The following is a 72,089-nucleotide window of genomic DNA, read 5'->3' on the forward strand; positions in this document are numbered from 1 at the left end:
CCTGCCTGTAGTGTTCTCCAGTGCCATCATCATTCCACGCCTGCCTGTGGTTTTGTCCAATGCCATCATCATTCCAAGCCTGCCTGTAGTGTTCTCCAATGCCCTCATCATTCCAAGCCTGCCTGTAGTGTTCTCCAATGTCCTCATAATTCCAAGCCTGCCTGTAGTGTTCTTTGGTGCCATCATCATTCCCAACCTGCCTGTTGTGTTCTCCATTGCCATGATCATTCCAAGCCTGTTTGTAGTGTTCTCCAGTGCCATCATCATTCCAAGCCAGCCTGCGGTTTTCTCCAGTGCCATCATCATCCCAACCCTGCATGTAGTGTTCTCCAGTGCCATCATCATTCCAAGTCTGCATGTAGTGTTCTCATGGGCCATCATCATTCCAATACTGCACATAGTGTTCTCCAGTGCCATCATCATTTCAAGCCTGCCTGTAGTGTTCTCCAGGTCCATCATCATTCCAAGCCTGCACGTAGTGTTCTCCAGTGCCATCATCATTCTAATACTGCACATAGTGTTCTCATGGGCCATCATCATCCCAAACCTGCATGCAGTGCTCTCCAGTGCCATCATCATTCAAAGTCTGCATGTAGCGTTCTCATGGGCCATCATCATTCCAAGCCTGCATCTTCTGTTTGCCAGTGCCATCGTCATTGCAAGCCTACCTGCAGTGTTCTCCAGTGCCATCATCATTCCAGGCCTGCCTGTAGTGTTCTTCTGGACCATCATCTTTCCAAGCCTGCACTTAGTGTTCTCCAGTGCCATCATCATTCCAACCCTGCACATAGTGTTCTCCCGGGCCATCTTCATGCCAAGCCTGCATGTAGTGTTCTCCAGTGCCATCATCATTGCAAGCCTGCTTGTGGTGTTCTCCAATGCCATCATCATTCAGAGTCTGCATGTAGCGTACTCATGGGCCATCATCATTCCAAGCATGCCTCTTGTGTTTGCAAGTGCCCTCGTCATTGCAAGCCTACCTGCAGTGTTCTCCAGAGCCATCATCATTTCAGGCCTGCCTGTAGTGTTCTCCTGGACGATAATCATTCCAAGCCTGCATGTAGTGTTCTCCAGTGTCATCATTCCATGCCTGCATGTAGTATTCTCCAGTCAATCATCATTCCAAGCCAGCCTGTGGTGTTCTCTAGTGCCATCATCATCCCAACCCTGCATGTAGTGTTCTCCAGTGCCATCATCATTCCAAGTCTGCATGTAGTGTTCTCATGGGCCATCATCATTCCAAGCCTGCACGTAGTGTTCTCCAGTGCCATCACCATTTCAAGCCCGCCTGTACTGTTCTCCAGTGCCATCATCATTCCAAGCCTGCACATAGTGTTCTCCCGGGCCATCATCATTCTAAGCCTGCATGTAGTGTTCTCAAGTGCCATCATCATTGCAAGCCTGCTTGTGGTGTTCTCCAGTGCCATCATCATTCAAAGTCTGCATATAGCGTACTCATGGGCCATCATCATTCCAAGCATGCCTCTTGTTTTTGCAAATGCCATCGTCATTGCAAGCATACCTGCAGTGTTCTCCAGTGCCATCATCATTCCAGGCCTGCCTGTAGTGTTCTCCTGGACCATCATCATTCCAAGCCTGCATGTAGTGTTCTCCAGTGTCATCATCATTCCATGCCTGCATATAGTGTTCTCCCGTGCGCTCATAATTCCATGCCAGCCTGTGGTGTTCTCCAGTGCCATCATCATCCCAACCATGCATGTAGTGTTCTCCAGTGCCAATATCATTCCAAGTCTGCATGTAGTGTTCTCATGGGCCATCATCATTCCAAGCCTGCACGTAGTGTTCTCCAGTGCCCTCTTCATTTCAAGCCCGCCTGAGGTGTTCTCCAGTGCCATCATCATTCCAAGCCTGCACATAGTGTTCTCCCGGGCCATCATCATTCCAAGCCTGCATCTAGTGTTTTCCAATGCCATCATCATTGCAAGCCTGCTTGTGGTGTTCTCCAGTGCCATCATCATTCTAAGCCTGCACATAGTGTTCTCCCGGGCCATCATCATTCCAAGCCTGCATGTAGTGTTTTCCAGTGCCATCGTCATTGCAAGCCTACCTGCAGTGTTCTCCAGTGCCACCATCATTCCAAGCCTGCCTGTAGTTTTCTCCTGGACCATCATCATTCCAAGCCTGCATGTAGTGTTCTCCAGTGACATCATCATTCCATGCCTGCATGTAGTGTTCTCCAGTGCGATCATCATTCCAAGCCAGCCTGTGGTGTTCTCCAGTGCCATCATCATTCCAAGTCTGCATGTAGTGTTCTCATGGGCCATCATTATTCCAAGCCTGCACGTAGTGTTCTCCAGTGCCATTATCATTTCAAGCCCGCCTGTAGTGTTCTCCAGTGCGATCATCATTCCAAGCCAGCCTGTGGTGTTCTCCAGTGCTATCATCATTCCAAGTCTGCATGTAGTGTTCTCATGGGCCATCATCATTCCAAGCCTGCACGTAGTGTTCTCCAGTGCCATCATCATTTCAAGCCCACCTGTAGTGTTCTCCAGTGCCATCATCATTCCAACCCTGCACATAGTGTTCTCCCGGGCCATCGTCATGCCAAGCCTGCATGTAGTGTACTCCAGTGCCATCATCATTGCAAGCCTGCTTGTGGTGTTCTCCAGTGCCATCATCATTCAAAGACTGCATGTAGCGTAACCATGGGCCATCATCATTCCAAGCATGCCTCTTGTGTTTGCAAGTGCCCTCGTCATTGCAAGCCTACCTGCAGTGTTCTCCAGTGCTATCATCATTCCAGGCCTGCATGTAGTGTTCTCCAGTGCGATCATCATTCCAAGCCAGCCTCTGGTGTCCTCCAGTGCCATCATCATCCCAACCATGCATGTAGTGTTCTCCAGTGCCATCATCATTCCAAGTCTGCATGTAGTGTTCTCATGGGTCATCATCATTCCAAGCCTGCACGTAGTGTTCTCAAGTGTCATCACCATTTCAAGCCCGCCTGTGGTGTTCTCCAGTGCCATCATCATTCCAAGCCTGCACATAGTGTTCTCCCGGGCCATCATCATTCCAGGCCTGCCTGTAGTGTTCTTCTGGACCATCATCTTTCCAAACCTGCACTTAGTGTTCTCCAGTGCCATCATCATTCCAACCCTGCACATAGTGTTCTCCCGGGCCATCTTCATGCCAAGCCTGCATGTAGTGTTCTCCACAGCCATCATCATTGGTTGCCTGCTTGTGGTGTTCTCCAGTGCCATCATCATTCAAAGTCTGCATGTAGCGTATTCATGGGCCATCATCATGCCAAGCATGCCTCTTGTGTTTGCAAGTGCCATCGTCATTGCAAGCCTACCCGAAGTGTTCTCAAAGTGCAATCATCATTCCAGGCCTGCCTGTAGTGTTCTCCTGGACGATCATCATTCCAAGCCTGCATGTAGTGTTCTCCAGTGTCATCATCATTCCATGCCTGCATGTAGTGTTCTTCAGTGCGATCATCATTCCAAGCCAGCTTGTGGTCTTCTCCAGTGCCATTATCATCCCAACCCTGCATGTAGTGTTCTCCAATGCCATCATCATTCGAAGTCTGCATGTAGTGTTCTCATGGGCCATCATCATTCCAAGCCTGCACGTAGTGTTCTCAAGTGTCATCATCATTCCAAGCCTGCATGTAGTTTTCTCCTGGACCATCATCATTCCAAGCCTGCATGTAGTGTTCTCCAGTGACATCATCATTCCATGCCTGCATGTAGTGTTCTCCAGTGCGATCATCATTCCAAGCCAGCCTGTGGTGTTCTCCAGTGCCATCATCATTCCAAGTCTGCATGTAGTGTTCTTATGGGCCATCATCATTCCAAGCCTGCACGTAGTGTTCTCCAGTGCCATTATCATTTCAAGCCCGCCTGTAGTGTTCTCCAGTGCGATCATCATTCCAAGCCAGCCTGTGGTGTTCTCCAGTGCTATCATCATTCCAAGTCTGCATGTAGTGTTCTCATGGGCCATCATCATTCCAAGCCTGCACATAGTGTTCTTATGGGCCATCATCATTCCAAGCCTGCACGTAGTGTTCTCCAGTGCCATTATCATTTCAAGCCCGCCTGTAGTGTTCTCCAGTGCGATCATCATTCCAAGCCAGCCTGTGGTGTTCTCCAGTGCTATCATCATTCCAAGTCTGCATGTAGTGTTCTCATGGGCCATCATCATTCCAAGCCTGCACGTAGTGTTCTCCAGTGCCATCATCATTTCAAGCCCACCTGTAGTGTTCTCCAGTGCCATCATCATTCCAACCCTGCACATAGTGTTCTCCCGGGTCATCGTCATGCCAAGCCTGCATGTAGTGTACTCCAGTGCCATCATCATTCCAAGCATGCCTCTTGTTTTTGCAAATGCCATCGTCATTGCAAGCCTACCTGCAGTGTTCTCCAGTGCCATCATCATTCCAGGCCTGCCTGTAGTGTTCTCCTGGACCATCATCATTCCAAGCCTGCATGTAGTGTTCTCCAGTGTCATCATCATTCCATGCCTGCATATAGTGTTCTCCCGTGCGCTCATAATTCCAAGCCAGCCTGTGGTGTTCTCCAGTGCCATCATCATCCCAACCATGCATGTAGTGTTCTCCAGTGCCAATATCATTCCAAGTCTGCATGTAGTGTTCTCATGGGCCATCATCATTCTAAGCCTGCACGTAGTGTTCTCCAGTGCCCTCTTCATTTCAAGCCCGCCTGAGGTGTTCTCCAGTGCCATCATCATTCCAAGCCTGCACATAGTGTTCTCCCAGGCCATCATCATTCCAAGCCTGCATGTAGTGTTTTCCAGTGCCATCATCATTGCAAGCCTGCTTGTGGTGTTCTCCAGTGCCATCATCATTCTAAGCCTGCACATAGTGTTCTCCCGGGCCATCATCATTCCAAGCCTGCATGTAGTGTTTTCCAGTGCCATCGTCATTGCAAGCCTACCTGCAGTGTTCTCCAGTGCCACCATCATTCCAAGCCTGCCTGTAGTTTTCTCCTGGACCATCATCATTCCAAGCCTGCATGTAGTGTTCTCCAGTGACATCATCATTCCATGCCTGCATGTAGTGTTCTCCATTGCGATCATCATTCCAAGCCAGCCTGTGGTGTTCTCCAGTGCCATCATCATTCCAAGTCTGCATGTAGTGTTCTCATGGGCCATCATCATTCCAAGCCTGCACGTAGTGTTCTCCAGTGCCATTATCATTTCAAGCCCGCCTGTAGTGTTCTCCAGTGCGATCATCATTCCAAGCCAGCCTGTGGTGTTCTCCAGTGCTATCATCATTCCAAGTCTGCATGTAGTGTTCTCATGGGCCATCATCATTCCAAGCCTGCACGTAGTGTTCTCCAGTGCCATCATCATTTCAAGCCCACCTGTAGTGTTCTCCAGTGCCATCATCATTCCAACCCTGCACATAGTGTTCTCCCGGGCCATCGTCATGCCAAGCCTGCATGTAGTGTACTCCAGTGCCATCATCATTGCAAGCCTGCTTGTGGTGTTCTCCAGTGCCATCATCATTCAAAGACTGCATGTAGCGTAACCATGGGCCATCATCATTCCAAGCATGCCTCTTGTGTTTGCAAGTGCCCTCGTCATTGCAAGCCTACCTGCAGTGTTCTCCAGTGCTATCATCATTCCAGGCCTGCATGTAGTGTTCTCCAGTGCGATCATCATTCCAAGCCAGCCTGTGGTGTCCTCCAGTGCCATCATCATCCCAACCATGCATGTAGTGTTCTCCAGTGCCATCATCATTCCAAGTCTGCATGTAGTGTTCTCATGGGTCATCATCATTCCAAGCCTGCACGTAGTGTTCTCAAGTGTCGTCACCATTTCAAGCCCGCCTGTGGTGTTCTCCAGTGCCATCATCATTCCAAGCCTGCACATAGTGTTCTCCCGGGCCATCATCATTCCAGGCCTGCCTGTAGTGTTCTTCTGGACCATCATCTTTCCAAACCTGCACTTAGTGTTCTCCAGTGCCATCATCATTCCAACCCTGCACATAGTGTTCTCCCGGGCCATCTTCATGCCAAGCCTGCATATAGTGTTCTCCACAGCCATCATCATTGGTTGCCTGCTTGTGGTGTTCTCCAGTGCCATCATCATTCAAAGTCTGCATGTAGCGTATTCATGGGCCATCATCATGCCAAGCATGCCTCTTGTGTTTGCAAGTGCCATCGTCATTGCAAGCCTACCCGAAGTGTTCTCCAGTGCCATCACCATTTCAAGCCCGCCTGTACTGTTCTCCAGTGCCATCATCATTCCAAGCCTGCACATAGTGTTCTCCCGGGCCATCATCATTCTAAGCCTGCATGTAGTGTTCTCAAGTGCCATCATCATTGCAAGCCTGCTTGTGGTGTTCTCCAGTGCCATCATCATTCAAAGTCTGCATATAGCGTACTCATGGGCCATCATCATTCCAAGCATGCCTCTTGTTTTTGCAAATGCCATCGTCATTGCAAGCCTACCTGCAGTGTTCTCCAGTGCCATCATCATTCCAGGCCTGCCTGTAGTGTTCTCCTGGACCATCATCATTCCAAGCCTGCATGTAGTGTTCTCCAGTGTCATCATCATTCCATGCCTGCATATAGTGTTCTCCCGTGCGCTCATAATTCCAAGCCAGCCTGTGGTGTTCTCCAGTGCCATCATCATCCCAACCATGCATGTAGTGTTCTCCAGTGCCAATATCATTCCAAGTCTGCATGTAGTGTTCTCATGGGCCATCATCATTCCAAGCCTGCACGTAGTGTTCTCCAGTGCCCTCTTCATTTCAAGCCCGCCTGAGGTGTTCTCCAGTGCCATCATCATTCCAAGCCTGCACATAGTGTTCTCCCGGGCCATCATCATTCCAAGCCTGCATGTAGTGTTTTCCTTTGCCATCATCATTGCAAGCCTGCTTGTGGTGTTCTCCAGTGCCATCATCATTCTAAGCCTGCACATAGTGTTCTCCCGGGCCATCATCATTCCAAGCCTGCATGTAGTGTTTTCCAGTGCCATCGTCATTGCAAGCCTACCTGCAGTGTTCTCCAGTGCCACCATCATTCCAAGCCTGCCTGTAGTTTTCTCCTGGACCATCATCATTCCAAGCCTGCATGTAGTGTTCTCCAGTGACATCATCATTCCATGCCTGCATGTAGTGTTCTCCAGTGCGATCATCATTCCAAGCCAGCCTGTGGTGTTCTCCAGTGCCATCATCATTCCAAGTCTGCATGTAGTGTTCTCATGGGCCATCATCATTCCAAGCCTGCACGTAGTGTTCTCCAGTGCCATTATCATTTCAAGCCCGCCTGTAGTGTTCTCCAGTGCGATCATCATTCCAAGCCAGCCTGTGGTGTTCTCCAGTGCTATCATCATTCCAAGTCTGCATGTAGTGTTCTCATGGGCCATCATCATTCCAAGCCTGCACGTAGTGTTCTCCAGTGCCATCATCATTTCAAGCCCACCTGTAGTGTTCTCCAGTGCCATCATCATTCCAACCCTGCACATAGTGTTCTCCCGGGCCATCGTCATGCCAAGCCTGCATGTAGTGTACTCCAGTGCCATCATCATTGCAAGCCTGCTTGTGGTGTTCTCCAGTGCCATCATCATTCAAAGACTGCATGTAGCGTAACCATGGGCCATCATCATTCCAAAATGCCTCTTGTGTTTGCAAGTGCTCTCGTCATTGCAAGCCTACCTGCAGTGTTCTCCAGTGCCATCATCATTCCAGGCCTGCATGTAGTGTTCTCCAGTGCGATCATCATTCCAAGCCAGCCTGTGGTGTCCTCCAGTGCCATCATCATCCCAACCATGCATGTAGTGTTCTCCAGTGCCATCATCATTCCAAGTCTGCATGTAGTGTTCTCATGGGCCATCATCATTCCAAGCCTGCACGTAGTGTTCTCCAGTGCCATCACCATTTCAAGCCCGCCTGTGGTGTTCTCCAGTGCCATCATCATTCCAAGCCTGCACATAGTGTTCTCCCGGGCCATCATCATTCCAAGCCTGCATGTAGTGTTCTCCAGTGCCATCATCATTGCAAGCCTGCTTGTGGTGTTCTCCAGTGCCATCATCATTCAAAGTCTGCATGTAGCGTACTCATGGGCCATCATCATTCCAAGCATGCCTCTTGTGTTTGCAAATGCCATCGTCATTGCAAGCCTACCAGCAGTGTTTTCCAGTGCCATCATCATTCCAGGCCTGCCTGTAGTGTTCTCCTGAACCATCATCATTCCAAGCCTGCATGTAGTGTTCTCCAGTGTCATCATCATTCCATGCCTGCATATAGTGTTCTCCAGTGCGCTCATAATTCCAAGCCAGCCTGTGGTGTTCTACAGTGCCATCATCATCCCAACCCTGCATGTAGTGTTCTCCAGTGTCATCATCATCCCAAGTCTGCATGTAGTGTTCTCATGGGCCATCATCATTCCAAGCCTGCACGTAGTGTTCTCCAGTGCTATCATCATTTCAAGCCCGCCTGTAGTGTTCTCCAGTGCCATCATCATTCCAAGCCTGCACATAGTGTTCTCCCGGGCCATCATCATTCCAAGCCTGCATGTAGTGTTTTCCAGTGCCATCATCACTGCAAGCCTGCTTGTGGCGTTCTCCAGTGCCATCATCATTCCAAGCCTGCACATAGTGTTCTCCCGGGCCATCATCATTCCAAGCCTGCATGTAGTGTTTTCCAGTGCCATCGTCATTGCAAGCCTACCTGCAGTGTTCTCCAGTGCCACCATCATTCCAAGCCTGCCTGTAGTTTTCTCCTGGACCATCATCATTCCAAGCCTGCATGTAGTGTTCTCCAGTGACATCATCATTCCATGCCTGCATGTAGTGTTCTCCAGTGCGATCATCATTCCAAGCCAGCCTGTGGTGTTCTCCAGTGCCATCATCATTCCAAGTCTGCATGTAGTGTTCTCATAGGCCATCATCATTCCAAGCCTGCACATAGTATTCTCCCGGGCCATCATCATTCCAAGCCTGCATGTAATGTTCTCCAGTGCCACAATCATTGCAAGCCTCCAGTTCCATCATCATCCCTAACCAGCATGCAGTGGTCTCCAGTGCCATCATCATTCAAAGTCTGCATGCAGCGTTCTCATGGGCCATCATCATTCCAAGCATGCCTCTTGTGTTTGCAAGTGCCATCGTCTTTGCAAGCCTACCTGCAGTGTTCTCCAGTGCCATCATCATTCCAGGTCTGCCTGTAGAGTTCTCCTGGACCATCATCATTCCAACCCTGCATGTAGTGTTCTCCAGTGCCATCATCATTCCAAGTCTGCATGTAGTGTTCTCCCGGGCCATTATCATCCCAAACCTGCATGCAGTGCTCTCCAGTGCCATCATCATTCAAAGTTTGCATGTAGCGTTCTCATGGGCTATCATCATTCCAAGCCTGCCTCTTGTGTTTGCCAGTGCCATCGTCATTGCAAGCCTACCTGCAGTGTTCTCCAGTGCCATCATCATTCCAGGCCTGCCTGTAGTGTTCTCCTGGACCATCATCATTCCAAGCCTGCATGTAGTGTTCTCCAGTGACATCATCATTCCATGCCTGCATGTAGTGTTCTCCAGTGCGATCATCATTCCAAGCCAGCCTGTGGTGTTCTCCAGTGCCATCATCATTCCAAGTATGCATGTAGTGTTCTCATGGGCCATCATCATTCCAAGCCTGCACGTAGTGTTCTCCAGTGCCATCATCATTTCAAGCCCACCTGTAGTGTTCTCCTGTGCCATCATCATTCCAAGCCTGCACATAGTGTTCTCCCGGGCCATCATCATTCCAAGCCTGCATGTAGGGTTCTCCAGTGCCATCATCATTGCAAGCCTGCTTGTGGTGTTCTCCAGTGCCATCATCATCCCAAACCTGCATGCAGTGCTCTCAGTGCCATCATCATTCAAAGTCTGCATGTAGCGTTCTCATGGGCCATCATCATTCCAAGCATGCCTCTTGTGTTTGCAAGTGCCATCGTCTTTGCAAGCCTACCTGCAGTGTTCTCCAGTGCCATCATCATACCAGGTCTGCCTGTAGTGTTCTCCAGGACTATCATCATTCCAAGCCTGCATGTAGTGTTTTCCAGTGCGATCATCATTCCAAGTCTGCATGTAGTGTTCTCCTGGACCATCATCAATCCCAGCCTGCCTGTGGTGTTCTCCAGTGCCATCATCATCCCAACCCTGCATGTAGTGTTCTCCAGTGCCATCATCATTCCAAGTCTGCATGTAGTGTTCCTACCGGGCCATCATCATTCCAAGCCAGCCTGTGGTTTTCTCCAGTGCCATCATCATCCCAACCCTGCATTTAGTGTTCTCCTGTGCCATCATCATTCCACGTCTGCGTGTAGTGTTCTCCCGGGCCATCATCATCCCAAACCTGCATGCAGTGCTCTCCAGTGCCATCATCATTCAAAGACTGCATTTAGCGTTCTCATGGAGCATCATCATTCCAAGCCTCCCTCTTGTGTTTGCCAGTGCCATCGTCATTGCAAGCCTACCTGCAGTGTTCTCCAGTGCCATCATCATTCCAGACCTGCCTGTAGTGTTCTCCTGGACCATCATCATTCCAAGCCTGCATGTAGTGTTCTCCTGGTCCATCCTCATGCCAAGCCTGCATGTAGTGTTCTCCAGTGCCATCATCATTGCAAGCCTGCTTGTGGTGTTCTCCAGTGCCATCATCATTCAGATTCTGCATGTAGCGTACTCATGGGCCATCATCATTCCAAGCATGCCTCTTGTGTTTGCAAGTGCCATCGTCATTGCAAGCCTACCTGAAGTGTTCTCCAGTGCCATCATCATTCCAAGCCTGCCTGTAGTGTTCTCCAGTGCCATCATCATTCCCAGCCTGCCTGTAGTATTCTCCTGCGCCATCATCATTCCCAGCCTGCCTGTATTGTTCTTCTGGGCCATCATCATTCCAATTCTGCCTGTAGTGTTCTCTTCATTGTCCTCATCATTCCAAGCCTGCCTGTAGTGTTCTCCAATGTCCTCATCATTCCAAGCCTGCATGTAGTGTTCTTTGGTGCCATCATTATTCCCAGCCTGCCTGTAGTGTTCTCCTGGGCCATCATCATATCAAGTCTGCACGTAGTGTTCTGCAGTGCCATCATCATTCCAAGCCTGTTCGTAGTGTTCTCCAGTGGCATTATCATTCAAAGTCTGACTGTAGAGTTCTCCTGTGGCATCATCATTTTAAGTCTGCACGTAGTGTTCTCCAGTGCGATCATCATTCCACGCCTGCTGATAGTGTTATCCAGTGTCTTCATCATTCCAATCCTGCCTGTAGTGGTCTCCTGGGCCATCATCATTCCCAGCCTGCCTGTAGTGTTCTCCAGTGCCATCATCATTCCACGCCTGCCTGTGGTTTTGTCCAATGCCATCATCATTCCAAGCCTGCCTGTAGTGTTCTCCAATGCCCTCATCATTCCAAGCCTGCCTGTAGTGTTCTCCAATGTCCTCATCATTCCAAGCCTGCCTGTAGTGTTCTTTGGTGCCATCATCATTCCCAACCTGCCTGTTGTGTTCTCCATTGCCATGATCATTCCAAGCCTGTTTGTAGTGTTCTCCAGTGCCATCATCATTCCAAGCCTGCAAATAGTGTTCTCCTGTGCTATTATCATTCCAGGCTTTGCTGTAGTGTTCTCCAGTGTGATCATCATTTCAAGCCTGCCTATAGTGTTGTCCAGTGTCTTCATCATTCCAAGCCTGCCTGAAGTGTTGAAACAATGCCATCATCATTCCAAGCCTGCCTGTAGTGTTCTCCAGTGCCATCATCATTCCAAGTCTGTCTCTAGTTTTGTCCAATGCCATAATCATTCCAAGCCTGCCTGTAGTGTTCTTCTGGGCCATCATCATTCCAAACCTGCCTGTAGTGTTCTTCTGGGCCATCATCATTCCCAGCCTGCCTGTCGTGTTCTCCAGTGCCATCATCATTCCAAGCCTGCCTGTAGTGTTCCTCAGTCAATCACCATTCCAATCCTGCATGTAGTGTTCTTCAGTGCCATCATCATTCCAAGCCTGTCTGTAGTGTTCTTCAATGCCATCATCATTCTAAGCCTGTATGTAGTGTTCTCCAGTGACGCCATCATTCCAAGCCCGCCTGTAGTGTTCTCATAGGACATCATCATTCCAATCCTGCCTGTATTGTTCCTCAGTGCCATCATCATTCCAAGCCTGTCTGTAGTGTTCTCCAGCAACGTCATCATTCCCAGCCTGAATGTAGCTTTCTCCAGTGGCATCATCATTCCAAGCCTGCCTGTAGTGTTCTCAAGGGCCATCATCATTCCAAGATTGCACGTAGTTTTCTCCAGTGCCATCATCATTCCAAGCCCGCCTATAGTGTTTTCCTGGGACATCATCATTCCAAGCCTGCACAGAGTATTCTCCTGGGCCATCATCATTCCAAGCCTGCCTGTGGTGTTTGCCAGTGCCATCATCATTGCAAGCCTACCTGCAGTGTTCTCGATTGCCATCATCATTCCAAGCCTGCCTGTAGTGTTCTCCAGTTCCATCATCGTACCCACCCTGCCTGTAATGTTTTCCTGGGCCATCATCATTCTAAGTCTGACTGTAGTGTACTCCAGTATCATCATCATTCCAAGTCTGCATGTAGTGTTCTCCAGTGTCAAGATCATTGCAAGCCTGCATGTAGTGTTCTCCAGTGCCATCATCACCCCACCCTGCCTGTGGTGTTTTCCTGTGCCACCATCATTCCAACCCTGCATGCAGTGTTCTCTAATGCCATCATCATTCCAAGTCTGCATGCAGTTTTCTCCTGGGCCATCATCATTCCAAGCCTGCCTGTGGTGTCTGCCAGTGCCATCGTCATTGCAAGCCTACCTGCAGTGTTCTCCAGTGCCATCATCTTTCCAAGCCTGCCTGTGGTGTTCCTCGGTGCAATCATCATTCCAAGCTTGCATGAAGTGTTCTCCAGTGCCATCATCATTCCAAGCCTGTCTGTAGTGTTCTTCAATGCCATCATCATGCCAAGCCTGTATGTAGTGTTCTCCAGTGATGTCATCATTCCCAGCCTGCATGTAGTCTTCTCCGGTAACATCATCATTCCAAGCCTGTGTGTGTTGCTTGCCAGTGCCATGGTCATTGCAAGCCTACCTGCAGTGTTCTCCAGTGCCATCATCATTCCAAGGCTGCCTGTAGTGTTCTCCAGTGTCATCATCATACCCACCCTTCTTGTAGTGTTTTCCTAGGCCATCATCATTCTAAGTCTGCCTGTAGTGTACTCAAGTATCATGATCATTCCAAGCCTGCATGTAGTATTCTCCAGTGTCATCAATATTCCAAGCCTACACATAGTGTTCTCCACTGCTATCAGCATTGCAAGTCTGCCTGTAGGTTTCTCCAGTGCCATCATCATTGAAAACCTGCCTGTAGTGTTCCCCAATGCCATCATCATTCCACGCCTGCCTGTAGTGTTCTCCAATGCATCATCATTCCAGGCCTGTCTGTAGTGTTCTCCAGTGATGTCATAATTCCCAGCCTGCATGGAGTGTTATCCAGTGCCTTCATCATTCCAAGCCTGCCTGCAGTGTTCACCAGTGCCATCATCATTCCAAGCCTGCCTGTAGTGTTCTCCTGCGCCATCATCATTCCAAGTCTGCCTGTAGGGTACTCCAGTGGCATCATCATTTTAAGTCTGCCTGTAGTGTTCTCCTGTGTTATTATCATTCCAGGCTTTGCTGTAGGGTTCTCCAGTGCGATCATCATTCCAAGCCTGCCTATAGTGTTGTGCAGTGTCTTCATCATTCCAAGCCTGCCTCTAGTGGTCTCCTGGGCCATCATCATTACCAGCCTGCCTGTAGTGTTCTCCAGTGTCATCATCATTCCAAACAGACATGGAATAACCCGCTTCTGAGCCCCCACGCCCCAATTTCTCCCCATGAATCAATGCTATTTATTTATGTTTATTACCCCTTGCCTGTTGTTTATACCTGATACTGGATTTTCAAGTCAGGTTTTGGCCCAATTTCCTTATATAATCCAATACTCACATAGACCCAATCGTGATGCTCAACCGAAAGGGGTTTTAAATTTCTTTTTTACTTAACTTTGCTGTTGGTCTCCGCAAATGTTTGGTTAGTTTAGTGCATCGTATAATTATTTTCCTGAGAGTTTAATAACATGTACCTTTTTAAAATAAATACTGTATCCCAGGTTGTCAAGACCCAATGCCACCGTTGCCATGGCTGTCTCATTACCCCTGTTCTCATTACTTTCTTTTGCTTTGAAAAGAAACAGATGTAAGCCTGCCTGTAGTGTTCTCCAGTGCCATCGTCATCCCAAACCTGCATGTAGTGTTCCCCAGTGCCATCATCATTCTAAGTCTGCATGTAGTGCTCTCCTGGTCCATCATCATTCCAAGCATGCCTCTTGTGTTTGCAAGTGCCATCGTCATTGCAAGCATACCTGCAGTGTTCTCCAGTGCCATCATTATTCCAAGCCTGCCTGTAGTGTTCTCCAGTGCCTTCATCATACCCGCCCTGGCTGTTGTGTTTTCCTGTGCTATCATTCCAGTCTTGCCTGTAGTGTTTTCCAGTGCCATCATCATTCCCAGCCTGCCTGTAGTGTTCTCCTGGGCCATCATCATTCCCAGCCTGCCTGTTGTGTTCTCCAGTACCATCATCATTCCAAGCCTGCCTGTAGTGTTCTCCAATGTCCTCATCATTCCAAGCCTGCCTGTAGAGTTCTTCGGTGTCATCATCATTCCCAGCCTGCTTGCAGTGTTCTCCTGGGCCATCATCATTCCAATTCTGCCTGTAGTGTTCTCCAGTGTCATCATCATTCCAAGCCTGCCTGTAGTGTTCTCCAATCTCCTCATCATTCCTAGCCTGCCTGTAGAGTTCTTTGGTGTCATCATCATTCCCAGCCTGCCTGTAGTGTTCTCCCAGGCCATCATCATTCCAAGCCTGCATGTAGTGTTCCCCGGTGCCATCATCATTTCAAGTCTGCACGTAGTGTTCTCCCTGTTTGTAGTGTTCTCCAGTGTCATCATCATTCCAAGCCTGTCCATAGTGGTCTCCTCTCCTGGGCAATCATCATTCCAAGCCTGCACAGAGTGTTCTCATGGGCCGTCATCATTCCCAGCCTGCCCGTAGTGTTCTCCTGCGCCATCATCATTTTAAGTCTGCCTGTAGTGTTCTCCTGTGCTATTATCATGCCAGGCTTTGCTGTAGTGTACAGCAGTGCGATCATCATTCCACGCCTGCCGATAGTGTTGTCCAGTGTCTTCATCATTCCAAGCCTGCCTGTAGTGGTCTCCTGGGCCACCATCATTCCCAGCCTGCCCATAGTGTTCTCCTGCGCCATCATCATTCCAAGTCTGCCTGTAGTGTACTCCAGTGGCATTATCATTCAAAGCCTGACTGTAGAGTTCCCCTGTGGCATCATCATTTTAAGCCTGCCTATAGTGTTCTCCAGTGTCATCATCATTCCCAGCCTGCCTCTAGTGGTCTCCTGGGCCATCATCATTCCCAGCCTGCCTGTAGTGTTCTCCAGTGTCATCATCATTCCCAGCCTGCCTCTAGTGGTCTCCTGGGCCATCATCATTCCCAGCCTGTCTGTAGTGTTCTCCAGTGTCATCATCATTCCCAGCCTGCCTCTAGTGGTCTCCTGGGCCATCATCATTCCCAGCCTGCCTGTAGTGTTCTCCAGTGCCATCATCATTCCAAACAGACATGGAAGAACCCGCTTCTGAGCCCCCAGGCCCCACTTTCTCCCCATGAATCAATGCTATTTATTTAAGTTTATTACCCCTTGCCTGGTGTTTATACCTGATACTGGATTTTCAAGTCAGGTTTTGGCCCAATTTTCCTATATAATCCAATACTCACATAGACCCAATCGTGATGCTCAAATGAAAGGGGTTTTAACTTTCTTTTTAATTAACCTAGCTGTTGGTCTTCGCAAATGTTTGGTTAGTTTAGTGCATCGTATAATCCTTTTCCTGAGACTTTAATAACATGTACCTTTTTAAAATAAATACTGTATCCCAGGTTGACAAGACCCAATGCCGCAGTTGCCATGGCTGTCTCATAACCCCTGTTCTCATTACTTTCTTTTGTTTTGAAAAGAAACAGATGTAAGTTACACCAACTGTGTGTACGTGAGATATGATTGGAATACATGTAATAGTCCCTTAAGATAATGACAAATTCGGAATTATCGCTCTAGAGTACAACGCTGAAAAATCGAAAAGGACATAGAACAACTTAATTGGCTGGTGCACATCTATATGCAGGTGTTTTCGTTTTATTTGTATTCATTTCACTGAGCATTTGTTAGGTTTCAAAGCGCCACAAGGGTAAATGGGATGGGAACAAGGGGAGGGATAACACATTGACAAAACAGTAAATATACAGTTGTAGTTCTACTAGACTTTGTGGTATTGGAATGTGCAAGTGCAGTGAAAGAAGTACAGGAGATAGGGATGGGTGGTGAGGAGCAGGGAATGGGCAAGTCCTGGGGTGAGGGGGCAGGAGGGAAGTGCCAATGGGAGCCAAGGAGGAGTCCACAAACTAAGTGTTAATGCAGGCGACTCCCAAGAGTGGGATTTAGAGCCTCTAAGCAGGGGCCCGCAGGGGCAGTGCAGTGGGGGGGGTGCTGGTATTGACTGGTTAGGAGGGCCTGGGAGCCTGTAAGATTCATGAGGACCAGGCCACTGGTCTCAGTGGCAGTGGGGTGATTAGCAGGGAAGGGAAAGAGTTAGAGAAAGAGAGTTGCGAGTAGTTTCCGGAACTTAAGGTGTGGGGAAGGGAGTCTGTTCCAAAGGGAGGCACCAGCCGAGGAGAGAGACCTGCCCCCCACTCTCTGCTTATAGAAGCGTTTTACAATTAAAGAGTTGGAGTTAGAGAAGAGTGGAGGGCTCTAGCAGGGAAGAATTTAGGTAGGGAAAGTTGGCGATAGCGTGGTCCCAGGCCAGAGAAAGCCTTGTGGATGATACAGAGGATCTTGAATTTGATCCTTGTAGCCAATGGGAGCAAGTGGAGAGATTTTAGGGCTGGAGGGATACAGTCCCTGGGCTTGAGGCCAAGGATAAGTCTTGAAGCCCTATTTTGGATTAGCTGGAGGGGGTGTAGGGAGAAGAGAGGGAGATTAAGAATGAGGCTGTTGCAGTAGTCCAGCCTAGAGAGGACCGGAGCTCTGGAGACATTGAGCTTCTGGGGAAAGGTGAGGAAAGGGAGAATGCATCTGAAGAGGTGGAGCTGAAAGTGGGCCTTCTTGGTAAGATCCATGATGTGAGGGTTGAAGGAGAGAGCGGAGTCGAAGATGACCCCAAGGTTTTTGGCCTCACAGGATGGTGGGGGTAGAGTGCCCAGAGAGGGTGGCCAGAGGGTATGAGGAAAGGATAGCGCAGGTGTCCCAATGAGAAGGATCTCCGTCTTACTGGCATTTAGACAGAGATCGTCATCTGCAGACAACGCCTGAATGGCGCACAGACAATCAGGGATGAGATAGGAGGAAGAGGAGGTAGTAGAGGTAAGTTTGAAGGAAAGCTGTGTGTCATCTGCATAGCACTGGAAATGAGGAGACAAGGAGGAGATCAGGTGTGCCAGAGGGGCGAGAGAGATATTGAAGAGCCACTGCAACAGGATGGAGCCCTGAGGTGCCACAGGTGGAGAGTGAGGTGGTGGAGGAGAAAGTGCCCTGTTGTAACTGTTAAGGATGATTAGTGAGGAAAGAGGTCAGCCAATCCAGTGCCCAGTCAGTGATGCCGAGGGTATCACAGAGTCATTTTATGAATGGTTGACCGTATTAAAGGCAGATGAGAGGTCAAGGAGAATGAGAGCAGTGGGAGAGTAAGAGTCAGGATTTGCAAGCATGACTTCACTGGTGTTCAGGAGAACAGTTTCCATGTCTTTGGATGCCCTGAATGCAAATTGATGGTCATGGAGTCAACCAACAAGTATAGACACTGTCCCCGCTACACCTAGATCTGAATGCTCAACCAGTAGGGGCAACTATATATTTAGAATAAGAAGGAATTAGGTTACCTTTTTCCAGGGCACCTGATCTTGGGAAGCAGGAGACACCACTGATCACAATATTATTAGGCTCATTTTGATGATGGCAGAGAAACCCCTGGAAAGAGTCCTACTTATTCATCCAGTTGTGTGCAGCCTTTCCAAAAGATGATAATGTCTTACCATGTGATACAGACTTTGCAGATGTGGGTTACTATATTGTGTTTCTGCATGGAAAATGAACACTGAAATGTTTCCTATTCAAATGACTGCTCCATGTATTTTGAGCGCATATGCGCAACGCTCAGGCTTTAAAAGACATGGAGAATAGAAGAGAACGGATCCTAACCCTTGCTCAGATCCACAAATAAGGACTGCCCACCTTCGGAAGCCCCGAGAGGACCCATTGACCCTGCAGTTTGCCCATGCATTTCTTGGTGACTGATGTGTCACCTCCTTGCCAAATTCCCTCCTGCCCATGACGGAAAAACCATCTGGTCCCTGCTGCTGTCAACCTACTTTGGTTGCCACTACTTCTGTCTTCCTAACTGTTTGCTGCGCTTGTCTGATTCCTCCTGCAACTACAGTTCCCTGCTCCTCGTGAATAAGCCTGTGTCTGACCAGCTCCCTCCCTTTAACACCCTCACTCCTGGGCTTTCTTCCAAGGGTACCAGGTAATAATATCCCTATATATGTGGTTGCCGTATATAATGCGCTGGGAAAAGGTTGTGGCGACATTATATAGATGACCACATATATAGGGATAGGGGGACAGGGGGTTGCAGGGGTGTCCCTCGGCCCCCTTGAAAAATAAATGGTTTGGTGGTTGTGGGGGTATCCCCCGCCTGTTCCATGTAATTATGTCCCTGCAAAAAACAGCAATTTTTCGATGATTTCTTTACATGGCGATATTTTTGAGGGGACATTATTACATGGGACCCCACCAAGACCATGTCCAGAAGTCCGAAGAAGAGCAAGTTCTGTGATGATGAGTTTGGTGTCATGGTCGATGGTATAGTGAAAGAGCAGGCCTGCCCCTTTGGGTCCCAGGTTGGTAAAACCATGCTACACTTGTGCTCCAGACTATGGTAGTCACCCATGCCAATGTAAATGTTTTGGCTGGCAACCCCTGGAATTTGAAGACATTAAAAAGAATGTGCAAGACCCTAAGGCGTGACTGAAGCCTGGTCTCATACAAGGAATGCCTAACCACCACCAACGGTGGCGCTGCGGCGTGGGAGGATCAGGCCCTACATGCCGTTGCCATGGGTGGCACTGAGGGAGGTGGAGATGTTGAACCAGGTGTTGAAGGCGAGTACTGAACACAAAATGCTTCTGTTCGAGGATCTACATCTTCAGGCAACCAAATTGTCTTAGAGGCAAAGAGCCCATGCAGACAGAAGTGCCCCAGTGCTACCACTTCCGTGGTGTGTGCTGTGTTGCGCAAAGACTGATGGGTCAACTCATGATGCACTGATAGACCTGGCTGTCTCCCATTCCCGGGGTTCTGGGTCTCACATTACAATATGGCGCAAATCTGCTCTGATCTCTGTTGAGCACACATAGCGTTCTGTAATGGGTGATATCTGCACCACGGATCACTGCCTTCTATTAGTGGATGCCAACATGTAGGCAAAGATAATAGCTATCCCTGTCGTTTGATTGGCACCTGCTTAGCCATTGGTGACTGGCCTGCATGTTATGGGAAACTGTGCTCTGAGCTGGTGTGTGTGTTCGGCACCCCATGGTTTGTGTACATGCGACAGAGAATGGTAATTGCTTGTACCATTAGCACGTGTTGTATGGAACTGCCCCACACCACTTTATCAGAGTAAACCAACCGGCGTTAGGAACGCCTGCAGAGGCGAACACATGTTCCAAGCCTCAGACAGGCATGCGTGTCTTCCATGTTAAAGTTCACATGTAGGTTGAAGGGGGTGGGGGCAGTAATCTGAAATCGTCATGCTAACCCCCGTAGATGTCTCAAAACGCGAATGTCCTCAGAGAGGCTGGTTTTGTTCAGTTCCATACGTGCTCTAATGCATCATTTCATTGGGAATGTGCAGTCCTGCCGAGACTGTGTATTAGGGGAATTGCATTTATGGGATTGCCATGGTAATCCAAGCACTACAATTCCCACAATGCAACAAAAAATGTGCCACTTAGCAAGCACATCCCAAAATAAAGGGTGTTTGCATGTACATCACTGGCCAAAGGGATTGTGCTTCAGAGCGAGGAATGTTGATCATAGGAAGGGATTGAAGGAACAATGTGTTTTTAGAAAAATGTTGGATGAGTGGAATGGCAGTGGCCTCTGTTGGATATCAATGAATGTAAGACAGAAAAATGTATATACAATCAAGTATCATACGAATAACACCAGCACCCTGGGAGTACCCAATATCAAGTGATATGGCATTTGCAACGCGCCTATGCACACGTTTTTCAAGGCGCAATAAGGCAAGGAAGGTGGAACAGAGGGAGGACAGAGACAACGATCTTTCTATGCCAAGTGACTTTGAGATCACGCAAGTGCAGTGGAGAGGGGAAAGGGAAAGTGCGGGGTTACGGGGCAGTGCTGTACATTGGATCAAAACAATAACAAGAAGTGCGGCCAGCAGATGGCAGGTGCCAGAGTCAGTGCAGACAGCAGGAGTCCAAAAGTGCAGGTAGCGGGACTGTATCATTACAGTACATACCCAAGTGCAAGGGTGTAGTGATAAAGAGAACCTGCACCCCCTGGGAACCAGCCCTTAGTGCAAAGTAATCACTCTTAATCACCTTCCCACACAAGTAAGGTTATACGAAGCACGATGAACTCAGTCTGAAAGAAAGCCAATCACACAGAATGTATGATGCTTGCATTTATGATCTACAGTGTCTAATGAGAACTAAGCAGCAATTTACAATAATATAGAAATGGAAAGTGCAAGCTGTATAATGCCAATTGTCAACCACAGATGAATATGCAATTATTTTGTCTTACGCTCCTAATAAAATGTAGATGAAGGTACGATCAGATCACACCCGGGACCCTCACCGCTACAGGTGCCCGGCACTCCTCGAGAGAGAGGCGGGGAGGACTGGCCAAGCCCCCCACAGTCCTACACCGGAGCGGGGGTGTGATGCTAGGAGTCTCGGCCCAGATAGTGCACAGCTGGTCGTCCAGGCACTGTTCCTCTTAGTACGCGTCTCACCAACAGCCCAGGATGAGTCCCCACCTCTTTGGTACAAGTATAGTTCTCTTATTAGGGGCTGCACGTCAATCATCATGACGTATCAGCTCTTCAAGAATCTTCTAGACTCACCCTTCCGGGCAGTAAACATGTTTTCACTTGGAAAGTTACAAGACTGGAAACAGCCAGTCTTGGCTCCCAGGCTTCGTGCACTGTGTTTTGGGAAGATCTGACATTCTTGCCTTATCAGTGCACCTGACTCGCAGAGCGAAGACGAGCAAAGCTGTGCAAAGCTGTGCCTGGCTCCCAAGGGCTGCGTAGAGCCTCTTGCAAATGCTAGATGTTTATGTCTTCAGGAAAGGCCTTCGCAGTTAACCCCTTACAAGCATGCAGGCTCACCCAGTTCGAGAGGCCTGGTTGATGTCAGCATTTTCGTCCACGCTTCGAATAGGCTCTAATACACACAAGATAGCTCAGTGGGTTAGTGCAAGTGCAGGTTACTTCAAGCGCCTAGAAGCTTATCACGACAAAGGGTTACTGGGAACATTGATAATGAAGGGATGTGGGACATCCACAACACGTACACATGTGTTGTCTTATGTAAATTCTGAACCTGTGTGGCAACATACAGGCTCACATTGAATTGCCTCTTAAATGTGCCACGCAGAGCAACGTGGAAGATGAAACTGATGGCACCAGCTGGCATGGCCTAGGCGATCCATGCACAGTCACTCTAGAAGAAGAACATACTCCCGCTCCCAAAAACTACCTGCACATGAAAGCCCACCCGAGGCCATAGGTGCAAACATTAATCCCTCCGCCAGCACCCAACCCTGCCCCCATTATCACCATAGGTACTTTCTGCTGGAGCAGACTCTTCCCTGGAAAGGTAGTTGGCTAGACCCTGTTCTAGTCCACCAGATACCGGAGGCACTCCCAGCCCCAGATTCAAATTCTTCTCCTCAAATCCCCCTGCCTGATTCCCAGGATCACTCTCGCGTGCAGAGCATCCTAGACAGGCTGTCATCAATTGAGCCTGTGCAGGATGTTATGCATCCTGTACAGGCCAGGAGCACATTGAGCAAAATGGGAGGGATCAGGCAGTTAGATGCGTCGCTGTAGGGGAAAGGTTCTAGTGCAGATGTAGAGTAGGATGGAAACACCCTACTAGAGGCTGCACTGTGTGTGATCCACCTCCACCACACTCAGTCAAATGCTGCCTTGAACGTGTGGCCGGCGCACCAGGAGCCGGTCCTTGACCATATGCAGAGTTTAAATACCATGACGCTGCAGACGATCAGTAGTTTCACCTGGAGGGAAAGCGGGAGGCAGACCAAGCACCCAATCCTGATCAGCAAATGCTAAGCTCATGCAGGTATCGCCAATGTAGTATTCGTCATGCCAACTGACTAGAGGGGATGGTTGTGAAAGAGAAGCATCCCAGTCAGTGGTGTAGGAGTTAGGCGACAGATTGTGAGGCCAGGAAAGAGCTAGAAGGTAAGCCAGAGTGAGGAGGGAACACAGGCGAGGAGGAAATAAGAGAACGCAGGTGAGAGAATGGCAACAAGGATGGAACAGAAGAGACTCAGAGAGTTAGAAAGAGTGAGAGAGAATGCAAGGTGGAGAGCAGAGAACAGAGGCGAGGAGATGAGAGCAAGCAAGAACGGAGACGAGGAAAAGATAGAGGACCGTCATTGAGAGAGACAAGGTGAAGCAAGTAGGGAGCAGAGGTGTGAAGGTTATACGAAAAGCAGGGAAGAGAGTGGAGGTAGGAAAAAATAGAGGGAAGGTAAATAGAGCGGGAGAGGAGGTGAGTTGAGACAAGGAGAGAGTGGTGTTGAGGTGGTGGTAGGTGAGTGCAGGAGATAGTGTAGCGTCAAGGAGGCGATACGAGAGAGCGAAGAGGAAAGACCAGGGGCAAGGAGGAAGGAGGTAAGAGAGAGAAATATTGGCAATGCCAACAGTTTGGGCTTTTGTGTACGCATGGGAAAGGCACTTGTCAGGCACTGCAACAATTGTTATGACTGGCCATCTATGGAAGCAGCTGCAAAATGGTGCGCGTACCTGAGCATAGAATAGCAGTGCCTGGCAAATGTCTAATACATGCACACAAAAAACAGTCCTCAGAGTCTGGGAAAGTGGAACAGCACAATTGTTTTAACAGGACTTCAGTAAAGGACATACATAGTGCTTATAAGTAGAGTGGATGCATGAAGAGCTGGTTAAACCATTTTTATTACACCAGTCAAGAGTTTACAGCTCTAATTAATGCATTAACTCTCAGAAGACTACTTTGAAAAAAACACTAGCCGGCACTTTGAGCACAGGCTTTGATACTAAGGCTTGATAAAGTTACCTCAAAGAGACTCCAGTAGGATGTGTTTTGGGTGGGGAGGAGCAGTAAGTGGGTGGGAATGGCTATAGGGATTGGCATGGACATGGGCTGGGAAATAATCAAACAACACCTACAAGCTTTCGTCTCTCCTCATATACCATATGCCATTTCTCCCTAGCTGTACTCTAATGTAATAGCTTTGGCTAATAGCCACTTCTTTAGAATTGTTTAATGAAATGGAAGGATGGTAGACCGACTACAAGAACATGTGTGGGGCTAATCCACACACTTTCCTATGCTCACACCTTGAGAAATCATAGACTTGTGTACTCTGGGCTGGACAATGCCTACAGGCACAGTCCGTCCCTGTCATATTTAGTTGGAATGTGACAGCCAAGGAGTGCATAATATCATCCCCAGGAAAGAGGAGGACTAACCATTCCTCTGCCATGGTCAGCTTGATTAACTGACAAAGGCTCCATAGAACCGCCCTGCTCTTTTATTAGGCCCTGCAGCTAGTGGCAGCAATCATCATACCAACAGGGGGTACTTCAAAGAGGCAGAGGATAACAAAGAAGACAGGAAACCCAACAACTTTTCATATTTAACTGTGTCAACCTGAAGCCAGCTCCAGAATCTCAGTATCAATGGCAGTGAACTGTCATGTTTGGGTCTGTTGTTACAGTAGGCCACCCTCATCTAGCTTCGCTCGCCGAACCCTCTTGCCGCCTGATACCTGCAGCTGACTCCCATATAGAACTCTGTCACAGAAGCCTACAAAGACCCCTGATTCCAACTCGACCCTGTCGAGAACTAAGAACACCGACAGCGAAAGGTACATTGTGGTTCTGTCTTCCTGGTCCTTCCTAGAAGCTCCCTAGAGACATTTTAAGACCCTTTGCTCCGTTTGCTCTGAAGCCAAGGAACCTTAACAAACTGTTGTAGTTGTTAACCATATCGACTACTCTCCTGTCAGAGGGCACCCTTTTCCTTCTTTGTAACTGCATGTCCTCTGCATCCCTTTACAGTGTTGGTTGTATTTTGTAGTGTTGCTAGACTGTCTGTTATGGTAACAATAAAGTCGATATTTTATCATTGGGCATTGTGTATTGATTCATGACCTTTAAAGGCGATAAGTCTGCCATTCCATCCACGTTACCAAAATTCGACAAGGAGGTATATCATTTTAATTGTATGCTTGCTTATTCCAATCTCTTCAGATCCGTTCTGATGTATTAGAGGTGTGGGGCTGATTGATGGTTAAGAAATCAATATGCAACTCTCAACCCATGATACCCTGGAATTTGATTTGTCACATGGAGTCAGGCAATAGAAGGAAAAAGAAGGACTTTTAGGGGTGTGGGACAAGGGAAGAGACAGGTTGGAAGGGCAGATGTAGAAATGAGAAGAAGAGGAAGTAATTATACATCATACCTAGAAAAAGGTATTGGTTTTGCCTAAGGATTGGTTTAGAGGTTGTTAGGGCCACAAAATGACTGTGTTCCCAAGTAGCAATTTACAAATTGCCAATAAATAAATAAATTAAATAGATTATTTTGGATCCAGTTGCAGTCTTGAGAGCAGAAGAGAACCAATTGCAGGGGCCAAAAGGATGAATCTCAGTACCAGCACGAATAATTAACAGGATAGTAGAAGACCTTGTATCAGAGGGAAATGCACTTATGCCTGTTGTCTGACCATGTTAAAAAATCTGATTTTGGACCCCTGTCAAATGTCTTAGGGGCACCAGGTAACTAACTATATGTCCAGGAGGACCAACATGGCTTGCAATCCAAACCTTGCCTGCCAAGAAAGATCACTAACAGGCAAGAAAGAACTTCCTGGAGAACATTAAACCACCAGAGATTGTGAGCGATATACACGTGTGACATGGTTGCAACCTAAAGACTGGGATGGATTTAAGATCTCACTCTTTTAGACACTAGCCATCACAATTTATTATATTTTTTTCTGTTTTAACCATGGTTTTGTTAAGACTGCCCTCCTGTTTGTATCTCTTCCATGGGGAGCCCTGTAGCTCCCTAACAATACCCAGTAGATGATTTGACTTGGAATAAGACAGAGCTGTGCTCTGGCAAAATGTGCCTTTTGGACTGGTGTTCCGTGGACACCAGAGGCCCAAACCTCTCATGCTGTGTGAGGCCCAAAGCTTTAAGTGTCTGTTCCTCTGCCACCTATAAACAACCTAGGCGATTTCTCCTGAGTGTGTGTGCGTGTGCCATTATTCTGGAAACTTGTGCTAAGCAAGGGGGACTGAGAGACTGATATACAAGCTCTGTGAAGCATTTAGGGAAATTCGACTTCTTCTGCTCAAGCAGAGCAATCAAGCCTCACATCCTTATGCTGACACTGTTCAAATTGGTATACATAGATTGTGGGTTACAGATATTTTTGTGTTAGGGTGAGTGTTGTGACAAATGAAATTGGCAAAGAGCCCAGTGTGATTTGCATGCTCGGGAGGGTTTCATGCTTAAATAACCATTGCAGACATATTTTAAATATAGAATTCTGTGTTCATTCGTGTGACTCCAAAATGCTGTTTGCTTTTATGCACATTGGCAAGAAATCACATTAGTGCTATTTGTTCCCCCATTTTTCTATAGGTGATTTATTTACAGAATGGTGGTGATGTAATTTGCTAATTGAATTATTTATATACTGAGTCAGAGAGTGTTTCATCTACAACCCCTAGAGGAATTACTTTTTAATATGCAGACTGGCTCAAAACAATACCATGCTGAGTGACCTAAAGGGTGGATCCCAGAGTACTTGTTGTCAATTTCCAGCACTTCCAATAGCTGTTCTAAACCCCAATACATGCAGAGAAAGAAAGTCAAGTAAGACTTTTTCTTCGGGTGGCCAGTTGATCCTTCTGCGGTTACAGACTCACACAGAGAGGTGTAGCAGTTCCTTAACATTGCACTGAGGTGGTGTTGGAATATAATATTATTTGTACTAATTAGTGTAACATTCTGTGCCAGGAAAATCCTCTGCACCCCTCATTTTATCTACTACCCAAGGTGCATAAAATCCTTGCTAACCCCCTAAGCAGACCGATAATTTCAAGCTGCGAACCATTATTGCCTATATAGCCTATATCAAAGAGATGCCTCCCAAAGACCTTGCCAAGCTGTGCCATTTCACAGATTCACTGAAAACCCCATAAGCTAATAATGGGATGCCTGAGTAACTTACAGCATCAGCCAGTTGAGTGGTGTGAGATGGAGCGCTGGCCCAACTCGTCATGGTCGGAGTAGCATGAGTACTATGGCTGACCTCCAGTTGACAGCAGCCTTTTTCAAATACCAGTCTTTGGTTGGAGGAAATCCGCGTATATACGTGCCAACATGCCCTGGGTCATTAGGGAGAGGCTCATCTTGTCCTGGTCAGTTTTTGACTTATAGGTGTCACTTTAGCAACAATCAGCGTAGAAAAATCTATTGGTATGGATAGTGATAGATGGAAAATAAGTTAGAATACATGTCTGCATTAGTGGTGTTTAAATATCAACAAAATCAGGATGAGAGATCCTACAAAAAGCTCTGTTTCGGAACAAGTACATTTATTTCAAAACACAAGGTATTTTTCTTGCATATAAATTCTCAATTATTTTACAAAACTTTCGATAAGCACGAAAGTGATAACGGACAGGTATGATTATATACAGTGGAAATACAGGTAAGTATCAACATCTATAATGTTGAGGTACAAACTCCACATACGGGCACAGGTACAATGAAAGTAGGGTAGACCTTTAGTTTGGACAAGGTGCTCCCAGGATGGAAAATGGTCCGGGGGGTGATTGACACAAGAGTGTACATAACACTTTTTACAGAACATACACAAAGGGGTTTATACAGTTGTGTCACAGGTGATCGACACAGGAGTGTTTCGGCTATGGAGGGCTGGATTCAAGCCCGTCATAGTTTTGGCCTTCATCAGGATGGACGCAAGATGTGGTACTGTCCGTTATATCTTCTGCTAGTATAGCAGTGGTGATGCTGTGCGTGGACAATCCTTTATTGGTTGCTGGATTGTGGGTGCGTATTGCACTCTGGGGTAACCGTGGGCCCCTGAATAGTAGAGTTGTCTCCGGGTCACAGCTGGAAGAGGGCCTGTGTAGGTCCCAATTCGTGAATGAGAGGTGAACTGGTGCGGGCGTCACCGAGGCATCAACAGCAAGAACAGTTCTGACTCGGTGAGCGCAATACGCAACCACTCTTGTGTCAATCACCCTCCGGACCATTTTCCATCCTGGGAGCACCTTGTCCAAACTATAGGTCTACCCTACTGTCATTGTACCTGTGCCCGTATGTGGAGTTTGTACCTCGACATTATAGAGGTTGATACTTACCTGTATTTCCACTGTATATAATCATACCTGGCCGTTGTCACTTTCGTGCTTATCGAATGTTTTGTAAAATAATTGAGAATTCATATGCAAGAAAAATATCTTGTGTTTTGAAATAAATGTACTTGTTCAGAAACACGCAGCTTTTTGTAGGATCTCTCATCCTGATTTTGTTGATATTTAAACGTGTACCCACCTGGGTATATCAGGACTCCTCCAGGCACCCTAAAGATTAACTTGCATTAGTGGTGTATCATTATAAACTTCTTCTGTACCCATCTGTCCTAGTAATTTGCAGAAAAGGGAACCTTCTGTCAACTTCATGGGAACGGTGCCCTGTGTCTTTGTTCTGATCTTCTGATGTTTGACGTGCGTAGCGGTTTTGTGTCAAGTTCTTTAATTAATGATATAATTGTATTGGTGTGAACTGTCTTGATTGCCTTTCACACTAATTCTCGCAGCTAGCTGCGTTCTTCATCGGCACGCGAGCCGAGTGATCCCCCGCCAAGAGTCACTTGATTGCCTTTAGTCATTGCATGATGTTTATTGGATCAAAAGAAGCTTTTTTCGACGTTGGACAGGTGAAAAACTATTGGCTCTGCCAGTGTCTGCTTTTTCTTTGCATTCTGTGACTTGTAGTTTGATCTGTATGATGATAAATTGAGGACTACAAATTCCAGATTACAAAGCACAAATCAAGTGTGAATGGGCATCTCTTTGAATTACATGGGGCACGCTGATACGTATGCTCATCTAGTCCCTGAAACACCTGTAACAAGCTATGCAGGCAAACAGCCTCGAGAAATGTCTCGTCTGCTTGGTGAGCCAGCGTCTTTTCTTTCTTTGTGTGTTAATTTTAGCATTGGAGTGAATGCATGTTCAGTGACTCATCTTATTGCAGGGGCTATTTCCTAGTGGCAATATGATTCTAGCTTTGCAGCTGGCACCCGTTTTCTACTGTTTTGGGGGGTCAATATCCATAGGCCACCCTTAAAAACACTATCACATGTCACCTGAGGCCAATGAATTTAATACTGCTGACAAGCTGTATAGTTGGGTGCTGCTCCATCAGAGCCGGTGTAAGCATTAGGCGAACTAGGCAGCTGCCAGGGGTGCTGGCCAGAAAGGGGAGCTAAACTACAGTTTTTCCTTCAATTATAAATCACAAAAAAAGTAGCAAGCCAATCTGAAATAAAGTGACTACACGATGCACTCCTGCAAACCACAGTGCTCACAGTCACTAACTGGAAGTAGAAATAGCCTTATTTCCTACTTAAAGCTGATTTTGGGCTGCACACCATGTTGCTGGTGCAAAAGTAAAATCACAGAGGCCTAACAGGAATAAGCATTGATAAAACCTCACTGGTCACTCACCACAGGCATGTCATAGTCATGGTAGATCCCTCCTGGATCTTCTGGAGGCAGAGCGTGGGCAGCCGAAGTAGACACCACAGGCAGAAGCAGACAGGAGATGGAAGGGGAGTAGTGGTGTCATTCAAGTTCCGCAAGGAGGAGCTGAATAGACTTTTCCACACATCCTCAGAACAGGACACAGGGCATCATTACAACTGCATTACCTTCCCATGTCTTCACCGCCGTACTATACACTTGTTGGTGAGGCAGAGGAAATTTCACAGCTTTACCACCAAAAAACAGCGGAATTACCACTTACAACTGCATTATCTTCCCATGACTTCACCACCGTACTATACACTTGTTGGTGAGGCGGAGGGAATTTCACAGCTTTACCACCAAAAAACAGCGGAATTACCACTTACAACTGCATTATCTTCCCATGACTTCACCGCCGTACTATACACTTGTTGGTGAGGCGGAGGGAATGTCACAGCTTTACCACCAAAAAACAGCGGAATTACCACTGTCGGAAATTCAGCCGAAATACCCATGAAGTTCATAAATAGGGACACATTTCACCATACCCCTGCCAGACCAAGTCATGGTAAGGGAAATTCTATTTTGAGGCCACTCTGGTAGCTCATGTACTCTAAACATAGAGTACATGAGCATCAGGCTAACTAGTGTGACACAGTTCACCAAATTAGACCTTAACCAACGCTTTCCACCAACTCCCTCTCCAACCGTCCTCCAGGCTAATCACTATATTTGCGACCCACAATGCACTATAGTGGTATAAACGGCTTAACTTTGATATCTCATCATCGCCTGACATTTTTCATTACACGATCTGATGCATTCTGCTGCCATTTTCCCAGTGGTTTAACTGTAGAGACAACATTCTGGTTTTGGTCACACCCAGGCAGAACATTATCAGACACTGATGAAGGTATGCAAAGCACTGATGGATGCAGGACTGACACTTAATTTGGACAAATGTAAAGTGAACAAGGCACACCGTAAAAGGTTTGGTCACATTTTCTTCGAACATGACATGATCCCTGGCACTGTGAATGCCCACACCATTCACCCGCCTCCTCCACCTTTGAAAATGGCTCACCACCGAGTCTTCTTAGGCATGGCTGGCTATTGCTCCCGTTCCATTGAAGATTATGCCACCACAACAGAACCCTTCCACTGACTCCTGAAACTGGGCACCACATTTCAATGGACACAGCAATACCAGGTGACTTTCAAAGCATTCAAGCAGGCCTTCACCTGAGAAACACAAAGATGTAACAGTGGATGCCATCCCTGTGGGCCTAGGGGCTATACTTGTACATTACTGTATGAGCTTTTCTCAGGACAGGACAATCACTGCATCCGTCAGCCGAGCTATCTCCAAAACAGTAGTGGCTTACTCTCAACTAGAAAAAGATAGCCTTGCAGCAGTATGGGCATGCAAACACTTTCTCCATTTTCTTATTGCCAAACATTTTACATTGGTTACTGATCATCAGGCATTGCTTCGACTGTTTGGTATACCCCGCACTCACAAGCCTCCTCCCTTTGAAGGGTGGGGCATGAGGCTCCAGGAGTATGATTATACCATTCTTTCACCATCCAGGGAAGGACCACAACCAGGCTGACTATATTTTGAGGAGCCCAGTTGCCCAGGACCCTGCGTCACTGGGAATGCCGGGGATGCCTACATTAATTCCATTTCACAGAATACTTTGCCACCAACGATTTACATAAAGGACATGTCCATGGCATCCAGGAATAACCCTACCATTCAAGCAGCAATTGCCCTTACTTAGAACAACCAGTGGAAGACTTACGTGCAGCACACAGCCGGTCCAGCTGGTGTCAACAGAATTAAAGTGACTAGTGTCTGTTCCTGCAGAATTGGCTATCTTGGCTGAATCATTGCTTTTAAGGGGGACATATCTGGTTATTCTGTCCATATTGAGGAAAGTTGTGGTTGAGTTAGCTCATTAAGGCCACGGGTGGGAGGGGGGTAGTCAACACTATGAGACTGTTATGCTATCAAGTATGGTTCCCAAATATTGACAATATGGTTCAGACGATGATTGAACACCACAAGACATGCCAAATGACCACGAAAGCCAATACACCAATTTAGCTAGTGGTAATGGATCTTCCAGATACTGTCTAGTACACGGTGGCTGTAGACTTTTATGGCCAAACTCAAGAGGGATCACACATTCTCGTGTTCATAGATGAATACCCCAGATTCCCCATAAACAGGGTTGAGTCATCCACCATCTTCAGAGTGACTGCCCAGGCAATGGACAAAGTATTCAGCGAGCAGGGTATTCCAGCAATTGTTAAATCAGACAACGGTCTGCCATTTAATGGTCATGATTTCAACCGGTTAGCAGCTCATCTAGGTTACACACCAAAAGATAACTCCCTTGAGGCCCTAGGCCAGTAGAGTGGCTGAAAGGTTCATGGCAATGATTGAGCAAAGCACGCAGAAAGATGGAATTGATAATGTTTGCCTACAACAAGTACTGTGCAAGACTCTGCAGCACTATCGGACAACGCCACATGAGATGACAGAAATAACGGCAGCAGAACTCGTGATGGCTTGACCTCTAAGAAACTACCTTGTCATGAACTCTAAAAAGATGACAATGATGATACAATAAGACAAAGGGAACAAACCAAGGAAGTAGCAGACCAAAAATACACTGATTGACGCAGACATGCATCAGAAAAATACTTTGACATGGGAGATGAAGTACTTGTGCAGCAGAAACGGACAGGAAAGACAGATCCTCAATACATGACTGATACCGCCACGATAATAGCATGCAATGGATCCATGATCACTGTGACATTGGAGAGCAAGGCCGTAACAAGGAATGCGTCACAGTTCAGGGACTTCAGGCGGTCAGAAGGGATGGGAACGGAGCTGGAGGCGGAACCAGTGACATCCAAAGGAACAGAAGACGAGAACTTGTCCAGTGAACTCACTCCAGTAAGAAGCAGGGCAACCAAATACTACAAGGACGATCAGGAAGACCTCACTGATGGGTGGAAGACATGTAGATGTGGACAGACAAGTGTGGGGAAGATGTTGTGACCTTGAAGGGACACTGTGCTGGGAAGGAAGGAGCAAAACGGAGGAGGAGTCAGGGGAAAGAAAGGAAGTGACAGAGAAGGGAGGTGTTTAGCAGCAGGGAGGAAGAATCAAGAAGTCCATAATTACCTTCTGTAGAGGATTTAGGGTAAGGGGAAGAGCTAAATAGGTTCCCGTAAGGGAAATTCCACCTAATTCTGGTGACAGTGCTGCAGAGGGGGGCGACTGCAGGCAGATGGGAGGAGCTATATGTTGAAAGCAAGGAGAATGAGAGAGGCCGTTCAGAGTTTCCAAAGACTTTCTGTCTCCAGTCGTAGCAGGCGCTATAAGGGCCATGTTCTTGTGAAGTGGTGGAACCAGTTTGTTGCTGCCGCAAATTGACCAGACCCATTGAATGAACTGTTTCGTAACATAGAGCAAGTCATGCTGCCAAATGCAGTAGAGAGGGTAAGCAATACAAAGGTGGCCAAGGTGCGCAGGTGAAGGATTCAGATAGTGTCTATGATGGCCACCAAGGACTTTTGGGTAGCAAGTACTAAGGACAACATCCGTAAAGACGATGGCTCGAATTGAGACTACTAAAGATTGGCCCGTCAAAAGGCAACATTATTTAATGAGCAAAAACGACAAAGTAAGTGTAAGGGGTCGAGGGTAAGAGAAATGGATAAAATAGGTACCTGTAAGGGAAATTCCACTTCATTCTGCATGCAATGTTATGTTAATGCCCATTTGCAAAGTATAAACGTGCCAAATGTGTGCCCTTCTACAATGTGTATTGTGCAATGTCTGACTACTGTCCATGGAAAACCAAATGGGTCCTTTATACATAGGAGTCCAGTTTGTTTATTTGTACCTCGATCTAATTACTGTGCTGTCCTGTCAGAATCACGACAGGTGACCAGGCGTCCCGGTTTTGACGGGACTGTCCCAGTATTTGGTGCTTTGTCCCCCTTTCTCAAGGTTATGTTCCCATTGGAAACTACAGTGGTACTGTTTTTTTGTAGTAGGTCTTCATGGCTGGCAGACAGGAATGCACAATCTAGCACAGAAGAAACACTGCATTGTATAACTTAAGATAGTGTTCCTTTTTGATACATGAATTATGTGTTTATTTGAACAGTAACACTTGAACCCCCTCCTCCTACAAACATTACTGAAGTGTAGTGCCAACTGATTCCTTTCAGTTGTACACGTAGCGAGCATTGTGCATTGCACAACAGTGCCAAAGCCGCGGGAAAAGGCAATGCTGCCGTATTCCCGCATTGCTGGATGTCCACTACGAGCCCCGCCCCCTCTAGACCAAGCCCCCTCGGACCCTGCCCCCCCAAACTCCTCACCCACCCCGGCCCTTGTGAAGTGGGATCCCCCACCACATTTTTTCCATTTCCACCACTGCTGGTCACCCTACCGCCGCCACATGTATAAGACAAGAAGGAAGACAAGTCGGGGCAAAGGCAACACAGACTTGGCAGCTAACGTAGCAGAGACATGACTCCCTGCTCCTCAGTGTCTGGTACAGAGGAAATCTGCCTCCATCGGGACAGGTACCAGGGGAAGAGAGACAGCCGGAAGTCTTGCGTCTCAGCGAGAAAAGGTAAATGATGAGCTTGCAGGGAGATGGGGCTGTGAGGTCCTTCTTGATCGATGGGGAAAAAATCGAGGTGTGGAGGTTGCGCGTGGCTTCGAAATGACTTATTTTACTGGGGAATGCGCAGTCGCGCGCTGTGCTGTTTCTTTTTGCCTCAAGACCTTTCTCTAGCGGGTTTCAACCAAGGTCGTGCCTCTGGAGGGAAGAGCATCGGTACAGCGCTGGCCCACCGAGTGTACTTCGTGGGAGAGAAAGCATATTAACTTGAACAAATGGCTGTGCTGTCTGAGAGTGGCACGCCACCTTCAAGGCGATCAATAACACCCCAGATCCATAAAGCAACTAACACGTTGAAATAACTCAAGAAGAGAAATATCGAAATGCCAGCATTTGTGACACGCTTGTGCGAAGTGATCAATTACTGCCCGGGACCATATGTTCTCGTGGCCAGACTGCATATACCGGCTGTGTGATTGGAGGAAGGGAGATAAGGTGAATAGCCGAGATCTGTTCTCGCTGATAAATCTGAATATGATTCATCGGTGCGATGCTTCATTTTTGAGGAGATAGTCATTTGATGCCAGGGTCTGCAGGAGAAGCAATATGAGACACTAAACGTAACTGGCTATAACTGCAACATTGCTGTAAACCTAAAGGAAGCCTGTAGACATTCAGACATCACAAGAAATCTGTTTACATTCAGACATCGCAAGAAGCCCAAAGGAAGCCTGTCGACTTCTGGCATCACAAGAAGCCTAAAGGAAGCCTGTAGACATTCAGACATCACAAGAAACCTGTTTACATAAAGACATCGCAAGAAGCCAAAGGAAGCCTGTTCACATTCTGACATCACAAGAAGCCCAAAGGATCACAAGAAGCCTAAAAGAAGCCTGTAGACATTCTGACATCACAATAAGCCTAATGGAAGTCTGTAGACATTCAGACATCACAAGAAATCTGTTTACATTCAGACATCGCAAGAAGCCCAAAGGAAGCCTGTCGACTTCTGACATCACAAGAAGCCTAATGGAAGCCTGTAGACATTCAGACATCACAAGAAACCTGTTTACATACAGACATCACAAGATGCCCAAAGGAAGCCTGTTCACATTCTGATATCACAAGAAGCCCAAAGGATCACAAGAAGCCTAAAAGAAGCCTGTAGACATTCTGACATCACAATAAGCCTAATGGAAGTCTGTAGACATTCAGACATCACAAGAAACCTGTTTACATTCAGACTTCACAAAAAGCCTAATGAAAACCTGTTTACATTCAGACATCACAAGAAGCCTAAAGGAAGCCTGTAGACATTCAGACATCACAAGAAACCTGTTTACATTTAGACATCGCAAGAAGCCCAAAGGAAGCCTGTCGACTTCTGACATCACAGGAAGCCTAAAGGAAGCCTGTAGACATTCAGACATCACAAGAAACCTGTTTACATTCAGACATCGCAAGAAGCCCAAAGGAAGCCTGTCGACATTTTTACATCACAAGAAGCCTAAAGGATCACAAGAAGCATAAAAGAAGCCTGTAGACACTCTGACATCACAAGAAGCCTAATGAAAGTCTGTAGACATTCAGACATCACAAGACACCTTTTACATTTAGACATCACTAGAAGCCTAAAGTAAGCCTGTAGACATTCAGACATCACAAGAAACCTGTTTACATTCATACATTAAAAGAAGCCTAAAGGAAGCTTTGTACTGCGGTCGAGTGTTTACGTTTAGCACCAATGGCTGCCATGGTCCTCTGTTGTCCATAGGTGTTCCAACTCTTGTTCTGAGAGTTGCCATCTCCTGTATCAAGCATGCCCGTCTTCTGTCCTATAAGCCAGAAATTATGCAGCCAGACATCCTTGATTTAAAAAAAATCTAAACACACTGCGCCTGCATTTTAAACCCTATAATGGCTTCCTGTGGAGCAGGGGTCTACAAGTGTTCGCTCTCCAGATGAAGGTTTTAGCTCGCTTTTCATGTGCCGATTGATTGTGATAGCATATTTGTAGTTGTATGTCAGTGGGTGGGAGACGGGGTCAACTACCGTGACCAGATAACTTGATAACATGCCACTGATGCACCTTTTTGACAGCCCCTTGTCAATGCTGGAATCCTCCCACCAGTCTGGATGAATGGCTGTTGGTGAAAGGGTTAACCAACTGTTGCCTTTTGACAATATATTTTGATAATATGCAGACACAAAGCTCTTCAAGTGTGCCTTGTAGTACAGGCTGAGATGCTCAAGTTCTTGTTCTGAGCACACCACATTCAGTATTTACATACAGTAGTTGCAGTTTTAATTTCAGACTATCAAGCCAGGTTTAGAAGTACCAGAATGAAATGTGATGATAAGAACGAGTTTAGCATCTCACACCTGCCATGGGCTCATTTGAGATGTCTTTATCCTCCCACTGGGTTCTGCCTGTGTGCTTTTAGTCATTGTTTTTCATTCAGGCATGCAGCCTATTGTTATGCATGATGTGCCTAAAAGCAGAACACAGCATGCTTTTAATGAGAAGACCCCACTCCTAGTTCCATCGCCAAATAGTATGCACTTAGCAATAGACAGCATGCTGTTAACTAAAACAGACATCACTCAAACCTCAGCTTCCAATCATACATAGTCAGATTTGGTGTTCTGCAGAAGAGCTTAGCTTCAAAGAAAATCAAGTCAAAGATATATCACTCATTGGCACTGAGTACAGGGTACGCGGGTCGATTGCATCTTTCGTTTTTTATCCAGGCAAGCCCCCATAGTGAAGTTTTCTATTTACAGTTTGTTACTTCCTCCTAAATTAGATAGTGCACAGTGTCAGAGTGACTGGGGATGAAATACTATTGGCTTTAAAGTCATGTACATAAACTGCGCTGTTGGTAACACAGTGAATTTGGGCACAATCGCGGATCTACATTTGATGTTAACATGTCCTAAAGCAGAAAGCTAGCAGAGTAGCTCAGCAAGTTGAGAGATTGTTACTAAGATGCTATATGATTAAAGCTGCCCGTAAATCCTATGGCTTTTGCAATTCTTTCTAAATTATGTGCAGTAAAATGCATTGTGCAAAAAGGGAATGTGTTGGGCTGGCTCCTGCCTCCTGTCTAGGGTAGAGGTGTGAGAATGTCGACCCTCATACTGAAAATCAAGTTCCTAATCACTGCTGCCAGGATAATAGAAGCATTTAATTTCGATTGAGCAAACATAGACAAGCCAATAACGTGTTTAGAAGGATTCCATTGAACTACTCTAAGAAAGGGGAACAAAAACGGCACGGTATTTGTGGGGGAAATCACTAAACAATATTTAACACAGCTTAAAGAATTCAACTGCTGGCTCTATTATAATGAAACATGTATCATTTTAGAAATGTCTTTTTATTGTCTCATATTAAATGGGAAGGAATGGGGAGGATGCTAACTACGGGCCCGTTAATGACAGGCCCGTTGTTAGCATCCTGGCCTGCTAGCGGATCCCGCTTTTCACGTCTGGTCTGACCAGATGTGAAAAGTGGGCCCCGCTAGCAGGCCTCGTAATAGAGCATCCCGTAATGAATGGTGCCGGTCCCGTACCGGCACAGTTCATTACGGGAGCGCCAGGGTCCTAATAGGGCCCAATGTATTGTAAAAATAAAGGATTTCTTTAAATACAGGTAGGCCCAGATACATCTAGGGGTAAGTACTAAAACATTATAAGAAATCACATTATAAAAACACAACACTATACTTGAAATCCACAGACCCTAGTATAGACCTTTTTTGGGACACCTAACTGTAGTTCTATGGAAGTCAAAACCTTGTTATACACATTTAGTATAAGTCAAGCCTATTCTTTGGGAGTAAAAGACAAATGATTACTTTCAGATTGCATTCAGTAATACCAGGGCAGTAGGCCCTTCCAGTTGTACAGTGACTCTTGGAACAAATCACATAAAAAGTCAACTAGACAATATACTTTCATTGAATAGTGAAACACTTATCCTAGGTGTAGTAAAAACCTATAACTATTTTTGTCATTTCACACAGTTATACCAGGTGAGTAAAACCTAAGGATGTAATATACAATTACAGATGCTTTTGAAATCAGGGAACCCCAGATTGAGGTAAGCAATAACTCTGGTAACTTGTTTGGGATGGCACACGGCTAACACAAGGTAAGTAAAACCCACATACTTTAACTTCACAATGAAGGGGAAAGTAAAACCCAATGTCACACTTTACTGAATAGTTATTCTAGGTAGGCAACAACCTAATGTAGACTTATTAAGGACAGGCTAGCAGCAAGTCAGGGGAAGCAAGAACCAGTTGGGGGACACTCATACAGTTATCGTAACACAACTAACTTGGTGATACCAACAGTTGGAGGACACTCATACAAATACCCTACAGGAATAATCTGGTGAAACCAACACATTACTTTTGTAAAGAGGCACAACCTAATCACAGGAGAGTAAAATACCTTCACATCTACTTTCTATTAGACTGGCAAAACATTGGCTAAGGAAGAAAAGATGTTAACCATACTTTTAAGAATAGTGCATCACACATTCCAGATCAGTAAGAACTTTTGTAACTGTTCACTCTAGAATTACAGTTACCTAACCAACTCTTTACAAGTAAAACACTTGATTTCTTTTCTAGGCAGAAGTCCCAATACATTCAAAGTCTTTCCCTTATTCTTGGAGCATGAATGTTCTGACTGGCAGAAGGGAGGTCACTAGGATTAGTGACCAACAGGCAGTGTTAGAATAAGTTCTTTAGTAGCAAAAGTCAGAGTTACTTAGGAAAACTGGGCAAACAGGTGAGTACTTTACTTTTAGAGTTAAAAGAGGATCAAGGGGCTTTACAGAAGACACCCCAGCTGGATTCTAGCAGTGGGACTGTGTGCACTGGACTAGGGACCTCCAAATCACAGAAAACACGCCAGGACTACACAGAAATCCCAAAAGGTTTAAGGTAAGTATATACCCAAACCAATACAGTACCTCAGCAATGAAGAAGAGATGCAGCCAAATACCCGGTCAGTGGATTCCTTGTCCTGGATACTGAACAAGACCTCAGAATGGACTTTGCAGCAGGGATCGATGAAGAAGGCTCTAGGAAAGATTTCTCTCATGGATGAATGCAGTTCTGCAGTTTTGGCGCCTTTTCAAGGAGCACAGAAGAAGACAGAAAATCGTGGTTGAATTCCATCGTTTTAAAGGTCCAGCACTCTTGTGAGGGGACTTTTCAGACTCGATTTATGTCTCTGTAGATACACCAGGATGCCAACAAAGTTTCAGCAAGATTTGGAATTCAGAAGACTGCAAGGTCTCAGCAACCCGTGGGATGGCTCAAAATACAGGTCTTCTTGAGTCTAGTGGGTTTCACCAGGGTCATCGTTTTTGGAGACCCCCAGGTCAATTGGAAGGAAGGGCTGCAGCAGGCTTGGATTACATAGCAGCCTCTCCGGTCGCTGGAAATCATCTTCACCGCTTTTCCTTCATCATCCTCTTCAGTTTTATGTTTCAGTGGTCAACATGACTTCAGTCGTCATGTTTCCAGTATTTATCAGGAACTACAGCACAACCTCTGCATTCTCTCCCCGCATTTTATAAGAAAGGGGCGTCTGGTTGTCCAATCCGGACAGCCAGCCCCCAACTGGGATTTGTCCCAGTTGAAGCAAGGCGTAAGACAAAGGATGGGGAACTTTTGGGCTCCTCCCCCACTTCCTGTGCTTACAGACTGACTGGAGCCTGGGTGGGATGTCCCGGGGACTCCCACCGAAGTCAAAACTCACACAAAGGAATTGCCCACCCTGGATATCAGTGGAAGGAATAAGAAATTACAAGAAACACTAAAATGGGACAAAAAGAGGAGAAGGGCCATTTTGGTAAAATGAGCACCCTTAGGTGCCTTTACTGCAGCTGTGATCACAGCCGCGGTAAATGTGCACCAAATTAGTAAAAGGTATCACTGCCACCAACCATTAAAGGTAAGCTTGTCACTGTAACAGAATTGTTACAGTTTTAATGTGAAAGGGATACATTGTATCTCCCCAGCACTCCACATAAGGTGGGGTGTGCTGGTTTCACAGAATACAATGTAAAAGGGATCCAAAGATCCTTTCTACCTTTGGGAACTGTAGTTCACTCAAGGTTAGCACAAGAAAGTTAAATGGGGAGCCCCTAGGGCAACCCAGAAACAACAGGCACTTATTGCCAATTAGTTGTTAAACATGATAACTTTAAAAAGACACTATGGAAAGTCTTAACAATGGCACCCATAAAAAGAGTTAAAGATTAGGTGAGTGTGGAAAAAGGTTCCCACTCACTGAGGTATTAATGAAAAAGATCCCACTAGAAAAGCAAAAAGTTCTGGGGTTAAACCAGGAAAGGAAGATTTACCAGCTCTGTGGAAATCTTACCTATCAAGGACTGCCTGTCATTACCAAAGGAAAGTCAGCATTTTAATTCACAAAGGCAGAAGAAATTCAAGGGTCCCTTTCACATGAAAAACAGGATTTTTAAACACTGACAGAAAACAGCTTTACATGTGTCTTTGCAAGTTAAAGCAAGACATGAGAGAAATGTCCCCCTGCCAATATAAAGATGCCAGGGAAAAGACATGGGGCCTCATTAGGGCCCTGGCTTTAGGGGGTTAACGGTGCTGGTAGAGCTGCCGGCGCTGTTAACTCTCTACCGCCTCATTACGAGGTCCGCTCGCGGGACCCGCTCAGGACGCCTGGTTTTATCAGATGTCCTAAGCGGGTCCCGCAAAGCGGCCCAGCATGCTGACAATGGGCCCGTCATTAACGGGCCCATTGTTAGCATGCTCCCTATTCCCATTGACTCCTATGGGTGCACAAATGGGAATGGGTATGGACCGGTTCCAGGTTCCTTGAATGGGGAAATACCGGGCCCTCCAAGGTCGGAATGGCCCGGTATTTCCCCATTCAGGGAACCCGGACCCGGGTTTGGGGGTAGTCATGCCCTTATTAAGGGCATGGCTACCTCTAAACTCGTAATGAGGTCTATGGTGTGTGTGTGTTGACAGAAAGTAATGTATATTATGCTTCCCATGCAAAATACCGAAAACCATTTGAAAGTAAAAACCCACTTTGTTACCATGAACCTTTCCTGTAGGCCTGTTTAGGGAGACTATGTGGGTGTCTTTCTGCAGTGGAAATCCAGCGAAAGCTAAAACAGAAGTGTAATCCAAGTGCAGATTGTAAAAGCACCTCACATTACTGGCTGAGAAATAAATGCAGCATTTTCAATGAAACTTCTACCCATCAAAAGGTGATGCACTGTGACAATCCAGACTCATTTTTCAGCAGAAAAACAAACAGAGGTTAATTAAAAGCATATTTTATTAATGACTGACAGAAAGAGCCCTGTACTTTCAGCGCAAAAGAAAAGTGGGCCCTGAAAACACACCGTATGGCAAATGCAAATGGTGGGCCTTAGGACAATCTTCACAAAGTCTTCACCCACTTAAAGCCTGGCTTGCATCCCAGCTGTTTACAACTGCAAAAAAATGTGGCTTGCCTGAAAAGTTTTGAAAACCAAGTGTTCCCAGACTTGCTGTCTCTGAAGGCAGTTTTATGCAGAACAAATGGCTCTTGGAGGTGCATCCCAGGTAGTTATGATCTGCAAACAACCAACTTCAATTAACAAAGAGACAAATGGCCTGGAGGAAGAAGATCTCCCATTTGCCCAACATTAATTTTTACTATTAATTTAAAAGTATTACTATAACTAAGGCTTTTTTTCTCAGCAACCAAACGTCGTGGTTTCCTGATTGATGTGTCATTTTTTAGGTAATTTCCAGGTGATTTTGGTGACATAAACTTCAACCACCTGCGACTCAGGGAAATGTAATGGCCATCTAAAATGGGTTTCCGACTGATCTGAAAATGTTCAAAATGTTAGAGTTAGTGAATGTGTGGATCATAAAATGAGGAATATGGACAATAAATTACATGCTTCTAACAATTATGCTTTTTGTAAAAACGGCAGAAAATTGCCAAATGGCCATGCAAAATGGTGCGGACAGGCTGTCATTTTAATTAATTCACATGATTAACTGAATCTGAAAATATGTATATTGTGGCACTTACTGGTAAAATTATGAAGTTTTGCCATATAACTAGTTTTTGTCAAAAATTTGAGATGAGAACAAATGGGGATTGCAAATGGAAGCTGCAATGTGTCTGCTCCAGACTGCTAAAATAATCCTTAGAGAGGGGATGGATTTGGGAGGAGAGAGAAGGGTAACTATTTACGTGAACTCTTACAGGGTACTCCCCAAGATTATATAAAGTGGATGCACTATTAGAGGATGGGACAAAGCAGCTGAAACCTACCATCTGAAAGCCACCAGGAAACACCAAAGGGAGATTTTGCATAGATTGACTCTGGATTGAGATGTCTATTTCTAGGAAGACATACAAGCTGACTGGGCTCTGTGGTGGAGAGCGGGGTGCCATCCTTGAGAGTGGAGTGACCAGACCCCTGCCCTATCTTTCCAGAGGGACCTGACATGCAGCTGGCTTTCCTGAACTTTAAACAGAGGTTTTCAATGTAAGTAGACTTGAGCCCTTTGTAACCAAAAGGTGGGGGAATCTTCTGCCCTTAAATCCTGTCCCTTTATAGTGGGTGGGGGGGGGGAACTATGTAGATCCTATTTAACTAAAATTTTAATTTGATTAATTCCCCTTGGCAGAACCCCACAAGCGATTTTTGTTAAATTCAAAATTAACAAAGCTCATTCTCGGTGTACTGTGACAACTATAGACTGTAATGTAATTGGGTAATCCTAAGGGTGCAGCTTCCCCAACACAGGCCCTTAAGTGGAGGGGGTCGGAAATCCATAATTCTCAAATCATCCCAATTTTTACCATCCAGATTCCCCAACACAGGCCTTTCAGTGGAGAGGGGTCTGAAATCCCAAATTCTTAAAACATCCCAATTTTTCTGTCTGTCTTCCCAATACAGACCAAAGTAGGGTGGGGGTTGGAAAAACCAACTGCTAAATAACCCTGTGTTATTTTAAAGAAAAAGGTGTGGGTGAAATCATAATTGTCATATGCGTGGCACCAATCAGTAAACCAAACTGCTAGCTCTTTTAAGCATGCAGCAAAATCAAAATTGCACAGCATTGCATGCGTAATTGTTTTTGTTTATTGATCAGTTTAATTATTTCTTGAAGTGCCATTTGTAGAAAGTAAATTGTGATGTGTGTTCTATTCAACCCACATGTGTGATTTATTTATGTTGAGAGAAGTTTATTATGTTGTGCCACAGATAAAGTGGTGTTTGACATTTTAGTGGGATTTTCTCAACATCTAATTCAAATAAACATAAATATATTTCCTGTACAACGGCCTGGTTCCTGGCTCATTGGTAGCTTAGGGGGAGGGATCCAAGGGGCATGATATGAGTCTAAAATAGGGCTGAATAAAATAACTGACATTAGCCTTTTATTATGTGGTACTTAGCTTGGGGAGGGAAGGAACTCCTTGTGTAAAGGGTGGCCTCTCAATAAACCGTTACACTCTTTCAGGCCAAATTAAATGACAGGCTATGCAAACAAAGGAAGGTGTAAAAAAAAAGACTGCTGAAAGGAGAACCAATTGGGGAGCAGCACACCAATTAGGGAGATCAATTACTCACTGATGCCCGTCCTCCTCATTCCCAGGAGTGCCTCTACTTTTAAAGGTTACTTCCTTTTGCACTAAAAGTTGCTCTCTCCTGGCTGAGGGATCCCACTTCCTGGTCCAGTTGTCATCTGCTGTTGTGAAGGATCCCATTTTTAGTCCAGAGGCTAAGCATCTTATGTCCTGAGGGCTGCAGTTCTCTGTGAAAATGATTGGTATTTTAAAAGGGTTACCATCTCCTTAGGAATGTAGTCAGTTGCCCTGAGGGAGCATGTCTCCTTTTTTTTAGCACTACTATCGTTTGCCTGCAAGCTCCCTATTTCCTCTCAATCTCCAGGATAGCCATTTACTGTTTCAAGGATTTTCTTCTAGCACAGGGATTGCAATCATTTATTCCAAAGGATGCTGCATATCATTTGAACAGTTGCTGTGTTCTGTGCTGAAGGTTTTACAGCTTTTGCCCTGAAGGATGCCTTCTCCTTTTCTGAGGCTCTACACCTTATGCCAAGATCTTGTAAGATAATTTGCTGAGAATATTAACATCTAAACCTGCAGGTTTCCCGTTCCTCCCCTGCTTTGGCAGGTTGAAAAGCGATGGTCTGGAGGGTTGCCCAGAGCCGAACCCGTGGTTATGATTTATTCAAAACCTTCCATCCATTGACCTTTGATTTAGCTTTAGTCACCCCGGGTGGGTTCGGAATGCCCAGACGTGGGCTCTGAGCCTGCTGGGCCTAGAGACCCAAGCTACTCCTCACTGATGATGCCAAACAAGGCCGCAACATGTGTCAGGATGCATTTTGTTTTATACAGAAGGGATGGGCCCTGGCTGGACTGCCCCTTTTCAGGTGGAACCAAGCGCCCAGTGCATTGCCAACAAACAGCAGCCTCTGTAAGGTTTGCTAACCTTCCTTGCTCTTTCTCCCAAATTTAATTCTTCACAGAATTTCCCCCCAAAGCCAACACAGGTGACACTTTTAAGACAATTCTAGATTAGTGCCTTCTTCACAAAGGCTGCCACAGGAATGCCTCCAACTTCTCAGAGTGGTTCCTCTATTTTATATCCCTATGCACATGGCACCTTTACATAAACTCTAGGGATCAAAAAGCCCAGCTGAAGCACGTCAATACTATTACATGCAATTATCAGACAGTGTTTTCCATGTGCATCCCCATGAGTTGCAGGCCAATGGCCGTTCTGTCCATCATTTGACTTTAGGATTACAAACGAATAAATTAAACTAAACGAAAGAAGATTTTGTAGTTGTTGATTGTTTCTGCCTGCCATCACCCTTGCAGGCATGCCATTCTCCTGAGTTCAACCACAATAGGGTGTACTCAGCAGCTCCAAAAGACCATACATTTACTACACTGCACAATAATCACTGTTACTGCTCAAAACACTTAGAAACTCAATAGTGTTACCTGAGTCAGGCAATAATGTTGATGCTTTCAAGCGTCTTTCCGATGTGTTCTTGTGCACTTTTATGGACATTTCCAAACCCACAGAGTTAATGTCATATAGGTATGTTTGAATTATACCAGATGGCCTCAGGAATCAAAAGTAATCCTGGCCGCAGTTGGTGTCAAGCTAACCAGGCCCATCTAGGCCGTAAGGCTCCTAGCTCCCTGCAATTGTAATCCCTAACCGAGTGTGTTGGCGAGGGGAGGAGAGAGTAGTGATGGAGTGTAAACCTACTGAACGTTAGAAAGGAAGGGGCATGTCTCGGGTAGGATAGGCAGATATTTAGAGATTCCAGCTCAGAAATTGCGCTCCTTTGTGTTGTCTTTGTGTATTTTCTGTTATACTAGGAACATTTCATTGGAGATGTGCGTTGTGTGGGTTTGACCGGTGAGGTGCATTTTCTCCGCCAGGAAGTCAGGGCTTCTGGTATGTATAGTTTTGCAATTGTAGTAGAAAGAGTGAGAACGAAAGAGAGAGAGAGAGAGAGAGAGAGAGAGAGAGAGAGAGAGAGAGAGAGTGAGAGAGAGCGAGAGAGAGAGTGATAGAGAGAGAGAGAGAGTGAGTGAGAGAGAGAGAGAGAGAGAGAGAGAAGCCCCAGATGTCAGGTTAGAATTCTGTGTGCTCCTATTGCAGTGGCCATTGATGGAACCTAATGTTGTGAGGCTCCTGACTGTGCACTTGTGACTGCTTGCCCAAGAGTTAAGGAGACTGGCTGCATGACTCCTGTAGAGAGAGGACAGGAAGCGTGGAGGGGCTGATACAGATGTCCACGCAGTTCCCGATGAACTTGAAACCCCCTTGAGGTAATTGTAATTGATCAAGCCAGATCTTAGTATTTAATCACACCTGATGATAGCACTGCAGCAATAATGCACCCCCCCCCCATGGGGAAAAGGAGCGCCTGCACATTAGCTGACATTGCCAGAGAACAGTAAGCAGCACCATTATGTGTGGACAAGCAGTGCAGACAGAAGGAGGTCGTGTTTACTGTAACATGCTCTCTTATTAAGTAATAATACCACATTAGGTGGGATTCACTGGACGGTATGCAATTCTTTTCTCTAAAATGATGTGTCATGGTGAGCGTGCGGACCATTGTTTTAGGCAAATAAAATGCTCCTAAACTATCTGCCATGAGTATGGAGGCAGGGCCTCCATGTTGGTGGAGGGCCACAGCCCTCTTAAATGCCACATCCAACAACTATTCCCAGTCCCAATTTACAAAAGAGCTCTGGCTTCTAAATAGTATCCAGGCCTATGACAGAGCCTGCAACATGCTGCACTCACCAGGTGACCTGCTCCTTTCGTTATGCTTTTCATGTTACCTGGATTTATACAGCCACTGCGCACAGCAAGGCGCTCAGCACTTACCTGAGAGATGCGGAGACGACTTATTGTGAGTAAAGCCAAGCGTGCATTCTGGGTCTAACTTTGGCATCATTCATAGCCGGCCACAGATCAGTGAAAGAGAACTGCAAAGAGTAGCTTTGCCAACTAAGAAGGAAAGGCCGCCTGTGCAGCTGCAGTGGCAAGGGTGAGCGGATGCCAGCTTGAGCAGCCCAGGAACACTGTCTAGCTCTGGAAATACTGAAAAAGAAACACTTTTTTTAAGTAAAATTATTCAATCCTGTGTTTTTGCGATTATTTTCCTTGATTAGGATCCGAACTCTGGTCGTCTCAATTGCGGCCTGGGAGCTTGGCTGCAGTGCCACAAGGAGCTGCTTGCAATTTCCCTGACAGATGTCAATATCACGTACTTCTTCTGCAGGCCGCCTGTAGTACCAGAGTTGGCCTTGTGCACCCCTGACACTGTCTTGCTTAAGCAAGTTGCTCTTGTTTGCCAGGGATGTCAGAGGGGTTGGGGCAGGATCAGCATCATTGTGACCACGCAATGAAAATATCACAGTAGCACTGCTGCTCGCCTGGAAATGTTCAAAATAATATTTAAAAAATGGTGCAATTTCTTTCATGTGGCTTCTTTCCAAACTGCACACTGTCCATTTCCTCTTTAAATCACTTCCATGACACAGGTACACCCACTTTTAGTACGTTAAGCTGAGTGACCCTCTCACCCATTATGGAGGAGCTGAAGAACCAGCCCAGTGAAACACTGAGTGCTCCCTCAGCTGCTGTTTCCAATGAAGGAGCGCTCCTGCACTGGCTGAACTGTCAAAGGGAAACAGTGTCTCAATTTGTCAGTTCAGTTTCCGAGCCGCACATGCTCAATAAGCCATGCAAGGCTGAGGGAATTTTGCTTCACCAGCCTTGTATGGCTCATTGGAAATGCTGGCTCGGGAACCGCATGTCTGCTTGTGCAACAGGGGGCTCCTGCGCCTCCTCGCACATACCGACAGAGCAGGCTGTAGCATGGCGTTTCAGCACCTACGCGCAGACCCCTGCATGCGTGTGCAGGAACCAGGATGCTCTTGTTTCCCGATTCCTGTTCATGATGCATGAGCTGGAGCGCTGGAGAGGAATCTTCAGGACCGGGGCAGAAAATGTTTATGTTCATCTATTTTATATTTAAATATGTGTATTGATGCGTGTATGCTTATGTTATGAGTGAGTGTATGGTGATGGATGCTCGTGTGAATGATTGAGTGCTTGCTGTGTGAATGTGTGTGTGTGTGTTTGTGTTGGTCTGTTGAGTTGATTTTGGCGAGTGGAGGGGGGTAGGAAGGAGGGTTGTACAACAAAGGCATTTAAAAAAGCCTTTGTTGCATAACCCCTTACACACCTGCCAAAATCAGCTCTCCTTCTGAGGCTCTGTGGATCCCAGGGGACAGGGATGGTATTTTGTTACTGGACAATCATCATAGATATACAGTCAAATATACCATGCTTTCCCCCTTGGCCCCCTAGCGCCTTGCATACACACATAATCACATTGATTGTGTCAGTGTGTTAGGTGCTGTGTGGCCCAGGAGACAGGGATGGTATCTTTTTACTGGACATCTCTCATATATGTTCAGTTCGAAATATCACACCTGCCCACTGGCCCCCCCCAGTGCCAACTGCAAACTGTTTGGCTTTTTACCCAATTTCTTTTTAAGAATGCTCTAAAATGCAACATTTTACCCCATTATTTAAAAAATATTCCCAGGGGAAGTACACCCCTGAACCCTCCTTGATTGGTTGAGGCTCCCGAGCTATGCTCGGTCGCTATGGGATATCTGGGGAAATATTTATGCCCCTCCACTTAAAAAAATCACCAGCCACCAGTGGCCCTGGGACAGTGCTGGGAACATTGTGGAGGAACCCAGGGACTCTGGTGGGAGCAGGAAGTGGGGAGCAATGGGATAGTGGTGGGAGCAGGGTGGGGAGAACCCAGGGTCTGTGCTGGGGTCGGCAGAGCCCAGGGACTGGGTAGGGATGGGACGAGGGAGCCCAGAGACTGTGATGGGAGCAGGTGGGGGAGCCCAGGGACTATACTGGGAGTAGGGTGCGGTTATGGCACGTGATAGTTCATAGCCATTTGGACTTACTGTCCATTTGGCATTTTTGGGATTTTTGGGGGGCCTGGCATGCCAACATGTTGCTCAGGGGAGGCCCAAGCCGAGCAAGTTTGAATACCACTGGTCTAAGATGAAGGGCTAGGGTGAAGAGATAGGCTGAAGGGTTAAGGGATTAAAGGCTAATGATGAGGAGTGAAGGAAAAAGAGTGGATGGATAAAAATGTAAGTTTAGTGGTGAAGGGTTAGAGTATCTAAATGTAAATTAAATAAATCAAGTCTCACACCCTTCGTGAAATGAACACAAGAAAAATACTTTATAAATACAGAATAACTAGTGGAGTAAAAGCATAGCAAGAAGTAACATAGATTTATTTTGAGTGAACTATATATATGCATATGTCATACATGGGAATAAACATTGTATTTTGAGGTGTAGGTTGCCATTTTCTGGGAGTAATATAACTCAGACCCCAGGTCTGGTATTAGTACCTTATCCAGTCGTGTTTTCATTTCCTTTGCATTCAGAGGATTGTAGTTCCGCTTTTCCCATTATATGTTTTTGATGCAATTCCAAAAATGCAAAGAAAACAGCAGGTCTGAATGTTTGAGATGCGACACCCTGTGGGCTGTGCAGGGGGGCATGCCCCAGGTGCAGAGTGAACACATGAGCCACTTATCTTTTTGGATGCCAAACCGGCCACATTTTACTATCACAGCAAACAGCAATGCACTCCAAAAATGTGGCATTTCTCCAATACACACTTATCAATAATCAATACATAATTTTTAACACTTCCTACTGGCAAGTAGTCCAGGTGAAACATGGCTCTCCAACTGGTCGGGGGGCGTCACATTGTGGTGAGACCATGACCCGTCCCCACCAGGCCCTTCTCAGGAGGCGTTACCGGGAGGCAATCCCCTTTCTTACCGGGGTCAGCAGCCCCCGGGTGTTGCTGCCCCCCTCCCCTGCCATGAGCCTCCAGAAGTGTGCCTCATTCCGGCTCCAGAGTCCCCCAGAAAGAGATCTCAATGTCCCCATGGTCCTTCCCCACCTGCACCCTTCTCCCATCCGCCTAAAAGGTCTGCGCCCCACAAAACGCACAAATGTTGTCATCATGGCTGAAAAGCTGTGTAACAATAGTTCTGTTCCATGCTGGGATAGATGCACCCCATCATGGTGACAAGTACCTGGGCCCATCAACTGGTTGTTCTTGATGACTTGAAAATGCCCTTGGCAAGCAGTCATCCGGGACAGTTCATTGTTCAATTTCCATGTCGACACGGGCCCGGTTACCCCCAGTTCAATCCAGGAGTAATCTGAGACCAGGCGAGCAATGCCCCCAGGCAGGTCTGTCCCAAACAGTCAAGCACCGTTCCTGATCAGCACCTTTCTTTCCAAATGCATCAGATCATTTCCCCAATGTGCAAAATCACCAACACGGGTTTCGGCAGCCCCTTCCTCGTTTGTCCTTCCACCAATGAAGGCATCTGGCACTCTTGCAACCCCCCACAATAGTTCCAGTGGATATCAAAGGCTGTCATGTTGGACAGCAACTCCGGCCGTACTCGCACTCTCTGCTCCATCCTTCTCATGAAAAAGTGTCCCGCAACCCACACCACTCGTTTTGCCATCTCCTTCCTCAAAATGACAAAAAGAACAGCACGTTAGTTATATCACGGTATTCCACCACGTTATTTACATTTTCTATAGAGTCAGCACCCCCTACTCATCCCTCTCCTTGCCGTTCTAACACAATAGGTGTGGCCTGGTGTAGCCCTTGGATGCGTGAGATTTCCACTGCCACATTGCCTTGATCTGCCCTTCACCGTATCCGTAACCTGCAGACATGCTGGCTGCCCCAATTCTGAAAGAGCGTGGGGCAAGTTCCATATCCCCAAACCCTGCTTTATCTAGTGCTTTTTGAAAAATCTTCCTGAACTGGAACCTGGATAGGCCAGACCCGTCCCTGTGTAAGAAAAGCTGGCCTGCCTGGATCCCCCTGAACCCCAGGTATACCTGTAGCCTTCCCAATGGGTAGATGTCCATCATTGTATGTACCAACATTGTCACTGTATCCCCTTTTCCCTCCTGGTCCGTTTTTGACTTCCTCAACCAAATGTGAGCCAGTCACCCTCCTTCGAATGACATGTCATCCCTGGACAGCCCTCCCACAGGGTCGGTTGTGGCTGCCCCCACCAACTCTCCAATCCTGAGGGCACCAACAAATGATGTGACAAAGACAGCCCTAAACAGCAAAATCTCCCAGTCATCTCTGCAAATTCCCTCTAGTACCCGTGCTATTTCCAAGAATTTGTCTGGGTCTAATGGCCTCCTACTATCCCCCTTGGTACCACTGCCCTCCTCCGGCCAGATAATCCCTTTTTGATTGCGAAATCAGAAGACGGCGGGGACTTTCCTTGTAATCCTGTGAAAAACCTAATGGCCGCCATCTTTGTTCTGGACATCCTCATTCTTATCCCCTCTGTATGCAGCTGACCAAGAATTTCCTCATTGCATTTCTATGGAAAATGTCTTCCGGACCCTGTCCCTCACAAAATTCCCTGGATTCCCCAAATGCTCTTTCATAAACCCTTTTTGTCTTCTTTGACACCAAGACCTCTATCAAAGATGCTAACTCAGGGCACCAAGTTCCTATACTATCTCAGGGAATGATGACATCGCTAGGTCCGCCCCTTGTAACCAACTCTGGAACTCCTGCAGTTTAAAATGGGACAAAGTATCAGCTGCATTGTTAAGGACACCTGGTGCATGTTTAGCCTGAAAGTGCATATTTCCCTTCAAATATAGTAACACCAATCTCTTCAGTAACCTCTGCCGCCAGTGGCACCCCCCTTTTTTTTCTGCCACCTCCTGTAAAGATTTTAGTGCCTTTAGTGCCCTTTCGCATTCATCTGAGCCCCTTTGTCACATAAATGGGAAATTGCCTAGGTAATGTAGTACCTGCACTCCCTTACATTCTTTCTTTGTTACCCACTCGAGAAATGTGCTGAACGTCTCGAAGTAAGCACATGAGATAGAGCACCCCATGGGTAAACACTTGTCATTATAGAAATGTTCCTCCACCTGAAAGCCTAGTAGATGAAAGTCTTCTGGGTGAACCGGCAGAAGCCGGAAGGCAGCATCAATGTTTGCCTTTGACAGCAGCGCCCCCACCCCATCCGCTGCAACCGTGTTGTTGGGAAATCAAAGGAGGCATACCTAACCGAGCACATATCATCATTGATAGCATCATTTACAGAAGCCCCCCCAGCCCCCTTGGAAATGATAAGTTATGGACCCATCTATATTTCCCTGGTTCCTTTTTGGGACAATGCCCAACAGGGAGCAAACCTGACCCCTTAGTGGTTGTGATGATAATGGACCCACAAACCACCCCAGTATGATCTCTTCAGCCTCTTTGTCCATCAGTATTGTTGGTTGTGACCGGAATGAACTCTGGATTTCGGGCACTAGGTGGCTGTAAACCCCTCCATTGGTATCCGAAAACCCTGTGAACATCCTTCGACTAACAATCTTGCACCCCCGCCTGTGGGTACCCATTTGCCCTAGCCCGTAACACATCCACACGTATGGGCGAGGGTAGGCCCGCCTGTGGAACCCCTAGGACCCCACTGCTATTTGTACACCTTGCTGCGTTTGATGCATTTGGCTTCCCCGTACCCCGACATCCCGCAGAATGAGCAAACTTGCTTAGATGTACAGACCAGTCTTGCACAAGAGGATTTTTTTGTATACTCAACATGCCCCTTTTTGTCCCCGCCTCCCCCGCTGTTCTGAAATGGCTGAGCCGGCCTCCCTTTGCTGCTGGATGGGCGTGCTGCCGCCCAACTTTCGCACAAATCCATTGCCCTACTACCCCAGTCCGACGTAGAATTCCTTGCTTTGGCTCTCCTACATCTCTCATTGCATACCAAGCGCTAACTATACAATCATGATACATTGTTAAAGCCAAATGATTGTACGATCACAGCTTTTGATGAAGTTCAGGATATTTGTCCAGCAATATGGCTGCAAATATTGCAAAGCCAGTTGCCCAGTTGGCCAGAGATTGCTCTACAAATCATTTGTTCTCTTTCCCCTCACTATTTCCCTCCTTATTCTCTTCATTCCTTCTATAATAGAGGAGTGAGAATATGCCAAAATATGTTTTCTCCATATATTTTCCTTTGTTTCCATAGGCACATGCCAGGTAAGCGTGCCTGGTACTGCTGCCCACATTGGGGAGGAGGCTTGCCGAGCCAGCTTGCCCCCAACCCAGCGTGAGCTTGCAGACATGGTTTCTGCTGCCTTTACTCCCCCTTCATCATTTAGAACATTCCTCACCACCTGTGGGTTTTGACCGCTTTTTGGCTCACCTGTACTCCCCTGTGTAGTCATTGTTGTTCCCGTGTAGGTACCCGCCCCGCCTGCCACCTCCATTGGGTTCACCCTCACGTGCTGTCCCTGTGGCAAGTCAGACCCAGCTGGTGCTGCCTAGCCCTGCTATAGAGATGTTCCCTGCCAATTCCCACAATTACCTCCAGGTGGCCAACCCATCCCTCCTCCTTGAGGACCTGTCAATGAGTTTCCACCACCAAAAGCCTGTCACCTATCCATTGTTTGTCCCACAGGGGCCCGCAAGTCCGGCTTCCCCAAAAGCCCCTGTGATGCCCCCACTTACATTGCCCCTGGGCATTACCCCTGTGCTACCTGTAGCTGGCAGCAGTGCAAAGGCTGCCTGTGACTCCTGTCCCTTTGGTCCTTCTGCCCTGGTATTCTTAGAGCTTGCCGCCCCCACTCCCACTACCTGTTGCCTGGATGGGGATAGGTGGCTCCCTCACCACCCTTGGTGTGGGGGCTGTGGCCGTCTTGCACCCTCCTCTGTTTTGCAGGTGAAAAAGCAGCTATGGCGGCCCCATTTTTCCTCATAGGCCTTGAGGGGGGGAGTGAGTTGGCCCCCTTCACCTATGTTACTGCAGTTTGTTCTGTCCCACTGTCACCAGCAAGGGAGCCTAATACTGCCCCCAAATCCTTGCCCTGTAATAGAACGATGACCACTAAAGTAACTGGGTCCATTCCCCAACTCTTGTATAGCAGCCCCTTATTGCCAAACTTAATGTTATCACTTTCTCCTGCTGATGATTATCTGGAAAAGACCCCTTTTTCACTTGTTTTTTTGTCCCGCTTCCTGCCGCCCGTCCAGCGACCCACACAATTCACAGCCTCGTTTTCTTGTCCCTTTGCCCACAAATGCACATAATTCACAAACCTGTTACTTGCACCTAAATGGTCAACAATTAAACAACGCTCCTCCTTGTTTCACGTATCTGCGTGCAAACGAGAAATCACAGAAAGTTCTCTCCCTGCCTGCAAAAACCCTGGGCAGCATTTGAGCCTGATCCCTGTTGCCAAGCAACCCTTTTCTACTGTTAGAGATGCCTCGGCCTCCCCTTTACATCCCCTCTACAACACGATACAAATAGACCACACCCAGGACTCCCCTATGGGAAATATCAACACCACAACACTCCTCGGTCTGCTTGGATTGTACCCTGCACGCAAGAAACACTATAATAACATCGTGAGCCGTATTTCCTGTGCTCCGCCTCTTAGTTAAGGTAAGCGATACTGCCACACAACTTCTTAAACCGTCAATTGGGAAATGGATTGACCATTCAATCCAAAAGCAAATTCCAAACTTTGTATCCATTAACTGTGAAACAACAGCCGCTAATTTAAAACCACCCGCACACTTCCATCCACCAGCAACAGTCCCCGAAGCCTAATGCCACAATAAAATCAAAGACACTGGTGCATGCAAGCACAATCAACCCACCACCACTGCTGGAAATCTGTACACGTGGCTCACACTAGCGCAGCACCACCACAATTCCCTTTTTAAAATCTGCACCGGCCCGAAACAAACCAGCCCACCACCTCCACCCATTCCCCAAACCTCTCTATGTTCATCCTGACACCCCACCTAAAAACACCTTACCTCGCATGCCACTGTCCCCAGTACGAGGATGGGAGATCCCGACTCCAAGCTCCACACAAGATTCCCGCCTCGTCTGGGGACAGTAAAGCAGCGACAGCGGCAGGGTCTTGCAGGCGACAGGCAAATCCTAGACGAAACGATCTCCAAGCAGTCAAGGGTCTCGAGGCAGGGGGTGCAGGTGCAGCAGCGATAATCACAGGGAGGACGAGGCAGAGATCTGTACTCTCCTCATACCACCAGGGCTCTATTTAAGACCAGATTGGCACTGCCGTGGCCCGTTCCCTGCTATGCCCAGACCCCACAGACCACCCCCTGGCCGGCATCCTCCTGACCCCTTCACTCTGGCCGCCCCCACCCACCCAACCCGGAACCCTGTTAAGGTGGGGTTTTGCCTTTGGGAGCTGCTGTGAGGGTAAAGCCAGTCCTTGTTCTGCCTGATTGGTCGTATTCATTTCTTTGGAATCCTTCCTTTTCCGACACTTCTCATGGTCTCAGGGTCCCAGACAATGTTCTCAGGAACATCAATATTTCTCTCAAATACACCTGAAAGTGTTGTTTTGTGTTGCTAGTTGATCTGCACAGCTTCTGCCCGAAACTGTTAAAAGGGGACCACGTGTGTGCACATGTCCTATACATTGTAATAGAATTCACATTTTGTGGTGCTGCCTACCGCTGTTTGCGGGGGCTCTGATGCTGTACTTAGCTCAGATGGCTCCCATCAGTTTCTATTAAGTAACTCACTTTCAATAAAATCCTATTTTGAGGCAAATCCAAACATTTCTAGGGATGTACATTAGGCAAGAAAAACCTTTAACTAAAATGAAATCCAATAAATCCTCCATGTCCATTGGTAATTGAATAGGGTCGCCAGAAAGTGTAATAAAGTATATGATTATGTGCTGACACAGCAGTGGGTGGGAAGTGGCCTGGGAGAAGTAAAGAGAGCCAAGTCAAGACTGTTGGTGTTTGGCTCGGCTTTGGCTCTGCGGTCGCACATGACCTGAAATCAGAGCCACTGGCAGACAGTGGGCTCCCGCCAGTGTCAAGCCTTGGATAGCCTGCTCAGTTCTAACACCAGCGATTATATTCCTTCCCCTGCTCCATGCTATTTTGACCTATGGCTCGTGGAGGGGAGCCTATATTGAAGGTCATAGCACTCAGTGGCAGGCTATAATGATATAATTAGCACACCTTTGAGAACATTTGGTTTCGCCCAGACAATAAGGAAGGAACATTCCAAACAAATTACAGGAACTATGAGCCATCTGACCAGCTCCACCTTTCCTGCCCCATTCCTTTCCCCACTAGGACTCTCCAGCTTCCCGCCTCCAGCCCGGTACCTCTAGGTCGGTTGATGTCGGTTGTTGTCACGATTTACAGGCAGCAATCTGCTCCTCCTTGCCCCTGCAGGGTACCTATCTGACCTCGCGGCCCTGTGAACTGGCCACCGTGACACAGCCTCCTGCCACCTTCTATGTGCACAGCTTCCCCAAATCTGCTTCCATTTCTGTGGACACGAAAACACTGCACGGAAGCCATGCCCAAGGCCACGCAAAATGTGGGGTGCAAAAACTGAATTGGACCAAGCTAGTGGTGTGGCCAGGATATACACAGGCCCATGGCAGGGGGCCGTACAACAAAAGAAGATATATTTCGTTTCTGGGGTGTTTACGTTGGTAGTTGACAAGGCCAAAATGTGAACTATTCTATGCCATTAAATACTCTAAACTAGTTAAATGACACATTTCGATTAAAATGCCCATTCCCATGTTACTCGAATAATGTGAGGCCAAGAAATAATCTGGTGTGTGTTTTATGACTGCGCTTTAAAAAACCCACAACAAAAGAAACTATGTGATAAGGGTTACCCGCCTATAGTCATTGTTTGACAAGGGCATGCAGTGTGTTGTGTGTAATATGATGAAACGTATCAAGTGCTACAAAAAGGAAAGCAGCTAAGCTTTGTGATTCAATTTGTTGTTTTGAAAGATTCTATTGCTGAATGTGGTGTGTATGTGGCCTTTGAGACCAGATGCACTTAGTGCAAAGGGAATAACCCAAACATTCATGCTTATGATAAATACATGGCACGAGAAAAAGTGAAATTCTGTGCATCACAGAGATTACCACTAGCTTCACAACATTTAAATAATACATGTTATCTAACTAAACAGTGTTCATAGTATCGACTGCATGAAGATAAAAGAAAGGAATGGTTCTGGCCCAATTCAAGCATTGGCATAATTTCTCTTCTGGTGCAGAACATTAATGCCAAGTAACTGCTGAATATAAATATTTGAAAGCTTGCCAAAAGCAGAACTGCAGAAAAATCACGGTGAACCTTTCCCACCTTGCATCAATCCTTCATGCACAATCCTGTTTCTTAATGGTATGCCAAAACAGAGCTCCCCGTCATGTTCTAGAAGTCCTTGTGTTTGTACTGCATGCATACCATTGTGCATGCCTCTACCTATTATAAATGCAGGACTACATGTACCAGAATGCAATATAAAGTGAACCTGGTTCTTTATTTCACTCCTGACATATCACAACTCTGCAATTACCCAAAGGGAAATACTCCTTAACCGGATGTGTGTTTGCTCCTGTGCTCAGGCTCCATTTGCATCTAGGCAAGGCACAGATGCTGGTGAAATTATTTTAGCTAAAGGAGTAAACCAAATTGCAGACAGTGCCCTCATGCCGATGGCGCACTGGTGGTTCATGTCTCCCTTGCACAGTCTTGCTTTGCTGGCGAGATCGTACCTGACCCTTTCAAATCTGGGCTATTTTAGCATATTTTAGGGCTTTGGGCGCAGACAACTTTGGGGACCCCCTGAACCAAAGTAAATGCATGGACCCCAAGACTCTCGGGCCACGCCCACCCTTACCAATTTGTCACAATCACAACCCATAGCTTTATATGTAGCCCTGGTAGTGATTAAAATAGGATCTACATTGAAAGATAGTATTCTGAAAATCTGAAGTTACAAAATAGCAAAGCCGACTTGCTCGCATTTTGTCACTCGAACTTTTCGGAATTTCTCTATTTGTCCCCCATTGTACATCTAATGTACGCGGAGGACACCCCCGTAACCCCCGTAACCCATAACGCGGAACTAGAGGAGTGGGGGACACCCCCTGCCTCCCGCTCCCCCTCTTCGGCATGGGCTACGATTATTTCTGCCAAGCCGAATGCGGGATAAAAGCTCATATGGCTTTTTATTTACGAGCATTTTGCAAGAAACGATTAGAATACGCATGGAAACTCTCTCAAAGTCCTCTTATCCTCGTGCTGAAATGAGAATATAAACTAGTGGCAATTCAAGAGCTGTCTATACATGGGGGTGCTTGTGTTCTAGCGTACCTGCAAGACACATTTTAAAAATAGCAGCCACAAGGAAGGTACGCAGGCTTTCTTATAGGGTTCTATGTTCATTCATCAACAGTGTTTTTTTCCGATGGGTGTTTTGCCGAATTTTCTTTTTCTTTTAAAACTCATCGAAAAATGTATTTTTTTATTTTTTGGGGGGGTTCTCCCCAACCCGCCCTATTAATTGTACACTATTCCTGACCCCACACCCCTTATAAACCACCCCAAATGTTTCCATTCGTTTTTTCGAGAAAAAGAATTGGCAAAAAAACCATCGAAAAAAACTGTTGATGAATGAACGGCGTACTGTGTTATAGATGCAGGACACTGATATGTATCTGTGTGATAAAGGTCTGCATATACCAGCATGGGTGCAGCACGCAGATTAGCAGCCTCACAGAATGTGCAACCGCTGTAGCATGAACGAAGGAGACACATTGGAGCCAACAACCAATCTACACACACAACAGCATAGAAGCTACAAACTGGAAGTTACCAGGAAGCTGCTGCATACATAATATTGGTGATCATTTATATTGCACACCACATTTTGGTTCTTGACACACTCATTGACACACTACAGCCAATCAAACCATGAGTGTGGAGTTTTTTTAAGAGTGCATGCTACATTTCTTTTAAGGACTGACAATTACTTGTTTGGAAGTTCTTTTTGTGAAGCGATGTCTTCCACAGACATGTCACCGGCTTTCATCTTGTAATCTTTAAACACATGTTACTTTCATGTGCATTCATATGCATTAGTACAGGTGGTATTTTAACTTGCCGGCCTTCTTACCATCAAATTGAACCAGCATATATTTAGGTTCACAGTTTTATAATGGCACAGCACCATTGCAAAACGTTATGTGAATCCGGGCTTTAGGGCCTCATTATGAGAATGGCGGTAAGGCAACAACGACGCCGGTATCGCTTCCAGCATCGTTGCTACCATACCGCCATACTACAAGTTGTGCTCGCTCTGCCCGCCAGGTCTGAACTGGCGGGCAGTGCGGGACCCGCGAGCACAACTCGTGGATGCGCCGGCACCATTATGAACAGTTCCGTGCATCCGAGCTCCCCATTCCCATTCTCCCGATAGGGGACTCCGGTGGGGAGTCCCTTTTTTGCCGGCACCCACGAATGGGCAATTACCGGGTCTGCCGAACTCACCATGACCCGGTAATTGCCCATTCGCGGGTGCCGGTAAAATCACGGGTTCGGCGGCAGCCATGCCTTTGTTACAGGCACGGCTACCACCAAACCCGTAATGAGGCCCTTAGTGTTTGTAAGGTAGTGAACAATCTAGACATGGATTCTCAAGCGCAAAGTACAGACATATATCTCCAAAAGAGTGAGCATAAGGCAGCTGTGCTGTGCATGTTATGTGTAAAGGCATAAACATGAACTGCATTGAGGATTTAGTGGTCGCCATGTCCTTCCCGCTTGGAGCGCTTGATTTGAGGATAAGAGTCCCAGTCAAACCTATGAGATTAGAGTTAATGGACAAAATATGTTTTAAAAAGCTTAAATGTGGCTTTTTAAAGCCTCTTTGGATGGGTGAATTTCTAAGATCAGGCAAGACACAAAAATCATCTCACAAGTTGCACAGCAGTAACATTACATTTCGACACAGCTTGCATGAAAGGACATTAAGGAATAATAATACACTATTAAAATACCCATTTGTATTGTAAAGGCCATAAACGTAGCTATATATTGGCACCCAACTCAATGAAGCCTATTTTATCAAGATGGGAAGGATGAAAGTTGGAGCCAACAGTGCCCGCGGTTCATATCTCCAGTCTGAAGTCTACACAAACAAGCCTCGACTGCAGTTGAGCATTCTGGTAAACTAGGCCACCCGCAATCAACAGATAATGCTGTCACAGAATTGTCACATTAACCTCCACAATCAGGGACTGTTTCTCAAGAGCGCAAGCAAGTCATGTTCAAAGTGCCATTGTAGATTGGTCTCAGTTGTTCAGGATATCAGAGTCAGGGTTTAAAGCAATGCTCCTCAATGGATCAATACTATCATCGGCTCAGTATAGTAATTGACTCACTATGATTAATGTCTCAGTATTATGGGATAAACCTCCTCATACTATACATTATAAGGATATTGCAAGTGGGCCTCGTTCCTCTATTTGGTCACAGAACTCTGAGGTGACTTGCAATATCCTTTTTACATATGGTAGGGGGTATTTTATTACTTACAATACATGGCCACACACTGTCATCCCCATTCCTACCTGGCCTCTGGCTTAATCTAATGTAAGAGATCTCCCATTTGCTGGTCCATATAATCAGTGCAGAATCTGTTTTGATTTTAACCCCTTAACCACTTGTCTATTATGCATGTCTATGCAAATAGGACGAGCATACTCGTCTTGGAGCTTTAAATGTGTGCAGGAAAATAGTTTAAACATTTTATTAAAATGCATTGAAAAAACATTTTCATTTTGTACTTTAAGATAAGTATAAACATGCAGCTTCTTGCTCACATGTGTTAAACTTCAGCAGTGCACAAATTAAACATTCCACCATAAGTATTTCCATGGCAATTAATCGCTCGAAAGTGTCACCGAAAAATATTTCACACGCAAGGAATTTAAAAAGCGTGTAACAGCTTACATTGACTGCTGCAGTGACAGCTGGAATTCTGACCTTTGCTGGCTCTATCTGCAGGCATTGTGACCTCACAACTGAAGTGTAACAACTGATTACGGAGCAGCTAAGATGTGATGTACTTATTACAGTTCAGTTGTGATGTCACAACCATCCTGTAATAAGTATATTATTTCCAGGCGTTTATACAGATATTGCAGGCAATTGTGTATTATAAATGACTTAGTGAATCAGTATCATCAATTGCTCAGTCTAATTAGTGTTTTGATATCCTCAGTGGTCTGGTATAATCAGTGGCACATTATTATGAGAGGCACAATATTATAGTTTATGTTTATGTTTATTATTTGATAATGCGCACAAAACCGAGGGGTAGCCGGGCGCAGCAGGTACAAGGTTACTTAAGCTTAGGTTACATACATACGGAGTACAGTGCATACAGGTCAATACAAGCAGTTGAGATGAGAGCTAGCATGTTACAATGTTAAGAGTACATCTATACAGAGAGCTAGAAGGGTAAAGGCAAAATAGTTTTAGAACCGGATTTCGGGAGTATCACGACAGTTAGGTACCGCGAAAATTAGTTGTCGTTAGACCAGAGCCAGATTTTTCACCTTGCTTCTAAAGCTGGAATAGGATAAGTTTGCTCTCAATGCAGTGGGCAATGCATTCCAGGCCTAGGCAGCTCTAACAGGGAAGCTTACTCCGCCCGCTTTGGATCGTCTAAATCTAGGGGTTTCTAGCAGGAAGTGGTTAGTAGCTCTGGTGTTGTGGCTGGACGATTTTCTGGTCAGTCTGGCCGAGATGTAGGGGGGTGCTGTGTTGTTGAGCCCTTTGTGTGTGAGCGACAGTGTCTTGAGAAGGACTCTGTCGCTGATTTTTAGCCAGTGGTGGTCTTTCCTGATGTTGGAAATATGTACTCTACGGGGTATGTCGAGGGCTTCTCTGAGAGCGTTGTTTTGAAGGATTTGCATTTTATTTATGATGGTTTTATTAGCTCCTGCATAGAGGGCATTACAATAGTCCAGCTTCGACATTACTAATGCATTAGCTAGCGTGATGCAGTTAGTTTTGGAGAGGTAAGGTCTACAGGTCCTGATTAATTTACAGGTGTACGCTGTAGAACATGCCAAGGTATTAATTTGTTTTTTGAGAGATAGAGTGGAATCAAGGTAAAAGCCTAGTGTTTTTACCTCGGTTGCCACCTTGATTGTGTTACCATCTATGTTGAAATTGCGATAATTGGTGCTAAGTTTTTTTAGGGTGGAGTCGGAACCCAAGATCAGTATCTCAGTTTTGTCGTCATTTAGGCAGAGGCCGTGGGAGGCCATCCATGCCTTACTGAGGAGGTACATTTTGTTTACTAGAGCTGTGTCTTCGACAAAGTTGCCTGATAGTGGTATGAGAATCTGCGTATCGTCCGCATAATTAGCGTAGGTTACCCCTAATCTGTCAAGTTTGTCGAAGAGTGGCTTAGTAAAGATATCATACATTGTTGGGGAGATACATGAGCCTTGTGGGACACCACAAGTGATATGGATTAGGTCCGTTGCAGCTACAGGGTAGAACACTCTCATCGTACGGTTAACTAGGAAGGATTGTACCCATGCTATAGCTTCACTTGAGAAATGTGCGGCAGACGCTAAGTGGTTGCATAATACTGCATGATCCACCAGGTCGAACGCCGTTGATAGGTCAAGGAGGAGGAGCATAGCTGTTCTACCTTTATCCTTCAACTCGTCGATTTGTGTCTTGAGGTCGATTAGGGCCATTTCAGTACTGTGAAGTGGTCTGATTGCCGTGAACCTAATAGCTGGTGTGACTCCAGATAGTTTTGGATCTGGAGGTAGGCTACTCTATCGATGATTTTAAGGAGAAATGGGACCGTAGTAATGGGCCTGTAGTTGGTGGGGATTGCTGGGTCAAGTGTCTGTTTTTTGAGTAGGGGCAGTACCCAAGATTCTTTAAGGTGTGTGGGTACAGTACTCGTATTGAAGCAGGCGTTGATTAGTTTCGAGATGAAGGGTGCTAAATCTCTGGTTGCATCCTTGATGATTTGCGCAGGGCAACTGCCACCTTGGCAGTTCAATGGTTTAAGGGATAGAATAACCTTTTCAGTTTCCAGTATAGAGATGTTCGTAAACCTGAAGGGTTTACAATTGCTTTGGGTTGAAGTGCTGGGTATCTGTTTCAGTGGGGTGGTATGAGTTCCACTAGGGCTCAAGGAGACTTTTTTCTTAGCAATTTTAGATTGAAGGGTTGTGATTTTATTTGCTAGGGCATTTTGGATGTTGGTACACCAAAGTTTGTCCTTGGGGAGATTGTCTGTCGGGGCAATTGGGTTTTCCATTTCCCAGAGAATAGTGAAGAGTTCTTTGGAGTTCGAGTTGGCTTTACTGATTCTTTCATTGAATTAATCTTTTTTAGTTTGAATTATTTCCTTCTTGTAGCTTTTGGCAAAGTTGGCAAGTGTGGTTTTATTGTCAGCAGAAGGGGTGTGCCTCCAGATAGCTTGGAGTTTGCGTTTTTGGATGCGCATTTCTTTGAGTTGGGGGGTGAACCATGAGTTAAGGTGAGCTTCACGTTTACTTTTATGGAATTTGATTGGGGCAATCAGGTCCAGAGCTTTGGTCATGGAATTGTTAAATGACTCAACTAACTCGCTAGAGTTGGATTCACTGGAACTGGCAGTGAGAGCTGGTAGGAGTAGTGGGAGAAGTTTTTCAGCCGTGATTTCTTTTTTGCTTCTCGTTGGCTTGGGGGGTACTAGTTTATTCTTGTTGGGTTTGGGAGGCTCTATGCTGGCTGTAAAGCATATAAGATAGTGGTCCGTCCATATTTGAGGTAGAATAGAGTTATGGTTGGCTATCCAGTATAGTGTGCGTCCTTTTATGTGTGTAGGAGCTAAGACTTTTTGGGTAATGTCATGATTGACTAAAATGGATTGGATGGATTGGGCTTGTTTGTCCTCAACGTCGTTAAAGCCCAGGTTAAAGTCACCTAGTAAGAGGAGCAGGGTGGAGTCTTTAATGCTATTAGTGAGGAGACTGGATAGGTCTTCCTCAAAGTCGCCTAGTGGGCCTGGAGGTCTGTACACTAGGAGTATCGTTAGTGTGCTATTGTTGGAGATCGGTATTTTAGCCGAGAGAAGTTTGCATGATGTGATTGCTGGGTGTGGGGTAAGTCTAGCAGCTAGCTGCGTTTTGGTTATGATGCCCAGGCCACCTCCTCTAGTGTTGGGCCGGTCGACTCTTAGGATATTGTAATTGTCCAGTATGGCAGTCATGAGGGCAGGGCCAGCTGCATCATGGAGCCAGGTTTCAGAAACAGCAAGGATATCTAAGTTGTCCATAGCCAATAAATCAGCTATTTCAGTATTGTGTGCTATAAGGGACCTAGCATTAATAAGGGCTCCTGATAAAGTAGGAGTTGTAGTGGTGTCTTTGACAAATCTTGGACTAAGGTGGTTGGGTCTCCTCTGTTTGTGATATGGGTCACCTTGTGGCTCAGGACGATTTACCGTCGCTGAGGTTAGGAGGTCAGGATTAGTGGCAATGGAGGTGCGTGTAGGGACTGGTGGACTGGTTCTTTTGTTTTTGATGTCATAAAGTCGTGGCAACCTAGCTCTGAGTCGCATGTTTCTCTCTTGCAGATTGCATGGGGAAGTGTTGGTGAGGGCCATTTTTGTGGTGATGGTTAGAGTAGTATAATGGTTAGAATAGTATGACTTCTCAGATTTTTTTTTCAGCGTTCATGTTTTTTTTTGTCCCCTGCCGCCAATGCTAAGGAAAAGAGGAAAACACCAGCACCCCCAAAACCCCAAAATACTGAACATGGGGAGCAGGTGACACTCCCGCAACTCCCCCTCTCCATGTTCAGTATTTCGAAAGCATGCAGGCAAAGTGCACTGCAGGTCAAATCATCCATTCAAAAAACAAGCAAATGTTGCATGCAAACACAATTTTTCAATCAAGTATGCTAATACCTGCAGTTACTACTGGTGGGAGACTGGCATACAAGAGAAAGTCAGAAATAGGAAGAATGTCCACTCCTCAACTGGTGTGGAAATGTAGACTTAGGCAGGGGAACCCATACGGGCGGCAGAAAGGTTGTTCTCGTTGCACTTTTTCTGTGAGCCTCACTAGGGAATTACCAGTGAGGGCAATTCTATTTCATGGCACAGTATGTAAAATATGTTATTTTTCTGGGCAAAATGATAATTATGAGGATTTCTTCTCACAGCAACACAATGGAGCTCATTTTAGAGTTCATTTTAGTCGATCAGATAGCACAGCAAGTAGACCGCTCGCTTTAACACCCGTGCAGATGCAGGTTTGAATCCCGGCAGGGCTGAACTGCGCTTTTCATCCTTCTGAGGTTTATAAATGAACACCACAAACAGTGGGTAATAATAAGCAGCGCTCAGATGCTACATAAATGCAAAACTATTATTATTAGAGTGCCAACGTAAAATCTGTACAGGGTATCTGCCACTGAACAGTCTACATTTGCACAGTAAAGCGCAAAAATGCAGCGTAAACACTTATTTGGTGCCGTTTTGCACTCGGACGTGCAAATTGAGTAAAAACTCCACCTGCCATGCACACATGGCAGGTGGAGTTTACAATGGATTCCTATGGTGTCCGCCTTCTTTTTTGCTTGAGGACTCCATGGTAATCCCCAGCATTTGCACTTGAATGGAAATCAAGGCCGGAGAAAATGCTGGACTATTTGTATGGTGAAGCCCACGGGGGAGGAAAGGGCGCAGGCGTTTGGTGTTCCCTGCTCCTGCCTCACACCAGGACTTCATCGGGGCTGCCTGCACTGGCTTCCATGCCCCATTCTTATTGAAGAATCCCGTGCCCTCACCCACAGGTGAACCCTGCGGGGGAAGGGCGTGGGTGTTTAGCATCCGTGGGTTATTCAACGGCTATAGGTGGGAGGAGAAAAAAAGGCGTTGCCAATGAAGATCGTAGCAAATGTAACAAGCAAAGCTCCTTACCAGGGCCGTTTCTGGTCCATTTGGTGCCCAGGGCGGAACTTTAAAAATGCACCCCCCCCCCCCCGCCACACCCTGCACGACATGCGCCACTACCTAACTACACTCCACAGTTAAGTTACTCCTACCAAATGTCAATTAATCATTGCTATACAGATGAAACAGGTTTTATAACATTGTGATTCAAGAAATGTGCCGTAATTCCTCAGACAAAGCCGAGTACACAAACAGTACATACTGGTCTTGATTTTTTAAAGATTTGTGTCCATTTTTTGTCTATGTTGACGGCCCTCTCCTTGACTTTGCTGCTGCGAAACCATTTATTGCGCCCCCCCTTAAAGCCCCAAACCTTTGCTCCTTATTGATTTCCCCATAACCTGCCTCCTGGACCTAGAAACTCTGTATTTTGACAACATTTAAAAATGTACCTGGAACTAAAAAGAACATGTGTTTCTCTGAGGCCTGGCATGGGTACTGATTTTTGACTGATGTTCCATGTGCACCTGTGGTGCTGGCCGTCATGTGCACTTGCACTGTTCCGGAAGATCACTTTAATTAAAAAACACTGTTCACTAGCGCATCCCACTTTACCACTCCCTCATTTTGATCACACCCATCTCCGCCACGGTTGTTGCCTACTCCTGTTACCTCTTCTTTTCCTCCTCATCTCTTCATCTTCATTGCAGGAAAATGGTAGTGTGAAATTGTGCCTTAAGGCATCTGAGTTTTGAGACCCATATAATCGATAGTATTCCAGGTCCTTAAGTGGGCCTCATTGTATCTGACCTCTGGTGCATTAGGTGGGTTGAGAATGGGCATCAACAGACCTGGTTTGAGTTGAGAGACATGTAGCATTGTAAATAAAGGACATGCATAAATCACATGCAAACACTCTGTACTGCTCCACATACCCATCAGCCATCCACCTTCCTGTGGGAGACATCTTATTATTACAGGTAGGGTATGGCTCTGGCATATGTAGCAGTCATGGGTTGAGCTACGGCAATTCACACAACAGTGTGTAATAATTTTCATGCTTGCTGCACACACCACATTTACAGAGTAGGTCATGTTATGTTTGCAGAATATCTCGTCATGCCTTCGTCGCAGTACAAGATGAACGTGTGTGCAATCCAACACATTCACCACTTTAGGAAAACAAGCAATTCATAAAAGCACACCCCCCTCCCTTTTGTTTCACACAGTTCAATTTTACTCCCAGAAAACTTTGTCCCCAGGGCTGGAGGTGGGCATCTTGAGCTGTAGCAGCGCCCCAACAGCACTTTTGCTTTTTGAATTAATGCACGGCCATAGGGTTCCTTGCCCGACAGTGGACCCGAGAAAAACAGTGAATTGTAGCAGGAACCCTAAAGTGGCATCTTAAACTGCAACAGGGCCCATAGAGGGGCACCCAGAACAGCAGTAGGATGACAGCGAAGGCTATCTGACTGGCAACAAGGCACCAGAAGAAGCACCGGAAAGGCAACATTGCAGGCACCACAGTATGGCCTGCAAAGGACCATTCTACCAGAGCACCAGTGTTTTAGCCAGAAGATGGTTTTGTCTGGTGAGTGCTCGCTACCGATCTGTTCTGTGCGTAATAAAAGGTCAGTTTTGAACCACAGCCTTCCACCCTATTGAGGCTAATGAAGTGACCACCATTGAGTTGACCAATTCTACCAATCATTATTCAAGCACCAAAAGTGTATGTTTTGTGTGCACTATAATAAGAAAGAACCACTGTTTTTGTGATGACATCTAATGGGCAAATCAATTCAGTTATGTCTTCTCCACAGTGGAATCTAAACACACTTTCAAACCAACGCGGAGCCCTTCCCACCCCCTCTCTTTAAACTTTATTATTATTCATAAAGCATACACTTACTTCATCTGAAAGGAACATAATGGTGCTGGAGGACTGATCAATAGGGCTGGTTTCCAGAAACCATCACAAAGGATTTTGGTGCAACACTACAACAAAATGGTGCCCCGTGTTTAGAGAGCCTCACGTAACTGTACGTGGGCCAGAGAGGCAGAGGCAGCACCAGGGTCTCTGCCAGTTTCCAGAGGGGCCACAGAGAATGTCTCCTTCCATTGTGGCAGCCTCCACCGACTACCTCTCCCCCCAACCACACCCTGAGCGCCCAACCCAGAACCACTGGTCAAGGGGGCTTTTGTGGCCAGTGGGTGTAAATGTAGCCTTGTTTTGACTGAGTTGGCAGTCGTTAAGAATGGCTGCTCCTAGTTCTTCTTGAAGTCTATGGGGGCAATGGTGGAGTGGAGAGAGAGCTACCAATTGGGCCTGAAAATGCTGCAGGGTCCTAAAACAATCGGAGATGGCAGACTGATGACCCCACAAATATGACCAATATCAACGTGGCTGGACCAGGGCCCAATAGAGAAACCTTTAAAACGTAGCACCCATGGGTGCCCAGGCCCAACCACCCCACCCATGCCCCCTGCAGTAACCCCCAGATCACTGATCCTCTCTGCGTGATCGCCCCTGAAGATCCAGGGCCCGCATGGTAGAACGCACTTCGAATGCTAAACTTATGACTTTCAACCCAGCCATCAGGGCAGGCTGTGCGGTACAAAGCTCTGCCCCCCACAGCACTTATCCTAGGGGTTGTAGACAACAGCATGGGCAGGGGTAGCGGGCAGTATGGGGGTGGCAATATTCCTGCACAAGGTCCCCAAACTGGCCCCTAACCATTTGGAATCCAGGGAAGCGCTCACTAACAAATGAACTCATTGGCTGCTCGATGTACCTGGTTGTCCCTTTGTAACCCATGAGGTCATCCTTAACTGTACAAGATTGCTGTACAAGGTTGTGCTACTAGAGGGCGCGTGCTTTGTAATCAGATTGATTTCAAGAGCCAGGGATTAGTTAAAGGCATAATGGGATTTGATTTGAAAAGCGGCCCTTCCCAAAACTGCAGGATCAAAATGAGTTCCCACTTCATGCAGAACTACGATCACCACCCTGTTTGTTGGGTCACATTATTCTGTACTTTATGGCTCAAATGCAGTCCCATTGGGGAAAATGGCCAGGGGTAACCCCACCAGACAAATGGAATCTATACCTGGGACGAGTTTATTGGAAAATACCCAGGACCTGGTTCTTATTAATTGGCCACACTGTATCACGGAATGTCGTATACTTATTTGTTTTACTTTTACTGTCTTTGTATGCGTTAGGATGTACTTGTATGGCCCTATGGCCCAAAAAAAGTTATTGACTGACTGCATATTCGTATGGTGGAGATGAAGGGCGCCACAGAAACATATGTGCCTTTCCTTTCCTTTCCTTTCCTTTCCTTTCCTTTCCTTTCCTTTCCTTTCCTCTCCTTTCCTTTCCTTTCTTTCCTTTCCTTTCCTTTCCTTTCCTTTCCTTTCCTTTCCTCTCCTTTCCTTTCCTTTCCTTTCCTCTCCTCTCCTCTCCTCTCCTCTCCTCTCCTCTCCTCTCCTCCCCTCCCCTCCCCTCTCCTCTCCTCCCCTCTCCTCTCCTCTCCTCTCCTCTCCTCCCCTCTCCTCTCCTCTCCTCTCCTCCCCTCTCCTCTCCGCCATGCAAATCAATGAAACTCAGCTATGATGTGAATGAACATGAACTTCAATGCTTTAGAGAGTCACTAGTGCCCTGCTGGGTGCTGTGGCAGACCCTCAAATACTGGATTACTTTGCAAACTTCCTTTCTCTAAAACTCATGGCTTTTGGGGCCTTTTAGCTTGAAAAATGTACCATGAAGTACATGCCTATATTTTTTTAAACATTTCTTAGATTCGTGAGCCCAAAGCTCTATTCTTTAAAAATGTCTCAAAGTGTTTAGCCCAAGAGCCACCATTTTTAAAGTGTGTCTCACCTGATATGACCGGTTATTTATAACGCACTTAACACCCAAAAGGTTCTAAGCGTGGACGCGGGGATCAAACCTATGTTGCTCCGTGTTGTCTTGTTTCTAAGGTGAGCACTTTGCCGCTGAACTATCCTCCCGCGACAAATTTTACACCTGCTACAATTACTTGTTAGGTGACTGAGGTTACTGTTACAACTCCAGCAATTTAGGTGAAGTGATGCAAATTGGTGACCGAGGTGCATTTAGTGCAAAATGTCACTGTCATGTTTTACCGCAAATCTAGCCTTAAGCAGGACAGTGGACACAATGGAGAACACAGCGACCTAAAAAGAGAGTATGTTGAAAACTGCGCAGGAACCCTTGGGGAAAGGAATAAGCCCCAATCAGTTAACCAGCAGGACAGTATCAGGGATGAGGCTCGGGATTAGGTCATCAATACCGCCATAGAGCACAATGCAAATGTAATGTTGAGGAAAGAGATTGCAATTTTGCTGCCTCTACCCAGGGAGTCGATTTATGAAAATGCCAGGGGTCGTGGACGTGACATCACACACCTGATGACATTACAGGAAGTGATGTCACATGACATTTGACCTGGATGAAATCAGTTCCTCTTTAACCCTGGTGATATGACCAGAAGTGGCTAACAGGCGTAAACAAAAGTACTGTTTTTCAAATACCAAATAGGTACTAAAGCAGCCAAGAATATTTTAGATACCAACCACATTTTAACAATGGAGCTGCACCTTCCTATGCCATGGGTGGGGTCATGATATGATATGGTTAGAGCCAATACAGTAAACATAGGCCAAGATACTGCCCTAGATATGCCACTTAAGCAGTGTATGGCCAGTTACTTCCATACTATGCCAATTATAGCTGCATGTAAGGTATTGTCATTATATGATAAGTAGAGCTCCTACATTGCCAGTTGCTGTGATATTACAGTATCCAAAAATCCAATAGATGCAAGTCACCAACATTGAACAGGAGCATCAAAGCTTTGATACATGATAAAGATGTGTTATTTATAAATTGCTTTCATTAAAGCCCTTCACATTGCACATATTTACATACAACTATCATCCCAATCAAAGTAGGTGCTCATTTATAAACCTCGGAAGAACGAAAGACTGAGTTGGCCTTGCCGGGATTTGAACCTGCAATCTGCAACTCACACACAGACCGCAGCAGCAAGCGCTAAACTGCTGAGCTATCTTGCCACTTTGCTATTATAAAATGCACTGCCACCATAAGAAAACATGTAAAAACTGGCTGCACAATGTAGGCCAGACATGTAATTACACTTGCCACAGAAAGAAATGGCTAGACTAGCTGCACCAAATGCTAGTCTAGCCACGTAATAATACTTGTGATGCTTACTTTATTATAGATGACAAGTAAAAATGTCATGTCACAGTAAGAAATTACCAGACTGACTGTACCAAAAAGCCAGTCTGCCACTAACACATATCATGCCAGCTTTATCCATGATGAATATTATGTATTAGCACACCCCTCTCCTGCCATACCATTCCCACACGTCTTCTCTCCCTCCCACTCTCCTCCTCCAAACCCAAAATCAGCTCCTCAGCTCAGCATTACCTCCACATTCCTCTTCCTCAAGCCAGTACTTCTGTATGTGTCAAGGTGCTTCATAGGCAAGTACCGGGACGAGGAAGAGCACGACTGGGGGTAATGAAGGTTAATGGTAAGTAATCCAGACATGTAACACAAGCACACACATTCACTTCCTCATTTTCACGTGGATCCATTCAACATTCACTCACACACCCAGCCACCCATACATCATGCACTCATTCACACATCTCGAGTGAAGCCACAAGCTCCAGAAGTAGTGTTCCCCTTGTGCTGGATGGCATGAATACTGCAGTCAGGCGCACTTGTCGGCACTTCTGCCTACCCCTCCGTTGGTTGCACTCACAAAGTGGGCTCTGTGCTCTAACACCTTGAAGCGTCTTTTCCTACCAGATGGAATCAACTAATGATCTCAGACCAAATAATCGGTCAGACTCAAGGAATATGTCAAAGTACTACTTTATTGTAATTTAATAAAGTAGGGAGAGCTCACAAACATCTGACTGATGCTTGCACACTCACATAGCAGGTTGATTACATAGAGGTCTTATACCCCAATATGCGTCATCTATGACATCATCCTACGTGGCAAAATATAAAATCTATTGAGGAAAGAGATTGGTTAAGGGAACATATCTACTTACAGAACACATAAGGAGTAGTACATAATTGTCTACCCCTTATCTGTAGGGCATGCTTTGAACTACCTCGAAATACGTATAGTAGTGATTATATCAGACAAAACAACAGTGAATTGGTCTATGCTATATTGCACGTTAGGTTGCCCCTCAACCCCACTGATTGGTTGGCATACTATCCAAACCTTTGAATCTTGGCTCTTAAGCAGCATGTACGTGAAATGAAACGTCAGTGTTTGGATCCCGTCAGACTACTCCCTGTATTACCAATTAGTCCACCTTCTCCCATCAGTAGGCCATAAGCCAAAGTACTTTGTTTGTAGTTGACCTTGTTGCCTGTTCACTGTCCAGGAACATTCAAGGGAGTTAGAGCACACCAATAGCCTTTGTTTTCAACTTCTGAGTCACGTGTGAAGAGGCCTTGCATTTGTCAATTTCAGCCTTCTTATTACTGCTATTTGATTTAATTATGCAGGGTGCTCTTGCTCCTGTTAGTCTCTAGAGGCTTGCTCACTCTATCTCACAAGAACTTTGTATACTTTTAATTGACCAGCAATTTGGCTCTCACAGATGTTTTATTCTTCTTCTTCCAT

This window comes from Ambystoma mexicanum, chromosome 11 (assembly GCF_040938575.1).
Source record: "Ambystoma mexicanum isolate Mex_15411 chromosome 11, UKY_AmexF1_1, whole genome shotgun sequence".
Lineage (NCBI taxonomy): Eukaryota > Metazoa > Chordata > Amphibia > Caudata > Ambystomatidae > Ambystoma > Ambystoma mexicanum.